The 60,948-nt window shown below is 38.2% G+C and overlaps 1 protein-coding gene across 4 annotated transcripts; it reads left to right on the top strand.

Moving 5' to 3' along the window:
- The first annotated feature begins 20,034 nt into the window (after positions 1–20,034).
- NREP (neuronal regeneration related protein) lies at positions 20,035–50,139 on the top strand. 4 transcript variants are annotated; one of them, XM_079143537.1, is made up of 5 exons: positions 20,814–20,963; positions 21,366–21,409; positions 22,790–22,853; positions 43,362–43,439; positions 48,371–50,139. In XM_079143537.1, the coding sequence occupies exons 3-5, from the start codon at positions 22,851–22,853 to the stop codon at positions 48,494–48,496; spliced, it is 207 nt and encodes a 68-aa protein (XP_078999663.1). In that variant the 5' UTR covers positions 20,814–20,963; positions 21,366–21,409; positions 22,790–22,850; the 3' UTR covers positions 48,497–50,139. The 4 variants fall into 4 exon arrangements, with proteins under 4 accessions (XP_078999660.1, XP_078999663.1, XP_078999662.1 ...); XM_079143536.1 differs by lacking the exon at positions 20,814–20,963 and adding an exon at positions 21,134–21,195; XM_079143535.1 differs by lacking the exon at positions 20,814–20,963 and having other exon boundaries at positions 21,144–21,409.
- The last annotated feature ends 10,809 nt before the right edge of the window (positions 50,140–60,948 follow it).

The following is a 60,948-nucleotide window of genomic DNA, read 5'->3' on the forward strand; positions in this document are numbered from 1 at the left end:
TATTCAATGAAATAATATCAGAAAATTTCCCAAACCTGAGGAATGAAATGGAAAATCAAATACAAGAGGCTTACAGAACACCAAATGCACGAAATCACAACAGGTCCACACCAAAGCACATTATAATGAAAATGCCTAACATTCAAAATAAAGATAGGATTTTGAAGGCCGTGAGAGAAAAGCATCAGATTACATATAGGGGGAGACCAATATGCATAGCAGCCTACTTAACCCAGAGTCTAAAAGCTAGAAGGGCCTGGAACAACATATTTCAAGCTCTGAAAGAACATGGTTGCCAACCAAGAATCCTATATGCAGCAAAAGTATTTCAGATTTGAAGATGATATAAAATCCTTCCATGATAAACAAAAGTTAAAAGAATTTACAAATAGAAAGCTTGTGCTACAGAATGTTCTCAACAAAATATTCCATGAGGAGGAAATGAAAAACAACAATATAGGTCAGCAAAGGGAGGAACTACCTTAGAGAAAAACCACTCAAAGGAGAAAACAAGCCAACTTAAAAACCAAAAATAAGCCAAATGACTAGGAATACAAATCATATCTCAATCATAACCCTGAACGTTAATGGCCTAAACTCATCAATCAAAAGACATAGACTGGCAGAATGGATTAAAAAGAAAGACCCAATGATATGCTGCCTGCAAGAGACTCATATCATAGGAAAAGACATCCACAGACTAAAGGTGAAAGGATGGGAACAAACCTACCATGAACATGGACTCAGTAAAAAAAGCAGGGGTTTCCATCCTTATATCAGATAAAGTGGACTTCAAGCCAAAGTTAGTCAGAAGGGATAAAGAAGGACATTTCATACTGCTTAAGGGAACAATAAATCAGGAAGACATAACGATAGTAAATATTTATGCCCCAAACAATGGTGCATCCCTGTACATCAAACAAATCCTTCTCAATTTCAGGAATCACATAGACCACAACACAATAATTCTGGGTGACTTTAATGCACCGCTGTCACCACTACATAGATCTTCCAAACAAAATCCAACCAAAGAAACCATAGAACTCAATAACACAATCAATAACCTAGACTTAATAGATATATATAGAATATTCCATACATCAACAAGCAGATTCACTTTCTTCTCAGCAGCACATGGAACCTTCTCGAAAATAGACCATATGTTATGCCACAAAGCAGCCCTTAGAAAATGCAAAAAAATAGTGATACTGCCTTGAGTTCTATCAGATCATAATGGACTGAGAATAGAAATCAATGACAAAATAAAAAACAGATATTACGCCAACACATGGAGACTAAATAATATGCTATTGCATGAAACATGGATAACAGAAAACATCAGGGAGGAGATAAAAAATTCTTAGAGGTCAATGAAAATGATGATACAACATATCAAAATCTCTGGGACACTATGAAAGTGGTACTAAGAGGAAAATTCATTGCATGGAGCGCATTCCAGAAAAGAATGAAAAGTCAACAACTAAATGTCCTAACATTACAGCTCAAAGCCCTAGAAAAAGAAGAAAGAATAACTGCAAAAGTAGTAGAAGACAGGAAATAATTAGAATCAGAGCTGAAATCAATGAAATTGAAACAAAAGAAACAATTCAAAAAATTGACAAAAGTTGGTTCTTTGAGAAAGTAAACAAAATAGACAAACCCTTAGCCACCCTAACAAAGAGAAGGAGAGAGAAGACTCAAATTACTAAAATTCGTGCTGAAAAAGGAAATATCACAACAGACACCACTGAGATACAAAACATAATGAGAAGCTACTTTGAAAATCTGTATTCCAACAAAATAGAAAGTACCGAAGACATTGACAAATTTCTAGAGACATACGCTCCTCCCAAACTGAACCAGGAAGACATACACAATTTAAGCAGATCAATATCAAGCAATGAAATAGAGGAAGCCATTAAAAACCTACCATCCAAGAAAAGCCCAGGACCAGATGGATTCTCAGCCGAGTTCTATAAGACCTTCAAAGAAGAACTCATTCCAATACTTCTCAAAGTATTCCAGGAAATAGAAAAAGAGGGAACCCTATGAAACTCATTCTATGAAGCTAATATCACCCTCATACCCAAACTAGGCAAAGACACATCAAGAAAGAAAATTTTAGACCAATATCCTTGATGAATATAGATGCAAAGATCCTTAACAAAATATTGGCAAACCGTATCCAAAAACATATTAAGAAAATCATGCACCATGATCAAGTAGGGTTCATCCCTGGAATGCAAGGATGGTTTAACATCTGTAAATCAATAACTGTAGTCCATCATGTCAATAGACTTAAGGATAAGAATCATATGGTTATTTCAATTGACACAGAAAAAGCGTTTGACAAAATACAACACCCCTTCATGCTCAAAACACTAGAAAAAATAGGGATAGTAGGAACATACCTGAACATTGTAAAGGCTATTTATGCTAAGCTCATGGCCAACATCATTCTTAATGGAGAAAAACTGAAACCATTCCCTTTAAAAACGGGAACAAGACAGGGATGTCCTCTTTCACCACTTCTATTCAACATCGTTCTTGAAATACTAGCCTGAGCAATTAGGCAGACTAAAGAAATTAAAGGGATACGAATAGGAAAAGAGGAACTTAAGCTGTCACTATTTGCTGATGACATGATTCTATATTTAGAGGATCCAAAAACCTCCTCCAGAAAACTTCTAGACCTCATCAATGAATTCAGCAAAATAGCAGGCTATAAAATCAACACACATAAATCTAAAGCATTTTTATACACAAGTGATGAAACAGCTGAAAGGGAAATGAGGAAAACAACTCCATTTGCAATAGCCTCAAAAAAATAAAATACTTGGGAATCAATCTAACCAAAGAGATAAAAGATCTCTACAATGAAAACTACAAAACATTGAAGAAAGAAATTGGGGAAGACCTTAGAAAATGGAAAGATCTTCCATGTTCTTGGATAGGCAGAATTAATATTGTCAAAATGGCTATACTACCAAAAGCGCTACACAAATTCAATGCAATGCCAATTAAAATCCCAATGATGTACCTCACAGAAATAGAGCAAGCAATCATGAAATTCATCTGGAAGAATAAGAAACCCAGAATAGCTAAAGCAATCCTTAGCAGGAAGAGTGAAATAGGGGGTATCGCAATACCAGAACTTCAACTATACTACAAAGCAATAGTAACAAAAACGGCATGGTATTGGCACCAAAATGGACAGGTAGATCAATGGTACAGAATAGAGGACATGGACACAAACCCAAATAAATACAATTTTCTCATACTAGACAAAGGTGCCAAAAATATGCAATGGAGAAAAGATAGCCTCTTCAACAAATGGTGCTGGGAAAACTGGAAATCCATATGCAACGGAATGAAAATAAACCCCTATCTCTCACCCTTCACAAAATTCAACTCACAATGGATCAAGGTCCTTGTAATCAGACCAGAGATCCTGCATCTTATAGAAGAAAAAGTAGGTCCAAATCTTCAACTTGTTGGCTTAGGATCAGACTTCCTTAATAGGACTCCCATAGCACAAGAAATAAAAGCAAGAATCAATAACTGGGATAGATTCAAACTAAAAAGCTTTCTCTCAGCAAAGGAAACTATCAGCAATGTGAACAGAGAGCCTACAGAGTGGGAGAATATCTTTGCCACTCATACTTTAGATAGAGCACTAATTTCCAGAATATATAAAGAACTCAAAAAACTCTACACGAAGAATACAAATAACCCAATCAACAAATGGGCTAAGGATATGAACAGACGCTTCACAGAAGAACTACAAGCAATCAACAAACATATGAAAAAATGTTCACCATCTTTAGTAATAAGAGAAATGCAAATCAAAACTACACTAAGATTCCATCTCATCCCAATTAGAATGATGATTATCAAGAATACAAGCAACAATAGGTGTTGGAGAGGATGTGGGGGAAAAGGTACACTCATACATTGCTGGTGGGTTTGCAAATTAGTGCAGCCACTCTGGAAAGCAGTGTGGAGATTCCTTAGAAAACTTGGAATGGACCCACCATTTGACCCGCTATTCCACTCCTTGGCCTATACCCAAACGACTTAAAATCAGCACACTTCAGAGATACAGCCACATCAATGTTCACAGCTGCTCAATTCACCATAGCCAGACTGTGGAACCAACCTAGATGTCCTTCAGTTGATGAATGGACAGAGAAACTGTGGTATATATTTACAATGGAATATTACTCAGCTATAAAGAATAATAAAGTTATGGCATTTGCAAGTAAATGGATGAAATTGGAGAACATCATGCTAAGTGAGATAAGCCAATCTCAAAAATCCAAAGGATGAATGATCTCACTGATAGGCGGATGATGGCACATAATGGGGGGTGGAAGGGGTGCAAGAATGGAGGAAGGAGGGACTGTATAGTGGGAAAAGAGGGGTGGGAGGGGTGGGGGGAGGAAAAAATAACAGAATAATTCAAACATCATTACCCTATGTAAATGTATGATTATGCAAATGGTGTACTGTTACTCCATGTACAAACAGAAACAACATGTATCCCATTTGTTTACAATAAAAAAAAAAAAAGAATTCAGTTTTTTATGGTTGCAAGGCTGGGTTCCCATTTCCTTGCCAACTGTCAGCCAGGATCCTCTCTCAGTTCCTAAGGCCATCTGAATTCCTAGTCATACTGTCCACTTCATCTTCAGACCCACAACAGCAGCATAACTTGCTTTGACATTTTGAGTGACACTTTGAGTCTCTCTGGATTCCCCTTGTCTGTGGCCTTTCTCCTCACTACAACTTAAGGGAAGTTTGCTGCTTTTACAGGCCCATGAGGTTGGGCAGGCACAACTAGGTAATCCAGGATAATCTCCCAATTTTAAGATCTATAACTCCAATCATATCTGCAAATTTTCTTTGTAAGGTAACATATAAGGTAACATCTTCAGAGGTTTCCGAGATAGAATGTGGACATCCTTGAGAGGTCCTTATTTTTGCCTCCTCCCTTTTCTCCTTCCTCCTTCCTCCCCATTTACAGTATCTGGCACAATTCTGGATTTGTAATCTGAGGAGAACTAAATGAATGCTGATTAGTTAAATGATGTCTTGGAGTTTTTTTATGCTGACACTTTGTCTAAATTTTGGGAATACGTATTGAACCAAGCATTTGTCAGGTGGTTTATAACTTCCCAGAAGTCCACAGAAGAACTCAAGGAAGGAACTTAATTCCCACCACCTTTCCCCTCAGTCTGGGCTGAAGGGTCTTCCTGGTGCAGGATTGTGGTTCTGTGTCTCTTGCTCAAAGTTTCCCCCTTTGGGTTGCCCTAAACACCCCAAGATTGCTGAACAGTGCAGGACTCTGGGTGGAGAACAGACTGAACTCCTTGACGACACAAGCTATTTGGACTTGACAGTGTTTTTAGAAAAACAGGAACGAATATTGGGTATTCTGTAGAAGGCATTATATACATATAAATCCCACTTTAGATGATCTCAAACCTTAACTTTGGTCCTCACGTCTTCCTTGTAAGGAGTAAAGACATGTCTCGGCAATAGAATTTTGACAACTTATCCAGAGGCAAGTTCTTGTTAATCTGTTGCACAACTGAAAACAACAGACTCCCAACTCTTCCAACAAGTTTCACTAACAACAAATTCTTACTGTTGAATATTCTCAGTAAATAAGCACCTCCAAATTGTTTGAGCAGAAAGATTTGACTAACTCTCAGTTCTTGATTTGCATGAAAAAAAAAAAAAAATGAGTGCGTCATCACTGTTTTCTTGGTGTGGTCAAGGACTAAGAAGTAACTCTATGCCTGTAATCCCAGTGGCTCAGGAGGTGAGACCGGAGGATTCCGAGTTTAAAGCCAGCCCTCAGCAATGGCAAGGTGCTAGGCAACTCAGTGAGACCCTGTCTCTAAATAAAACACAGAATAGGGCTGGGGATGTGGCTCAGTGGTCAAGTACTCCTGAGTTTAATCCCCAGTACCCCCACCTGAAAAAAAAAGCAACCTCTAAATATTACTTATTATCGTATTTGTTTTAGAGAATTGGACATTTACTAGTTTTTTATACATGTTTGTAATTTTATCTCCCTAGTTGGTCTTCCTTGAACAAGGGATATATCTTTAATCCAAAACATAGTATAGTGCAGGGTATATGATAGTTTCTTTAAAAAATTTAAAATAAATAAAAACTTGGAAAAGTAAACTAAATTTCTATGCTCTACACCTTGTATACTCATCTGTTGGGTTCCACAACTGGAGATATATAGATGATGTGTGAACATACTTAGTAATTGAAAAAAAGTTTACATTAGAGGAAAAATCTGGAATTTTCAAAACTATGTTGTCTTTAGTTGACTGTAGATAAACATGGTACCTAAAATAAATCATTCAAACATCATCATTTTGTTATTTAAGAGAAACTAAGCAGCAGTAACTATTAGTAACAATATAACTGTATCTAATCCAAAAGCTGTCATGTTTTGAAACACAATCATTTATATTAAACTCTTATGATTAATAATACATAATAAAGAAGATTCATGGAAAGAAACATTTCAGGAAAGCAACATCTTTCAGATGCTGAGTCAAAGTGATAGTTGTGTTCTTCATGGGAAACATACCACCCTCCTGGCCAGTCTATGATCGTCTCTCCTGTAAGGACAGACGAGTATATACTGGTGCTTTTGGTATGGGATTGGATGAGACATCTTGATCTTTCATCTCCGAGGTAGTACACCCATTCCTTTACATAGGGCCAGACTGTGCATGCTCATCAAATGCATAAAGATGTTCCTGCAGAGGATTGCAAGTTCAAAGCTAGCCTCAGCGATTTAGCAAGGCCTAAGCAACTTATTGAGACCCTGTTTCAAAATGAGAAATTTAAAAAAGGGCTGGGATGTGGCTCAGTAGTTGGGCACCCCTGGGTTCAATCTCTGGTACCATTAAAAAAAAAAAAAAAAGATGTTCTACAAACCAATCCGTGATTTGCTTATTGCAGCTAAACTTCCAGATTTTCAGAAATTAGAATATTTCTTTAGTAGAAATGTAATTGCCCTTTTTAAACAAAAGTTTTTACATCAATGATAAAGATCTCAAAATTATTCCTGTAAACATAGTATATTAATGTTGATCTCAAAATTATTCCTATATAGTAAAATAAGAATAAATAAAAATGACAAGAAAATTGTTTCAAAACTATCAACTATTTACTTTTTAAAAAGTAAACCAAATACAAACAAAAAAACTTTTCCATTCTCTTGTTTCTAATTATTTATCAGGAGTGCAAAAGTGAGGACTTTAACCAAGTAGACTGTGTTTGAGATAATTTTACAAACCACAGCTTGAGGGCAATTCAGGAGTTGCATTTAAGCAGATCTCACTTGTAAATTTTCACGAAGTAATTCTCTCTCAAGTTCTGACGTTACAGGAGTTTAGAGTAGAACTGAAAGGGATTTGGAAAACTTCTTATATAGATCATAGAATTCTTAATCATTTCATTTCTCCTAAGTTTTTTCCTACTTACATTATAATTGCATTATTTTACAGTGGCATTTATAAAAACCTATCGGCTAACTGATTTTTATAGGAGACTTTAAAAAATTTACACAACCATGGTTTTTTCGTTTTGATGCTTTATCTAAAAATTGAAGACATACAGAACATTCTCAGGGATTATGCTATAATTTTTGGTTTACATTAGGACAGGAAATGCTGAATTTTGATGGCACAATAAAGTTCTGCTTCTAAATATTCTATTGGCACATATACAAACATAGTATATACATATGCATGTAATATATATTTTATTTGTGTGAATTTAAAACTTGTTTTGAATATATAATATATACATATTTACATAGATTAATATATATAAGTACAAAAACTATGAAGCTTCTGGTTAGACAATGCTGCTTTTAAATTCTCTCTTTGTCATTTATCAACTGTGTATGACCTCAGAAGGATTATTTACTCAATAATTCCAGATAATTTAAACTGAGTTAAAGAAGCCTGACCTGAAGAATTTTATGAAGCCTAGGTGAGTTAATGCAGATGAAAATGCTTAGCATAGTACTTTTCCAAACACACCTGCTCAGGAGCTCCTCTTCATCCTTTCTTTCCACCACTCAGGTGTCTTCACCTACTCCTTAAAAGCAGTCTACATTATTTATTCTTTCTAAATGAAGTATCAGTGCTATTCTTCTAATAGGTGTAATACAAAATGTTATAATAAGTATCAACATAGATGAAAATAAGTTTGAGCACTTTGTTCTTCAGGTGAAAACAAAATTTTCTGTACTTAATGTTTGTTTCCAGAGGGGGGGTTTCTATGCATAAACTTTGGAAAATACTTTGAAAAACCTCACTAATTCAAGCTATAGCTTTCTCTAGCTGATTCAGGAGGAGAGTTTAGGAATAATTCATTATTTTTTCTTCTTGAAGTCTAGTCAAGTTAGCATCAATTTAAATTTCAACTTTGGTACTAAATTGAGTTTGATCTTGGTTGGTTAAAGTTAAGAAAACTAATTCTAAGACCTTGAATAAATTTTGAAGTTAAAAAGCTTCCTTTATAGCCTAAAGAAAGAAACTATAGTTTCTTGTAGTTCTTCACAAATTTTGTGCATCTTTAAAATTGAATATTGATTATTTAATGTTTAATAAACCTTATTATCTTGAATTAATTTAGCTATTATAAACTATTTTAAAAACTTGAATTCATTCATATCTGTATATTAAGCAGATATTTTACCTACTTAGTGCCAGGTTTTGTGTCAGACATTAGGGATATAAAAACATAAAATAATGATCCCCAAACTCTGCAGGTGAGAGCAAATACAGCAACTCTTATAATATAGGGGTTGTGTGCTGAACTAGAAAAATGCTTTCCTTTCTGACCTCATCTTTCTTACTCTTTTCTCTTTTTTTAAAATTATTTATTTATTTTTTAATATTTTACAGATTGCGTTTTTGATTCATTGAACACAAATTGGGTCCATCTTTTCATTTCTATGGTTGTACACGATGTAGATTCACATCATTCATGTAATCATACATGCACATAGGGTAATGATGTCTGTCTCATTCCACCATTTTTCATACCTCCCCTCATTTTTTTCTACATAATCTTAAAGTTCCCCCATTCTTCTCTCACTCCCCATACCCCCACCCCGATTATACATCATCCTCCACTTATCAGGGAAAACATTCAGCCTTTGTTTTTTTGGGATTGACTTATTTCACTTAGCTTGATATTCTCCAATTCCATCCATTTATTTGCAAATGCCATAATATTCTTCTTCTTTATGGCTGAATAATATTCCATTGTGTATATATACCACAGTTTCTTTATCCATTCATCTGTTGAAGGGCATCTAGGGTGGTTCCAAAGTCTAGTTATTGTGAACTGAGCTGCTATAAACATTGATGTGGCTGTGTTACTGTAGTATGCTGATTTTTAAGTCCTTTGGGTATGAACCAAGGAGTGGGATAACTGGGTCAAAAGGTGGGTCCAGTCCAAGTTTTTCTGAGGAATCTCCACACTGCTTTCCAGAGTGATTGCACAAATTTGCAGCTCTACCAGCAATGTAAAAGCGTGCCTTTTCCCCCACATCCACGTCAACATCTACAGAACATTAAAGAAAGAAATTGAAGAAAACCTTAGAAGATGGAAAGATCTCCCATGTTCTTGGATAGGCAGAATTAACATTGTCAAAATGACCATTCTACCAATGCCAATGACGCTATAAAGATTCAATGCAATTCCAATTAAAATCCCAATGATGTACCTTACAGAAATAGAGCAAGCAATCATGAAATTCATCTGGAAGAACAAGACCTCGAATAGCCAAAACAATCCTGAGTAGATAAAGTGAAACAGGAGGTATCATAATACCAGACATTAAACTATACTACAGAGCAATAGTAACAAAAAAAAGCATGGTATTGGCACCAAAATAGACAGGCAGACCAATGGGTACAGGATAGAAGACACAGAGACAAAACCACATAAATACAGTCACCTCATACTAGATAAAGGAGCCAAAAACATACAATGGAGAAAAGATAGCCTGTTCAACAAATGGTGCTGGCAAAACTGGAAATCCATACACAGTAAAATGAAATTAAACCTGTATCTCTCACCCTGCACAAAACTCAACTCAAAATGGATCAAGGACATAGGAATTAGACCAGAGACCCTGCACATAATAGAAGACAAAGTAGGCCCAAATCTTCATCATGTTGGCTTAGGATCAGACTTCCTCAACAAGACTCCCAAAGCACAAGAAATCAAAGAAAGAATCAATAAATGGGGTGAACTCAAACTAAAAAGGTTTTTCTCAGCAAAGGGTACAATCAAGAATGTGAAAAGAGAGCCTACAGAGTGGAAGAAAATCTTTACCACACGCACTTCAGATAGAGCACTCATCTCCAAAATTTATAAAGAACTTACAAAACTTTACACCAAAAATACAAAGAACCCAATCAATAAATGGGCCAAGGAACTGGACTGACACTTTACAGAAGAAGACATACAGGTGATTAATAAATATATGAAAAAGTGTTCAACATGTCTAGTAATTAGAGAAATGCAAATTAAAACAACTCTAAGATTTCATCTTACTCCAATTAGAATGGCCATTATCAAGAACACTCTTTCTCTTGATATCTGTATTCCAGCCACATTAGCCCAGATGCACACTCCCTATCTCTTGAACCTCCCCATTGGTTCACTTGCTTTCTCACCTGATAGGAACGCCCATCTCTCATCTTTTGATTGTCAGCTCTATTTCTTGATCCAGATCTTAGCTGGAGGGTCCACCTAAAGAGAACTTCCCTGAATACCACTTTCCTGAATACCGCTAATTTGCATGGTTATGTCCTGAATTTGTGATTATAATTGCAGAATTAGTTTCCATTAAGACAGTGTTCCTGGGTCTGTCTTGTCTGTTGCTCTATCTCTGGTGCCTAGACTTTGCCTCAATCATAATAAGTACATGCTCAATAAATATGTACTGCAGATGAATGAATGATGCCATGGCAGTACAGGAGGAACTGTGAGGCTGGAGCTGAAGCTTGGAGGACCCTATTGAAGATACAGGATTCATACAAATTGGGAACTGAATGGAAGAGGGATTTGAGGAAGTTTTCTACCTCGACCGAGCGAGTGCATGGAAATGTGACCACCTCCATGAACAGGGAACAGAAGATGATCTCACCTCTCCAAGGAAGATGATAACTTCTGGTTTGGATAAGGTGAATTCATGATGCTTGTGAGTCCTTCAGGTGGGGATGTGACACGAACAGTCTCATAAAGGGAGATCAGTCTGTGTTGAAGCCAGATATTTCTGCTACTTTTTACCTTGCAATGCCACTTAGAAGGATTACCAATGAACTACACCAGTGCTTAGATTCTTCAGAAACTGCTTTAAAAAATAAGATCACTGAAAATATACTTTAACTTTAGACTTTCAAAAAGTTACATCCTGTTTATTGAACAAACGTGTTAGAAATGTGCCTTATAATGCTGCAAAAAAAAAAAAAAAAAAAAAAAAAGTTCTGTCTAATCTCATTTCAGCCTAAATCAAGTTGGAAATCTAAATTCTTGACTGCTTGGATTCCTGAGGATATTTTTATATCTCACCAGTTGAGGCTTTGTTCATACGTATTTAAATCCCTGGAGTAGCAGGGGTGTTAAAGTAAATTGCAACTTACGAAGTGTTCAAAAAATTCAGGACATTTAAAACCACAAAACTGTAAAAAGTAAATCTGTTGACAGAAGGAATGAAGACGTTTCTGAACTTAGCAATCAATAGACTTACCACTCCTATGATTCATGACAAATAGAAATTTTCTTCCCTTGCCAAGCCCCTCCAGTGGAAACGCACTTATCGTCCCCTTTCCCAAGTCCTTGGCCCTTCTCCCTTACCCAGACTGGAAGGGAACGCAGCTCCCTGAAGGAGAAAGAAGTGGACAATTTGAATTTGAAGTTGTGAGGAGGAAGCAACAGAACTCCAGGAGGATGAAAGGAGAAGAGAGGAGGGACAAAGTATTCCGAAGGCCTCAGAGACAATGGGGAAGGGAGCTCCCAGAAGAGAGGTTTTTGGTTGTGTATCTGAAGGGGACCTAGTACAAGAGAGGTAACTTGGTGAATAATAGCAAATTATCTTGTCGGATCCTCTATGCTTGAAGTTTTGATGATCTAAACCGTGAGATTTTTCTAATGAGAGGCATTTTACCTCTTCAGCTCTCAGGAATAATAGGCAGATATTTTAAAACATGTTGGTGCAAAATGAGGTAAATTCATGCAAATGAAAGCCTAACAATTTTTCTTAGAACTGTCCTGGTTTCAGCTTTTAAATGTGAGCAATCTCAAAAATCTCAAGGATGCTGCATGATCTTCCCAATCACAGTATCAAATTCTTATAGTCTTATTAGGATGCTTTTGAGGATCAACAAAAGTAAAATTTTAAAAAGTTTGTAATAATGATTGGTACACATTTTTGGCCCTAGCAAGACATTCATTTAGGATGAAAAGATTATATATAACATCAAAATCAAGATGAACTGAAAGTACTAAATCTGTGCATGTTTAAAGGAACTATAGCCGGGCAAGGTAGCATAAGCCTGTAATCCCATGGGCTTGGGAGGCTGAGGCAGGAGGATCACGGATTCAAAGCCAGCCTCAGCAAATTAGCGAGGCCCTAAACAACTTAGTGAGACTCCGTCTCAAAATGAAAAATAGAAAGGGTTGGGTGTGTTTCTCAGTAGTTAAGTACCCCTGGGTTCAATCCTTGGTACAGAAATAAATAAATAAGGAACTATAATAATAGATATGAAAATGAATATGTGTGTGAAGTAGAGTAAGAAAATCTGTTTTTCTTTTTTTTTTTTTTTTTTTTTTTTTAGAAAATCTGTTTTTCAGTTCTGTTTTCTGACAATGTCGTTACCAGTCTTTGCTGGAGTAACTGGTAAATTACTATGTCTAAAAAATATTTGTGGAATAAATTAATCACCTCAAAGAGTCATAAGCTGATTTAGGGACAGTTTAAGTGCCATTTTTACAAATTGTTCTACCTGAAGAACCTCTCATTCCTGGAAAATGCCAGAATTTATGGGGTAGTAAAAGGGAGATAAGTCTATGAAAAAGTTGAGGAGTACTAATCAGAGAAGCAGCCAGAGTGAGGTGAAGAATTTAAGAGGAATCAAAACAGAAAGGACTAATTATGTCCAATGGATCTGGGCTTTTAGATAAAGTAAGAGTGGTACAAGAGAATGATGGTTAACTGGATTTTGGTAAACATGTGGGTTCATGTCCCGGCTCTCCCATCTGAATTGTGTAAAGTACAGTTGGCCCTCTGTCTCTGTGGGTTCCGCATCCATGTGCATTCAACCAACCTTGGATAGAAAATATTCAGAAAAAAATGTTGCATTTATACTGAATATGCACAGATATTTTTCTTGTCATTTTCCCCTAAATTGTATAGTATACCAACTATTTACATAGCATTTACACTGCACTAAGTATTATAAGTAATCTAGAGGTGATTTAAAGTATATAGGGGGATGTGCTTAGATCATATGTGAATACCACATCCTTTTATTCATATAAGGGATTCAAGCATCCATAGATTTGGGTATTGGTGGGAAGCCCGGAACCAATCCCTGTGGATACCAAGGGGTGACTGTAATCCGATGGCTTAACCTCTCTCTACTTCAGTGTTTCACCTGAAAAGTGAGGATCTGATGACACAAATGTCAAGCACTGATTCGAAGGTGCCATAGCTCTTGAGCTAACCATGCCTGCCCACAGAGAATGCTTGTTTGTAATGCAATTTCCTGGGGAATGATGGCTTTTGTGAAGAGTAGAGCAGTGTAGACTCTCCACACTGATGATTTAGACGGTCCAATCAGTGTCATTAACTAGAACTGGGATCCCAAGTGACTCCTTTCATTTATTCTGTTTCCTCATCTGTGAAATAGGAGTAGTGAAGTCTGTTTCTTATAGCTTAACAGACATATACTGAAAGATTCTTACAAGTTAGAACAGTAAGTACGACAAACGCATGATATTATTGTCAAACACAAATGCCTTCATTATTCTTTACATGTGTATTTCCATAGGTCCCAGGAACTGCACCCCTGATGACTGAAGTTTCTGGCGGGAGTACCTTGTGGGTTTTACCACAAGGAGAAGAGGTAAATGAAATAACATTGGAAAAAGAAGAACGTCATGCCAAAGGCAAAGACTCCTCTCTCTTCCACTAAGCCATTTCTCTTTTGGACAATCTCCTCCTTCCATCTCTGCCTCTGAAGTGAACAATACCATATTGGAGTCTGGTAAAGAAGGTGTGTAAATGAAAGCGCCCTAAGCCCTACCCCTGGCTGCCTTGGGCTCTATTGAACCCTGCAATCCTAGCTAAGTCCACTATAATAGGACCCATTATAATAGGACAGAATGTTGCTCAGCAGTCTAGGTTCTTGAGTGAATTTCAAAATTAGATTCAGTATATGTAGAATTTTATTTTAATCATGATAGAGTATCAGAGGATATGTAAATTTAGAGGATTTTTTGTTGTTGTTAATCTACTTCTTGGTTGAGAAAACAAGCAGTGCTTTGCTAAAACAGAATAGTATATCAGCTTCTTACAGCACATTTCTATTCTTTTCCCAGTGTTATGGAAAACATTCACTTTTTAACTTTTAGTCGATTTAAAAATTCATGCTTTCCCAGGGGAAGAAAACATTCTTTGTTCAGGCAAATTAGTTAGCACATGTGCACACACATGCACACACTGGAATTTCAAAATAATTTCCTTTTACTCATTTTGGAATGGCACTAAGCATCAGTATTATTTTTAAAGTTTTGCACCATGATTCAGGTCAGTTTTAAGGCAAGCAGAAGGATAATTTTTAAATGTGTTTCATATGCTTTGTTTTGTGGGGTAGGATAATCTGGATAAGTTTTTCCTTTGAGACATTCCTTTCATTTATCTCTTTGTTTCTGCAACAGCCTCCTTGTTCTTCACCTCCAGGAGGAATAACTTGACTTTTCCAGGGATTTTTAATTGTTTACAAATGTTGGGCAAAATACAAGTTTGAAAGCACCATGGTTTTCAAAATTTCCTCACCTCTTACCTGTGTTCTCCTTCTTTTAGTGTCACGTCCATCATTTTGCTTTATAGACTGATGTAGGTTACAAATCATACTCTATCCACTTTTGTATTTGTATGTCACATTTTGCCAAATTCACATCTATTTCCCCTCATATTGCCAACATGCTTGATGTCAATGTTTCAGTTCCTGATGTTTTGTGTTCCTTCCTGACACTTAGTGAATTCTCAAATTTGAAGGCAATTTTCTGAACATATTCTCAGTGTGGGTTTCTCAGTGGCAAGGTGGAGAGTCTCTCATCAGTGCCGCCCTCAGCAGCTGTGTAAATACAGCTGGAAAGTTGCAAGTGGACAGGGTCAATTGTAAATAGGTTTTCTTTCCCTTATGTATCTTGGGATGCTGTTCTGAGAACCATAAACCATGAATTTCGTTTGAGCCCCTATGATTGCAACTTTCATACACATAGTTAAGTGACCTTCTGGGTTTGGACAAAGCCATGCCCTGGTGGGATATAACTTACTTAGCTTCAGGTGTTTTCTTTGAATAATGTCTTCCACTGTATGATACCCCAAATCTCATAATAAACACATATACATATTTTGTGTACATATTTTATGCAAGGAAGTTATACTCATTTATTAGGACTGTCATAACAAAGTACCACAGACTAGGTGGCCTAGATGACAGACATTTATTTCCTTATAATGCTGGAGGTTGGAAATCTGAGATCAAGATATCCTCTATGTTGGTTTCTCTTGAGGCCTCTCTCCTTGGCTTGTTGATAGCTGCCTTTTCCCTGTGTCATCCCAATATCCTCCTTCTGTGTCCTCATCTTCTCTTCTTAGAAGGACATGACTTCAAATTAGGGACCGATGGTATGACCTCATTTCATCTTAACTCTCTCTTTAAAGATGGGCCCTCCAAATACAGTTACGATCTGAGATACTGAGGGTTAGGGCTTCAGCATATAAAGTTGGAGGAGACACCATTCAACCCATCAAAGGAAGTAATCACATGGAAAAAGGAGAAAGTGATATGAAAATCACTCTTGACTAGCTCTAAGAACATTAAATATGTGGGGTGTACATTTAACAGATATGAAAATGAACTCACTATAACCAACTTCTCTGCTCAAATCCAATGTTACGCCTGTATTTTCTTTTTTATGCAATGTCAAAATCATCCAAGAAGGTACAAAAACAGAAACCTGGATCATCTTAGACTTTTTTCTCCAGCTAATTTCCCATGTTCTATGAAGACCAAAAGGAGTCCTGCAATCCTACCTCCAAAATTAATTTAACTACTCCCCTCTTCTTTTCCATGGCTTCTACCTTAATTTGGGCTATTCATAATTACTCACCTGGATAACTCAAATAGTCATAAACACACACACATGAATTCCTCTCAGTATAATATTTTTTGGAAGGAAATCTGCTCATGTTACTTTCAGATTAACTTTTTTTTTTTTTTCAGTGCTGGGGGTTAGAATCCAAGGCCTTGTGCTTGACAGGCAAGCACTCTACGAACTGAGCTATATCCCCAGCCCTCAGATTAACTTTTTAAATAGTTTATATCACTTTAAGGCTTGCATTCAAATTTCTTAACTCAAGTATGCAACATGATTCTTTCCCTTCAGTCTGATTGGTTGAAATTAGATCACAAGCTCATCCTTAGCCAATTATCAGATCCAAATAATTCAATACACTAATTAACTAAAATAATTAGGATCTTTTTCTGAGAATCACCTTCCTGAATCTTGTGGGCTATCTGAGAAGGATGGAGACCAGGACAAAATTAAGCTTTCATTAAAGAGGAGGAAAGTGCTGGAGGATGTTAGGTAGGCAACAAATAATGTCTACTGCAGTCTATTTCTTCAAGAAATTTATGGTCTAATGGTGAAGATAGAAAAGTAGAGTCAAAGTTACATTACAGTGTGATAAATACAAATGTTGAGTTCTGCATAGGGTGTATTGTGAGCACAAGATTACCTCTAAGTTAGCTCAGGGGCTCAAAGACAGTTTTCTAAAAGAGGAATGCCTAATTTTTTTTGTTTTTTTCAGTGCTGGGGATTGGATCCAAGGACTTGTGTGTGTGCTCAGTCTACCACTGAGCTATACTCTCAACACCTAAGCTAATTTTTGAAGGAGAAAGAACCAGCAAATTGAAAAAGGGAAAAAAGAACATTCCAGCAGAAGGAACAGCTAGTGAAAAGGCCCAGGAGTTGTGCAATAGTGTGAGTCACCAGGGAGCTACATATCATCCAGGCTTACCAGAGACAGGAGCTGAGTAGAGGGAGAGGCCCAGACAGATCATAAAACATCTTGTAAGTTATAGGCAGAAACCTACCTATAACACCTATTGTTATCATGTACATAATGCTATGTGCCAAGCACTGCCCACGATTTCACTTAATACAACACTTTGGTATGGGGTATGAACCCCAACTGAAAGATGAACAAACTGAGACAGGTTTCTGTTAAATAAATTATCCAAGACCACATAGAACTGGCTGTAACTACTTTTCTACATAGCCTTTTGCCTGGAACTCAAACTCATGGAACTTGTTACCCCAAGCAATGACTTGACTGAAAATCAACGAAGTTGGAGGAATATATATCTAAGAGAGTTTTGGCTGCATCAGGATACTTTTGAGAATGTATTATTAAAACAGAAGGAAAATCCTGTATCTAAGGTACGTCCTCTCCTTTTGACCAAATAACGGAATATTGTTTGGTATAATTTCCAAGGATAGAATGAAAGGGTCAGATTCTGATCCAGGATTTTTATTTTTTCATACCACCTGTATGTTACCAGACATCAGTCAAACCTCTTAGCTCTGTCTACTTCTGTTTGAAATGTCCTCTTCCCCCTTCTTCAGTTTGCTGACTCTTGTTTATTCTTCACACATTCAGCTTAGGCATGACTCCCTTAGGAAACTTTCTTTGAATCCCTGGTTTCATTTAGAAAGGAGCCTTTGTATTCACAAAGTACCCTCCATAAATGTCCTTGTTACACTTCACCATGACTTTGGCTTTGGCTCTCTTTCCATTCCCTAACCCCAGACTACAAACACCATGAAGATAAGGACATTGACTGCTTGCTTTTTCTCTTTCCTAAGAAAATCCTGATTTCATTCAGGTGATTGTCCCTCCAAGTATTCCATAGATTCAAAGGAGACCACCTCTTTCTATCTCAAGGAATGGCCCTGATTAAGCCAGTAATTCTCAGCTGGGGTGAGTTTGCCTTTCCAAGGAACAAAGGCAATGTCTGGTCACATATCTGGTTGCTACAAGTGGAGTTTGCTACCCATGTGCAGAGGTCAAAGATGCTGCTAATCATGGTACAGTGCATGGGACGGCTTCCTCCCCACCTTACTTTCTGTCCTGTTGGGCCCCAAATGTCAATACGACTGAAGGGTTGAGGTATCCTGTTTAAAGTCAATCTTTGAGTGACTTTGCTTCTTGACTGGTGATGATCTAGGGATGAATATGTACCCTCAGTGCAATCAGACTGAAGTGAAGAACTGATATTCTCTGATTGGGAGAGAGATGAATGAAAAGACTGGGAAGTTAAATCACAGGCATATTGAGGCTAAGTGTGGCCTTTATTTTGTAATGGAGCTGGGGATAGCTTGATTTAAAAGCACTATTAGGAGAGTGAGTCTACTGTACAATCTGCAGACTAGATGGGAGAAGATTAGAGCACAGTAGTTAAGGAGGACTGTGAAACAGCTATTGCTACAGCTCCTGAGTGAAATTATATGGTGTGAGTTCCTTTTTATCCTGTGGTGGTTAGTATAGGCCCCTACACCTAGAGAGACTCAGGAATATTTCTTCGGTAATTGGATTATAACTGTTTCCTGGAATATAGCAGATGACTAGGCTCTGATTCTAAGTCAGTGTTGATACTTAAAAATCTGTCACCTGAATGTATATGGTTATGATGAAGAAAAACTAATGTTTAATAACCCCAATTTTTCTGTTTTGAAATGATATCTTGGGTAAGCAGTCCATGTGTCTGCATCGTGTCTGTGTATGTTTCCTTGTATAAACAACTTTTGAAGAAAAGTTCCTGAGATAGATTTTAGTGGTCTTTGATGTGGTGGTGTCCCCTTGGGTGTCTTTTCCAACTTTACACTGAGGTGAGTGACAAGGGTGGAAGATGTGGAAGTGCCCTTGACCATTAATGTTGGGATTTAGACAGAAGCAGCTTTCTGAGGACCCTCCCTTCTCTCACAAAGGGACTGCTCTTCACACTTTTCCTTGTAGCACTTCCCTGCCAGGTGAACAATGGCCCTGAAGGCATCAGGGAAGTTTGTTGAAATTTGTTTTTCCCTTTATTTCCATCCATGATCCCCAGATAAGATGTTTTGCAGGAAAACAGTGATGTTTTAGATTAATTCAGAGAAACTCCTATTGGGCTCCTCAAACGTCACACTCAGTGTAGTCTAAACAAGTGCTTGCTGCTACAGTGACTTTTGTAATTTGCAAAGTAATCCATAGTCCTGTAATGGGTTTATAGAGAAGCTAATTTATTCTTTTAGAATTATGAGTGTAAACTACTGCTTTTTAAGGTTTGCTATTTCTGTACCAATATGCTTGAATCTAAAAAATAAGACATTCTGTAAACATATGTCTAAAAATTGAGTTTTGTAAATTTGTCTTATTTTGACTGTTAAAATGGAAAACATTGTTTTCAGTGACTAGGGGTAAAATGTGGGTAGCAAAATTAGAAGACATTAGGATCCTTTATATTTTTTTGCTTGGCAAAGTAATTTAATTAGGAAATAATCTTTCTAATATCTGACAGTTACTATAAAATGATATCCTGCCCTGTTGGCAAAGCCAGTTTGTTCGAGTTCTCTGTAAAATTCTGAGCTATTATGAATAAAATTCTGAGCTACTATGAAAAGACAGATTTTTAAAAAGACGAGTTTGTTTTTTAATCAGAAATAGCAAAACTCTTTATTTTTTAAAAGCAATCCTCAATCTTAACAAAGTACAATTTCAGAGGGGCAGTGGGGAACGTGTTGAATCTTTCCCGGAAGGAGAAGGAGCACCAGGGCAGTTATGTCTTGGACTGATAACGCCAATCCGAGGCTCTTGCTCTGTGTGCTCATACGTGTGTGCATGAGTGTGCCCCAGTGCGCTCTTGTGATTGTGTGCTCGTGTGTGTTTGTGCACGCGCGCAGTGCGCGCGCAGCCAGAGAACCTGAGCCTGGCCTTCAGGGGTACTCCCAGCCCCGGGCTTCCCCGCGGGCGAGAGTGGGCGCGCGCACTCAGCCCAGGCGACAGAGCCCATTCCCGGCCGTGAGCAAACGCGTGCGCCCGGGTTCTTTGTGTGCGGTTCTGCGCCGCCGTGGGCACCATTTTCTTCTTCGCTCAGGACAGGCACTTAAAAGGGAAGGCGGCTGCCGCCCGTCGTTGTCCTCTTTCCCTCAGATGCCCTCTGCTGCAGGTTTATTATTACAGTACGGGCAGCGCCGCCTCTCCCCACGGCGCTGGCGGGCCGCCGGGCTGTGCAGCGCCCTGGCCGCCTTCACGCCTGGCGCGCCCCCAAACCACCTCCTCCGCCTCCTTATTTGTCTGAAAAGCAACCGCACGTCGAGGCGGAGAAACCCGCCAGGGCGTGGGAGGCAGGGCCGGGGTGTGTGCGCGCCGTGCTCCCGGGGCGGGGCCGGGGCGGCGCGTCGATCTGCGGGTCCGCTTTGTCCCCCAGGGGCCCGGCGCGGCACAGTGCGGGTAGCGCGGCCAGCCGGTCGCCCGGGGCACGGGTGTGGGGTGCCGGTGAGAGCGCGCGGGCGCGCACGCGCGTGTTGGCCGCTAGCCGACGGGGCCCCGAGCCGCCGATTCCTGCCGAGTAAGCAGTCTGGCTCCTCGGCGGCAGCACAGTGGCAGCAATGCTGGGGCGCTGGCGCCGCGCCAGCCCCATCAGAATTAGCTCATTGTTCACTAGTACACTAGCGGGAGGGAGGGAGGGCGGGAGGAGAGAGGGAGAAAGAGAGAAAGAGAGAGAGAGAGAGAGAGAAAGAGAGAGAGAGATTGATTTAGAGAAAGAGACACAAGGCACACTCTTGGAGAGAGAGCGCAAGGCAGGGAAACCTTCCCCTCCTTTTCCAAGGCTGCACTTCTTGGAAGTGAAGCCGGTTTGGGTTGTTTCCCTTCCCCCTCCTCCCTCCTCTTCCTCCACCCCTTTCCCCTCCCCCTCCCCCCAGCTGTCTTTCTAGCATGATGCCCTTTTTCATCCACATTTGTGTTTCAGGTGTAGAGAGGAGAGAGAGTGAACAGGGAGCGGGGCTTTTGTCTGTAAGTATATGCCATTCTCATCCCCGGCTGGGAGCGCTGCTTTCTCTTTTGTGTCGATTCCTTGCCGTTGCTCTTAGCTGGACCCTTCAACCCTGCGGAGTTCATGCTTCTTCCCTCTAAATTTTAAAGAGCTGAAACAGATATCTTGGAGAAAATCTAGCATTTTGGTCCTGCTGCATTAAAGGCCGGAATTTAACTTGAGCTTTTTTTTTTTTTCTTCTTCTTCTTTTTTTTTTTTTTTTTAATGCACAAGTTAAGAGGGAGAAATTAATTCTTTTGAGAAGGGGTGGGGTTTTGCTTGCTTGTGTGGTTAATTTTGTTCTTCTTGCTCATAAAGCATTGTTAGCAACTATTTTGTTTCTTTGCATTAAATGCACTTTGTTGCATACAAGCTCCCTCCCCCCTTATGAAATGAATTTGTGTCCTTCCATCTGTGCACTTGATTACTCTTTCCTCTTTCAACGCTGCTGCCGCTGAGGGTCTTTTCATGCTTTCAATCTTGCAACACTTTTTTTTTTTTTTTTTTTTTTGCATTTTCTTATAAAGCATTTGAACTTGGGGTGGGGGGAAGTTTAAAAATAAATGACTTTGTTTTTTTTCTTTTGGTGATGATGATAACCTGATTTGCATTTATATATATCTATAATAACATTATAGGAAAACTCAAAGAGCTTATGACACCCTTTTTGAGAACTTTTAGTTTTTCCATTCATCTTAATTTTTGTCATAACTTATATTAACAAAAGAGCTGTGTTCTGATAGCATAAGGATATAAAGGTTGAGGGAAGATCACTACAGCATGTACGTTAATGTTTGGCTTGGGGAGAAGGGCATAATGGTGTATATTCCTGACTTTTTTTCCTGTGTAGGTTTTTTTTTTTTTTTTTTTTTTTTTTTTTTTTTTTTTTTTTGTTAACACGGAAGGTTATGTAATGCAGTGCCATTTCCAAAAATATCCACTCTGAGGCATTACACTACACGGTGGAAGGCTGATTCCTATTCTGCCGTCTTGATTGCAAATATACTGCCAGTAGTATGTCTGGGAACAAAGAGCAGCCAGAAAACAATCTATTTTTATCACTTGATTCTACTTTTAAGTTGCTAAACCTTTTGAACTCCTCTAATTTAAAGATGAACCAAACACTAAGAATAGCTCAGGGCTCTGCAGAGCCAGGTACTAGGGATTCCTTTGTCCCTTATTTAAACCTATAGACCACTTGGAAAGCTCTTTCAGAAACCCCAGTGGTTACAATAATTTGCATGTAGCTTATCTTAACCTTAGAAAGTGGTTGGTTGTCTGTAACCTCTAAGGAGGCATTTTTTTCATTTGCTGACCTGTGGTGAGGCCATGTGTCTACTGTATTTAAACATATTTTGCAGGTTGATCTCCCTGGACTGAACAGAGGGAGCATAGAAGCCCAAGACTATTAAGATTCTCAAAATGGTAAGAATTGGTCATCAGAGGAAATTCTCAGTAGCTTCTTATCAGTCTTTATTACATATAAATATCAGCCACCCACCTTCATCCGCCTCAACCCTTCATTGTTCCTACCCCATCTGACCTTTAAAAGGTTCTATCTCCAGCATGTGGGAGTTTTGCATTGCAGCAATTTGTATGAATTGGATATAGTGAATTAGATCTTTTGACTTGCAGTCATTTTAAATAGAAAACTAAAATTCCTCTTTCAGAGTGAAGATTTATTTAACTGGAACAACAGAAACTATTCTGTTCTTTAAGAGTGACATGCTGTGACATTCATGAAGCGGGTAACACTAGTAAGGTTCAAACAAAGCAATGGGTCTTGTATTACAGATAGCCTGAACTAATCCAAAAATTATGGGTCTGTGTCCAGCTCCAGTATATGCTGTGTTTAAGAGCAATATATATATGAAAAAAATGAACTTTGTGTTAATCTACTCTGTTGTTACTCAAATATATTTGATTATTCAAATATGTTGACTATTCAACTGAGGTTTTTTTTTTACTGATTTATTAGTGTATTTATAAGATACATCTCAGTTTCAGAAGTCAAGCATGTTATCTCTAAATAAAAGTGTAGCTACTTCTGACAAGGATTATGATTCATGATTCATAGAGAAGGCAGTTTAATGTCTGATTAAATAAAGAAACAGAGGGAATACATATTAAAACAGCTGAATTAGTATACTAATCTTCTTTGAAAGATTTCTTCTTTGGAAATAAGGTTTCACTAAAAAAATAATAGAAATGTTATATAAAACTTTTCATTTAAGTGCTGTGTATCCTATTGCAGATGTTTGTACTCTTTAAAACACCTCTTTGCCATTAGAATGTGTAGCCTCCAGAATTAGTTTTAGCTTTTTTCTTTAAAAGAGGGTGGAATTTAGTAAATCAAAATTGAATCTGATGTACTTTGTTTTTTTGTTTGTTTGAGAACAATCTAAGAGTAAACTTCTAAGGAGAAAAATTAATCAGAGGCAATTAAATGAGTTCAGACTGACTTTTATTAACAAGTAAACTTTAAAAAATTTTTTTGTATGCCTCACCTGTCATTTCAACAAGTGGGTGTTAAAACCACCCTAAAAACCTAAAATAAATAGGTCTTACTTGGGCCAGTATGGTAATGGCCAAATTAGGAAAGCTGGGTAGGAAGACAAAAAAAGTTAACATAAAATTAATCTAATCAATGGGTTTGTGCAAATGGTTTCTAACTTCATATTAAATTCCTTACTGGTCATTTTCGTGGTGTAATAGGATGGTATTAAAATAGACTGCTATAAGTGTTTGTTTACTAACTACTTTTACTGTGACTGAACAGACACATCACCTTGCCTCTGGTTTTGTATCCAGAACTGTATCCATGGTATGTCACCACAGATAGACCTTGAAGATTTTATGTTGCAATATGTCAGGTGATGATTTGGTTAAACATAAATATGACCATTGACCCTGCCAAACCACCCCTATAGATCAAGAGCAAAGAGCAGATATCATGTTTCTTCAGTAGTGAGTGGAATGAGCTTTGTAGAAGGCAAGCATGCCTGCCAAAGCCAAGAATGAAAGTTGGAACCATTCGAATGCAGAAAAGCAAATGCAAATTAATATTACATGTTAATTTCTTACAGTTGTCGTTTATGTATGGTGGCAGAATGGGAAATCACAGTTTGTTGCTCTTGGAAAGGTTTTTACTCATGAAAAAAATTCTTACAACTTTTTGGTGATCCTTTCATCAAGATGTCAGTCTCTTTTGGCACAGGTCCATTGCTTGAAATGAAACCACTGACAGTTATTGTCTGTGGGTGATTCCAAGTAACTTTCTAGCAGTTCTCTTATTCTGAAAGTCTGAGCTCTTAAAAAGTCTTTGCACATATTCATGTAAAAAGAAAGTTTCAATTTTTTAAAGAACGTATATTAGTGAACTTATATTTTTTAAGAACTCTCCTTTTTGGCAAAATGAAGTTAATTTTCTTTTCCTTGATTAAAACTTTGCAGATCTCTATATCTGGCCCACATACAATAGAAACTTTGTGAGAAAAGCTGATTTAACTATTGGCTACCTCTAGAAAATGTGTGTGTGTGTGTGTGTGTGTGTGTGTGTGTGTGTGTGTGTGATATATGTGCATGGCTTTTTTGTTAAGCTTATATTTCCATTAACATAATGTAAGACACTAAAGAGTACCTAACTTTAGTGTTTTTAGCCTATTTGGTAAAGGGTTCATTCCAAGTACAAATGTATAATCAACTCAATCCAGTGTAATAACCTAACCACTAAACTCCAGAATTCTAAACAGTGATTCAGTGTCCCCTTTTTTTCATACCCTAAAATGATAATGTTTCACAACAGTTATTTGAAGACATGTAGAAATCCTGTAGTGCCTTTTGCATTATTTAAAAAAAAAAAAAAAATGACACCACCTTGTTCACCTCCATGAGGCACCATTTGGATTATATTCAGTGTTTGGGCCCATTTGAGTACAACTGCAGGGGACGCCATTCCTATAGATTATGGTGTGTGTGATAACACCTGGAGTTGTGCAACCTGCAAATACTATAAAAAGTGTTAATTTTGAGTATAGTCTTTTTTTTTTTTTTTTTATGTTAGTTGACCCTCATGTTATTTTCAGTAACTCCTTCAACATTTTCAGTTTCTAGGGAACATACTCCTCCTCAATTATTGTGAATCAGCAGAGATGTTCAGCATTTCTTTAATTTTTATTTGACTTTTTTGCTATACTTTAATTTGTAGGATTATATTTTTATGGTTTCTCAGTATTTAGGTATTTTATATTAAAGGTACTGGATGCAGATATGTCAGTGAGAAGAAAACATTTCAGAATGAGTTGATATCCTATTGAATAATTTGAAAAGCTGAATTATTTAATCTAAGGTTAAGTCTTGATTTGCAACATGATTGCCCTCTACACTGTAAACTTGCCTCCCAGTACGTGTGTGCCATGGACTCACCATGGAATGAGTATGGGCTCATTATGTTTCAACAGAGTCCCAGGATTTAGAACAAGTTAAGTCTTCTTTATGGCTGATGCTGAGCTTTTAAAAAAGATGAGTTGACTCTATTGTACTGTTCATAGAGCTCTGCTTTCTGCATAGTGTATGAATTGGCATTCATGGGCTTACAAGAAAACTCTTTTCAATAATCGGTTAACATAAAGTTTTCTTGTTTAAAAAATATATACAAAGATTGGGAGGTTTGAGGTCCTGTTCGTAGCCTGTGCCATTGGGTTTGGAATGTAAATTGGCAAGTTGCTTGGGTGTCTTGACTGTAGAGATGCTGAAGATAGTACCATGAGGGTAATTTTATATTGTATTTTCTTCTCTTTCACCAAACCTTCCAGTACACTGTGAGGGGGAGAATTGGGAATTGTTTGGGGAATTAGGACAGTAGAGAAAGTCTGTCTGGGATTAATTTCAGTCCAGCTTCCTCTTGAGCTATGTAGACAATTCAGATAGGAGAAGATATTTGAGCAGAAATCTTAGAAGAAATAGCTATTCAAACTCCATTTTATCCTGCTTCAGTTCTAAACACTTAGCTATAAATGACATCATATTAAATATGCTGAAGGAATCCACTGTATTTTAAATTCTAAGATAAATATTTCTAAAATGGAAAATATGCTTCTATAATATAAACATCTTGCTAAACGAAATGAGTAACCTCCTGATATGAATTTTGTACGTTCGAGTGTTCCTCTGGCTGGTCACATGAAGACCTAAAGTACATTCAGATGCATCAGGCTGACTGGGGAGCACGGTAGGATACGTGCTGCTTCCTTGGTCCAGGTTTTTCCTTAGTGCTGTTCCTGGGTGGAAAGTCTTTTAAGGCCATATCCTCACAGCCTAAGTGAAATGGAGGATTGAAATAATTATCTGAATAATTATGCTTTAAAAAAAGCCCTTGATTTTGTCTGATTCATCTTGGTAATTCAGAATGTTGCTGAAGTGATATAGGAGTGGGAGGGATTTGCTTGAATTATCCATATAATTCCCGTGCTATATAAGAACAGACTAGCGATAAGGAAATCTTACCAGCAAGTCCAATTCGAATATGCCAGGGGAAAATGAATAAAAAATACTTGGACTGTGTCATCTTTGCTGATCAAGATATATTACAAGATCCCAATTTTAAACTCCTCTGCTTTGAACTGGAAAACAGGTTAATCATTAATCTGAGCCCATATCTGTAGAAATTAATGATTGCTAAAAATATCACTTATCAGATCTAAATTTATCTGAAATAGATATTTCTAGAAGTATTTTGTACCCAGGGAAGCTTCAAGAATATTTCATCTCAGTGGTTCAAAAAATAGCAATCATCCTGAAATACCAATTCCATTATTAGAAGCAATGACATGGTATTAACCTAGCTGGCATTACTCGTTAGATGGGTCATATGCATTTCTTTCACTCAACTAAATTATAGCCCTCCCCTCAAGAGCATTTGTGAACTTCATGCACAGTTTTAGGAAAGTATTAAATTTATGATAGAAACAATAAATATTTGGTGTATGCATGCTAATATCTGTTGTTAGACTTTTTATTAGGTTTTAGTGAGTTAATCATGATTAGTTTTTGTAAACTAGAGTTAATTTGTAGCTTTAACCTCTCCTTTGAAAGAGCCAGGAAGCTGAAACAAATGTAATTTTAGTTTACACGGCAATTTATTTCCCATTATTTATTAAAAGGCTAAAAACCTTTGTGGTTAAACCATAAAGTGTGACACTTTCCAAAAGAGGAGGCTTGCAATTGCTCACCTTTACCAGCTTTCAGTGCCACACGTGGGTGATATGGTGCGTGCTGGCTGTCTGGGTTTGATCCAGCTGTGGTGCTCAGAGCTCACAGCAGCTTATCCAACAGCCATAAAAATCCCCTCCTGAATCCAGGAGGAGATTTGCTCCCCGTATTGGAACTTTAATGCTCTAACGTATTTCCAGCATAATCTGATTCTGTGTTCCCCAAAACACAAGCATACCTAAAAATACTAAAGCAAATGAGAAGAGTTAGAAGTAGGATTATATATATATTTATTTTCATGTCAATTGAGCAACAAGTGTTGTTCGGATGTTGTGTTTATTCTTTGCATTGCAGAAGGTGTACACTTGGTCCTTGCCCTAGTTGTGGAAAGAAGACAAACATGCATGAGAAACTTAACAAACAAGGCAAGACAATATAACCTAGTGCCAAGTTGGTAAGATGCAGAAGAATGATTAAGGACAGGTGACTGAGGATAGCAGTGGAAAACTTTTATTAAGAAGGTAGAAATTAAGCTAGAACCAGAGATGGCAAGAATATGGCATGCATGCCACCACTCACTCCTACTCTGTGGCAGGTATTGCTAATCAGCCTTGACACTCATTATTATTATTCACCCTGAATATAATGTCAGAACCCTCAATATAGTGTTCCAGGAAACCATTCACAGTTGATTGGCATTGACACAGACTTTCAAACCTAGAAGTGAACGGTTTGCTCCTTGAGAGCAAGTACTGTGTCTTATTAAGCTTTTTATTCCTAGTACTTAGCACTAGTCCACAGTAAACATTGAGTGAATGCAGAATTAAGAATATAATCTAGATTTAGATGAGAGAAAAGAGTATTCCAGATAAAAGGAATGCATTAGAAAGTTATGCTTGCAAAAATGCTGTCAAGGATGGACCTCACAAATTAGACCTAGATGTCAAGGATTTGATGTGCTAAGGAATAGGAAGCCACTGAGCAGGCATCTCAGAGGTGGTGCAGAGTTCTCACAGCTTATCAAACTGTCTCAGGTTCTTTGCTTTTTGATTGTCTCTAACAGAAAAGAGCATACATTCACTCACATACATTTTCTGGTTAAAGATACAGCTTACTTTATTGTTACCTCTCACTCCCATTGGGGTGGTGGAAAGAAGGAAGGTCTGTAGCTAGAAAAAACTGGGAATGTCCCAGGAGGAGGCAGTAGCACTTTCATTGGCAAATTCTTGCAGGTTCAGCATTGTCTGCTTTGCCAGAGGGGGTTTTGCTGCTGTGCTGAGAACCAAGAGGAGGCACCAAGCTCCTTTCAGTAAGGCAGACTGGTGCAGGCATGTGCTAACCACCAGTGCTCAGTTGCCTCCCTGTCTGTGTCTTCCTCACCAACTGGACATACTTATTCAACATGCAAGCCAGCAGTGAGCATCATCATAATGAAACCATTTATAACTTTAGGCCTATAGGCTGTTATTTATGTAGTCAGTGGTCTTGTAACTATCTGAAGGAAGTCTTATCACATGATATCCGAAAGTTGGGGAAAGTCAAGTCCAAGAATGATTTTCTTCTGGATACAGCAAAGAATTTCACCTTAGAGGGCATAAACTTTTAAGATCTCAACCTGAAATGATAGGACTAGCTGTTTTAGTCCCTTCAGATGAGGTGGACTTTCTGTAAATCTGTCACTGAATGTGACAGGTAAGCATTGCTCCTGAATTCTTTTAAGAAATATATACATGAAATAAATATTATACTCAATGTTATGCTTATTTAGTTGTAGATAGACACAATGCCTTTATTTTATTTATTTATTTGTATGTGGTGCTGAGGATCAAACCCAGTGCCTCACACATGCTAGGCATGTGCTCTACCACTGAGCCACAAACCCAGCCCTGCTCCTGAATTCTTTATGCCTTCTCCTGTATCATACCCTCAAGGTTTTTTCAGTTTCTTTGTTTAGACCTTTCTAATTTCATTTCTGTGGTGAGACAGACTAGCCAGGAACGATGTGAAATAATCATTTATTCTTAACCATGATGGAATGTATTTTCTTAGGGGGGCCAGGTCACTTGTTATTTGAAATGTGGCCCAGGGGTCCTTCCTCTGAAAACTTTGCTTACTTGTTTCTAGAAGGAATGTACCTTCTGAGAAAGTCATTCTTCAAGATTTAAATTTAATGACAATTTATCTGTGCAACTCACTGATCAGAAATAATTCTATATCCAGTCCTCTGTACACTTGTTACACCTATAACATTCTACTTGTAGCTGACTTATTTCTGCATATTTTCCTATCCTCTACAATTGTGACCTTGAAGCAGCAACACTGATCCCCTGGTAACTGTGTGTACCCCTCCTTTCTTGGTAGCAATGGAGGCTGTGATACCTCAGTGAATTCAAATGTGAAAAATACCATCACTGTGGGGGAACTTTTGAACACCTAGTGAAATTATTTGGTATTTGTTTCCTACCAAGTGGAAGGACATATTCTTCATTGACATATTCTAATGGAGTTTTGGAATGGATCCCATGTCCGTAAACCAGTCTGATCTCTGTTCTCATACCTAGCCAGGATTTGGCATGTCCCCAGTGATCAATGAATGCCTAAATGTCTGTGGAAGAAATGAATGAGCCAGTGGCTGTGAGTACCAGACAATCTGTTGTTTCTGACCTGAGCCATGTGATCTACTTTGGGATTTATAGCCACCAACAGCCTGACCTTTTGAGAGTTATAACAGCCCAGGAAATGAATAACCATATACTGATTATAAATTCACTGCCCAAAAGCCCATCTCACTGAGCATTTTAGAAGGTTCAGTGTTTGGGAGGTAAGGGGAGAGTTAAATGAAATCAAAGCATCAGACAAAGCACAACTCCTGAATTTCATGCCCCCTTCTTTTACACTCCTTTAAGCAGAAGAGGTTGTGAGAGTGCAGTAGGCTAGGTTTGTATGGTCTTTTGAAAAAGAACATTAGTTTAAGGTAGAGTCCCACGTTTCATCCAAAATGTTGGCTGTGGAGTGCCATTGCACACTAGGTTATTATTGGTGTTTTTTTTTCAGCAGGTGGTGGTTTATCTCTCAGGGTCTAATTGAGGCAGTCTTGACAGTAGAGCAAAGTCTGCTCTTGTTTCACAAGATAATCAAATATTTTAAAATACAGTTAGTGCCTTGTTAATGCTTTTGAATGTTTTCTAATCTAAGCTCCCCCCACCCCTGCCACCTTTAAAATGTTCAGTTTACCTAGCTGGACATATCTAAAAACCCTTGATTTTGGTCTATTTGGTTCAGGGTTCATCCCTACCTTCATAGTGTACAACATAAAGATAACTTGAGCTTCAGAAGAAGAAAAAGATCCATAAGAAGAAAGTATGGCCAAAGAAAGGAAGGTCTGTTTGCCTCTTTTAAGGCCAAAATTGGGAAGCCAGAGCCATCGATTGGAAAGGAAGGGAGAATAGCTGTTGCCAATAAATAAAATACCGAGCCAAAGATTCACCAGTAGGTAATTAAAACAAGAGGGGGATTCATGATGTGCACAGAAGCATTGGTGTGGCTGCCCAGTTCTCGCTCTTCACCCCGCACTCAGATCACCATCACACACCACTGTCCTTTGATTACTGGGGCAGGTAACAGCCTTCCTGGCTGGACTGAGTTTGATACAAATCCAGCAAGGAAAAGTACTACAGTCCAGTGACTGAACAGAGAGAAATTTACAAAAGTTGTTTTGTTTAAAACAGGTCTAGGCATTTTGAGGACACTTTCATTGGATAAACTTGATGTGTATATAAGGAGCCTATTCTAAGGGAAGAGTAGAAATTAAGAGAAAAATGTTGCTTCTTTAGCAGCTAGCATTCTGAACTGTCACGGAAAACTATAGTCAGTATTTAGATGAACAATATTTGTTGACTAAGATAATCTTGACCTTAGTAGGGGTTTGGTATGAAGTACTTTCTCAGTAAGGTATTGCTTCATGCCCTTGACTAAGTCATTCTAGTGAAAAATACCCAAAGGCTTAGTGGGACCATGATTTTGGAGTCTGTCCTTATGCAGGTTGCCAGGTGGTTGCTGAATCTCAGTAACTGTCAGTTTGCTGTGCAGGTTTGACAGCACATTGTCAAGCACTTAGCCCAGTGCCTGCTACTTTGTAGGAACTCATTTCCACTAGCTGAAATACATACAGTGCAAGGGATTCACCTATGGTTTGAAGGCATGGGGTATGAAGGCATTTCAATTGTTGTATGGTTAAGAACATTAGAATTTGAAAAGATGAATTGTATTAACTAACCCACCCATTTCCTGAATATACTTCCTGGGATTTGGTGGCTTGGTTATTTTTTGGGGGGGGGGGGGAGTGGGTGGGAAGGGTGGTGAGGGGGTGATTGGTTACTGGGGATTGAACCCAGGGGTTTTACCACTGAATTACATTCTCAGTACTTTTTATTTTATTTTTCTTTTAATTTTGAGAAAGGGTCTTGCTAAGCTGCTTAGTACCTCACTGAGTTGCCTAGGCTGGCCTCAAACTTGTGATCCTCCTGTCTCAGCCTCTCTAGTTGCTGGGATTACAGGCCTGAGCTACTATGCTCCTCTGGTGGTTTGGTTTTGAAAAAACCTTTTTGAGGGGAATCAAAGTTTTCTTTGCTCCTTTGACAATTCCAGCCCATAGTGATGGGACATATTCTTTGATAAGATGTTCATTTGATAAGATTAAAAATTGTCTACCCAATATCTAACACCTCAAAGAAGAAAATACTTAGTAAGTATTTCTTGGGGTAATTGATATTTTATACCTAACCACTTTAGGTAATACAGAATCAAAAGTCGTTCTCATCTCTTCTCTGAGCCCTTCTCATCTTCATGATTTTAGTTATTAATTACATGTATTTGCCTTTACCAAAGCCTGAATGCTATTGAACCAGAACTGACTAGTTCTGGTCTAGTTATGCATTCTGAAGTGCCTTAGCCTTGCATACTTTTGTTTACTTCTTGATAATAGAATCTTGAATTGTTCTGATCTTGTTGTGGTGGTCTGGGAGCCCTGCCTCCATGTCTTTTCATTTAATCTTAATTTTCATTAAGTAACCCCCCCCCCCCTTTTTTTCTGTGAGGACTGCTTTTTCAACTTTAATTTTGTTTTCTGAGTCTTGGCTATCTACACTCACAATCAATCCCATCAGAGATTCAATTAAATTTGTTTTTCAGCCTCGTAGAAACATTTCATCTGATAACTAATGTGGATTTTTACTAAGCTGTTCTTGTGCTGTTTAGACAAAGCTGAAGGGATACCACATCTTTGAGGTTGAATACACAACTCTGTATAATCTGAAGATCAACTATAGCATACTTCCTTGCTTGCTATTTTGAATCTTTATGATGTGGGTTACTAATAATTGGCTTCTTACTCCATCTCTATCATTCCATTAGTCTGTCTCTAGAACTGTCTGGATTTCTAATTTATTAATTTAAAGTTTCCAAATGGAATCAGGTTAAATTGATTTTTCTTTATGAATTTACCATTCTTAGTAGTTATTCACTGCATCTCTGCTCTAATAAGTGTTTATTTTCTTCCTTTTCATTTAGGATCACTTTATATTTTTATGCAGTGTATGGTTTGTGTCTCTGCACATCATTCATAAAAATGAGATTTTAATTCTCTTAACTAAGTAGTTTGTTTTTAAATGACTAGAATTTTGAAAAGCAGAGTTATAGTGAACACGATTCTAAATGTATTTGATGACAGATAGATACATGGAGTTAGATCATCTATCAGTAGCCCATCTGAGGAGGAGGAGCTGTTTGAGAGTTCATTTGGGGGTCATATTAAAACAATTTGGTTTCTCAGCAAATGCCTTTTATAATTAGCTGCAGTGATTGCTAGATATTTGTATTTGCTGAACATTTCCTTCCAGGGAATACTGAAAATAGACAAAACTGTGATTACCATTATTGCTTGGGTTAATTAGATCCAAAGTCTTAATGTAGCCACACCAAGGTTGCTGCTCTCAGACTAGTCTTTCCTCAGCAGCTCTGCAGCTCTTGAACACTAGAAAGCAAATCCTCTGTGCCCATAAACGTTACTTATATTTTTTTAAGGTTAGTCATATTTGAAGGGTGGCTATTGGAAACAGGCAATAGAGCAATAGATAATTTAGAGAAAATTACACTTGACAGTGTGTATCTGGAATCTCTCTGAATTTCATCATAATAGCACTAAGAGGAGTTGCTTAGCACATAGTTGGGGAATGAATAACAGGCCTCAGTTTTCCAGGGGCCTCATGATGACACCCCAATTGGCTGGGGAAACCATAGTATAGATCACTTCTGATAGATGGCCTATGAAAAGAGAGGCTGAGTTTGCATCCCGTCTTCTCTATTTCTTGGCTCCGTGGCCTTGGGCCGGTTCTCTCTCACTCTCCCGTGGTGTTCTCATCTGTGAAATGGTAAGGGGGATGAGCACAGATCCACTTTGATGCCTGAGCCTATCACCAGCACTTTATATATTTTGGTTCATTTCATCTTTGCAATAAAACTGTGAGGATAAAATTAGTGTACCAGGAAAACATGCTTAAAATTTAAAAAAATCAAACATTATAGGCTGGGTGTGTATAGCTCAGTGGTACAGCATGTGCTTAGTGGTTTATCCCACTACCCTGGGCAGTATCCCCCAAATCATTATAATGGATGCTTTTCTACAGAGAACTTCAGGTCCTCAAATATACATATTATGCTTGTGTGGGTTCCAACAACCCACATGTATTGCACATATTTCTGTTCTTTTGAGGAAGTATAATTTTGATGTTTGGTTCACAATGGAAGAAAGATGAGGTTAGGAGAAAGTAAATATGAGGTTGAAGTCTTGGTGAAGAGACAGCATTCGGATGAAGGTCTGAGTTTCCAGTGCCATCTTTTTCATGGTAATAAGAATATAGGTGATTCCTTTTCCAGGGCACTCCGCCTCTTAATTTGGCCTTCTTTTGCATTACTTTCATGACTCCTGGAGCATGTATTTCTTTGCTGACTCCTAATCCTGAAACACCTTGTCTCTCTGGGTTAGGGGCTTTTCCCTTTGGTCTTCTGTGCTTCCTATGGTACTTACTGCCTGACTGGAGCCTTCTTCACAATCAGACTTTGCTCCATCAGTGGGGTTGAAAACCCAGGTGGTGACCAGGGAGGTAACCCATTCATTCTCACCTTATCCAATTTCTCTTATAGTATTAGTTTTTTGTTAGTTTTCCCAAAGAACAGGTTACTGGAAGCCTTTTAGTGGCCTTTTTATGACCTGAACATTTGTAGCATGCTGATACAGATCTGGATATATTTTTCCTTTTTTTTAAAAGGTCAAACTTCTTATAAGAAAAGCTATATCCTCCCGCAATGGAAATCACTTTCCCTCCAAAGTTAGTGGTCTGTTATGATGCTGTTTGCTGCTCAAGAGATATCAGTCTTTAAATGACCAGGACAGTGCACCACAAGCATTGAACTGTGAAATGACTTTAGCTGAACATTGAGGGGTTTGTAGCTGCCAGGAGAAGAGAGCACATTGATGGAAAGAATGAATAGTTTCCCTTGGAATGAGCATTTATGCAGAAAATGCAGACTTTCCGGAAAGCTCAGTTTTGTACATGTCAAAAGAAGAATGCTTTGGAATGTCTTTAGACTCTTCAGAAACAACTGGCTGTCTTGTCCCATCCAGACTATGGAAAATCCCAAATCCTATGTATAGATAAATAAGTAAGATCCCACTAACCTTTGACTGAAGACTTTAACAAAAGAAATTTTGTAATTTTTAAAGCAATGACTCCATGTTGGCGAAAAGTTTTCACAAGATTTTAATGGCTAACAGTAATTTTTGGACAGGAAGAAAGAAAAAAAAAATTCTTGGTGACTAGAAATCAGACTTATAATAGTTTCTGAAGGCAAAACCTGGGGTAGCATATGTAAAATTATTCAAACTAGCTAATAAAGGCAAGTCTGGATGTTTCCTATTAACCTTGGAATGTTTGGAAAAAGTCCTACTATCCAGATGTCCAGTATTGGAAAGCATAGCAAGAGCATTACTCTCATTTGTGGTAGAGAATACTGTTCTAAAATTCACAATTGTGGTTTAGTGTGCTGGGGCATAATATAGAATTAATATTTAAGCATTCTTCCTCTTTTTTCTTCTTAATGTACCTTAAAAGTAGGAGAAATATCACAAGATGTAATGTTTCTCATTTCTTGGTTACAACTGAAAACCAATTTATGTAACAGAATAGGTGGTCCAGACTTAGAACTCAGATGTGTTAAGTAAATATTTACTTGAGAGGTAAAAGATTTTATTAACATATTTGTCGAGGTCATGGGGTAAGGAAAAGCTTATGCTATGCATTTATTAAGTGCCTGAGGGGCCCTTTTGCTGCAAGTTGACAAAGGCTATTTTTCCTTTCTTTCATTTTTAAAATTTTTGCTGAAAAGAGCAAATATCTTCTATTATTGCCTTTACTTTCTTTTTGTTCATTCAAACTGCATAATCTCAAACCAGTTTTGAAAAGCTCCTTTATTTTTTTTTTTCCTCTTTGTTTGGAAAGTCTTCTTAGATATTACTTATGAGATTTGTTTCCAAGCTTTATTCTTGTACTATTTCTCCTGGTTTACTTTGGGTTGTTATCAGCTATTTGGACTTTGTTTTGTCTTCATTACTGAAAAGAAAAATAGCCCATTAAAAATCAAGATTTGAAGTGTTGAACTTACTTCCTTGAGTTCAGTCCACAGTTTGGCTCTGATTTCTGTACCAGGCTGACCTCCAGTCTAGGGGAGGGTGCCTTGGCAGAAATCTGAGAATTCCTCGATCGGAGACTCCCTTTTTTGGATTTTTGGAGTCTTTAGGTGGATTGCTTTGTGCTGAGCATATTCCTTTTGGGCAGGAGCGAAGCTGGAATGAGAGGAGTTTGCGCAACCTAAATGTTTGCAACTGACCTCAGTGTTCACCATGCTTAAATAAGCCAGCGGCTGCCACGCCTGACCTTAAACCATACGCCATCAAAGCCTGGAAAACTCACATAAGGAATGGGTTTAAATAGTGGTGAAGAAGAAATGTCGGGTATAGTCGTCAACCTTTTGTGGCTTGCCCCAACTTGATTTGTTGTTCCCCTTGCAAGTCTTTGCTGTTATTCTTAGAAATCAAATTTTAAAAGACTCAGCAGCCAAACAAACAGTCTATCGTGGAACAGAGTGACTGTGGAAGCTCTTTGTGCTGACGATTAATTTCACATGTAAACACTTTCATTTTGTTGCCAGTGAGGAGATTTTCATTTCCTTTCTCTGCCTAGTTGAACTCTAGAAATAAAGTTCCACAGCTGTCAGTTCCCACATAACATCAGTGTCCTCTTAAGGTGGCTTCACAATGAGAGGAGTGAATTGAGAGGATTCCACGATTCAAGTCTACACAGCTTGTTTCAGACATGTGATTCACACAGCAAAGAATTAATCAATCTTTGGCCTGCCTGACATGTAAAGTTGAACAGGAACATAATCTACTGCCTAATATGAATAAAATGTGAACATGTTCTGGGCTCATCACGGGGATATGTACCCGAAGTGAATGCCAATGGATTTAACCAACTTGTGAGCTATTATTGTCTTCCTTATGAAACACAGTCCCCTCCACCCCGCCCCACACTATTGCTACATGTGAAGGACTTGTCAGGCCACTTTCTCAGGAAAACCTGAAAATGTCAGCAATGTAATGCAGCAGAGTCACAAAGGCCCTCCTTTCCTTTCTAGCAGAAGGACATTTCTGGTTATTGAGCACAAGAGTCAGGTGTTCATATGTTTCTCTGTAATTACCCATTGTTACCACAGCCAACTCCTGTGGTGTGTGTGTGTGTGTGTGTGTGTGTGTGTGTGGCGGGGTGCATGTTTAAATGAGGTACGTGCATGTTTCAGTTAGTGTCCAAGCAAGAATGTGTGCCAACTTAGGCACTGATGCCTTTATTCTGCTTTCTAGGGTGTGCAGAGATTCACATACATCATCTGAACAGCCTGGGGTTCTGTGTACTTACCTTTTGTCTTCAGGTAGCAATAGTTCCCCCCACTGTGTGCTTTCTCTTAAAGCACATTCGCTAGGTAAAGTGGATCTCTAAGACTAGGTCTCCAGAGAGACAGTACAGCATATCATCTTTTGGTACCATCTGATCTTTGATGTAATGCTGTTCAGACAAAAAAATGATCCTTGCAGTTCATTTATGGTTTCAGTTTACGTTCTACTCTCACATGACCAGCAATAGTTGGGAGCTGAGTGGCTTTTCAGGAAGATTCTTAATAGTGCTACTTCAAAGGGTGTTTGCAGAAATGAAGTGCGTGTATAGGTAAAATTACAGTGCTAGGTTTCACAACCTATTGGCCAGTTATGCAGAATACCCACATGTACATATGTACACACTGTTTAGTTGGCCAAGAGATTATGAAATATACTCCTTTGTTACACAAAGAATTAATTATGCAGGTTGGAGACCTGCTGCCCTAGCTGCTATGCAGGGGAATGTACCTATCCTTGTTAAGTCATAAGGGGGCCGTGTGTGTGCATTCTTTAAACACACAGGACCCCATCAAGGACAAAGACTAATAATACAATGATGATCTTGAACAATACAATTATGCATCATATCTTTGTATCAGATTTCCTTGAAGGCATGATAACCAATTTAGTAGGCAGCATTTATGTATGTGGGTATATTTTTGATCTGAAGAAAGATATGACACTGCCTTTGAGGGTCATTATCACAGAAACAGTCTCCCCAAAGAAATATTGGTGAAGATGGCAAATGAATATGAGCAAATGCAAATGTAGAAAGAGGTAATAGGTATATTTCAGAGTTTACAAAGAGTATAATGGTAGTGGTAGGAAACATGTCAAAGACTTTTGGATCAATTCTGTATATGAACAGTGCTATTAGGAAATGCATAGCTAGTTTTGAAACCAAAAGCATAAAAGAACTTAAGCAGTAATCTATTTTATGTGTTTTTTAGAACCTTGAAAGAGAGATCTCTGGTTTCCCCAAAATTTTATTTTTCTAATTTGGAGTGCTAGTTGTCAGCTATAGTTCATATCAAGTAATAATTGCTGACAAAATAGTTGCCTTATCAGCTTCAGAACTGAAGTTATTTTCATTTTGCACCATCCAGAGTGTAAACAAGCCTCAAGACAAAGAGCAATTTGTAGGCTATGATGGAGTCCCCACCAGCAAACACATTTGAGGGAATCAGTAAGAAATAGTATATTTTTACACAAGCCATATTTAAATATATAGCAGGTTTAAATGTATGACATACACATGAAAGCAACATATTTATCATGACTAGTGAAGTTAATTCAATGGGTTCTTCACATTTTTTTCTTGTTTTTAAAACTAATTTCCAGATAAAATAGCATTGTAGAAAAATAAACATTAACTAATATATCCAGTGAAAAGAAGAAACATATTTTTCAAGAATTTAAGAAAAACTTTTACATAGTCTCCAAATTAAAATAAATTTTTCCTATTCCTCTATATTTTGCATACATGAAGATGTTTTCTTAGTATTGAGGGTATGGCTTCATTCCCCTATTCCCTATCTAACTTGTAAAAGAATAGTGTTCTAGAGAGTTTCGAGGATTTCATTTGTGCAAGAGCAAGCAGCTTATTTTATACCTGGAAGATAGTTTGAAAAGACTATATACTTCTCTTGTGAAGATTAAGGCATACCTTGGTTTAATCAAACAAAAAATCTGAGGTATTTCATGTGTATTACTCAGAATATTCGATTTCTGAGATGCAAACCACTTGCAACAAGAGAGAGAAGTCATTGAGGATTAAAAACGAAAAAGTTAGAATCACTGGTCTTCATGAAAATCACAAACTTGACTCCAGAACAGTAAGTGAATGGAACACAGTATAAGCCCCAAGTTCTTCTTTGGAACATAGGTTTTCTGGCATCAAGAAGAGTAAGCAACTTTCCAATCCAACAAGGACAGACAGACTCCAGAAGGACAGGAAACTTATCTCTGTTTTCTGACCTTCAAATTGTCAGCATTCAGAAAGCTTTGATCACAGGGCCATTGTCAACTCTGAGTCTTCTGAATGAGTTACAAAGGTTGCGGGTGGCCATCTTCATGTGGTCTTCCCTTTGTGTGTCTATGCTTTGCTTTCCTCATAGAAGGACAACTGTCATTTTGGATCAGGGTATTCCCTGACATTATCTTTTTAATTTACCTCTGTGAAGATCCTCCAAAAGCAGTCAAATTCTGAGTTACTGGTGGTTAGGACTTCAGCATATGAATTTTGAGGGTACACAAGTCAGCCCATAACACACACTTTTAAAAATTATCTTTGTGTGGGTTGGTCACCCCTGCTGTGCCCCACCCCCAGACTTGAGCAGGAACTCCCCAGACTTGAGCTTCTGGACATCAGGAACTCAATTTCTCTTCTAATTCCCAGAATTTACCATAGTGTCCAGAACATTGCAGCTATTTCATGAGCTCTTGGTGAATGAGTGTGTGGAGATTAGTAAGAAATTTGGAATTGAAAAGTGGCACTGTGTTCTTCACTGCAGAGACTGAGTAATAGACTAGATGATGTTCAAATGGGAAGATGAGGCAGAGAAAACAGTGCATTCAAATCAAGACAGTTAGATGGAACGTGAGTGCTTGTTGCGGGTGGCTACCCATTTTCTTTTTCTTTCTTTCTTTCTTTCTTTTTTTTTTTTTTTTTTTTGTGGTACTGGGGCCTTGTACTTGCAAGGCAAGCACTCTACCAGCTGAGCTATCCCCTAGCCCTGGCTACCCATTTTCTACATCCAGAACTGAGAGTGAGATGAGAGTTGAAGTCTTTATGGAATCCCAAAGGTCAGGTCTAAGTCATTTGAGAGCAAGGATAGTGGTTGTCAATATATCTTTTTCCCTTAAGTCCTTCATTTTAGGGTCTCAAAATACCACAGTTTTAACAAAGGATAATAATATAACAGATAGTATTTATTTCCATTGCCTACCACCTTTTCCCAAACAGCTGCATTTAAACTATTAAATGCAATAAAATAAGAAAGAAAGAAAGAAAGAAAGAAAGAAAGAAAGAAAGAAAGAAAGAAAGAAAGAAAAAGAAAAAGATATTTAAATCTACCCTTCGGATACTCTATCTAGGGATCTGTGAGTTCTTAGAGACCAGCCAAGCAGGTTTTAGGGATGTAACTGAGACTTCTCTGTCCCTGCCATTTTTGGCTTCAGGTCCTGACTTTGAAGGAGATTGGAAGAAATTTACCACAAGGCCAAAGTCATATTTGTTCTTCCTGTAGTATACAATGACTTTTATGATTCAAACACTAAATAATACTTAATTAGAAATGCTTTTGGTTCACTTGTGGCCACATAAATATGTTGCAGAAGAAAAAATAAATTTGAAGCAAGTAAGAAAGTTTCCTTTGTTGTGGATTTTGCTATCAAATACTAATATTCCCAAGTTCAATGGCAAAAATCATTGACTATTTTTCTTAAGAAAAGGAGAGATTTCTTCAAAAACCAAATTGTTAAAATAAGTGTAATAATTTCTGAAAGGCAAACTATTTTGCCCTATAATAATGGGTAGCTTTAGTACTGATGCTTTGAAACTAGAAGTTAAATGCAAAATCACTGTAATTTTGTTAAAATGGAATATCTCAGAGAAGCACAAGAAAAAGAAATGACAACATTTACTTGACTCTACATCTCATTGCTTCCATATGCTTATTAAGTTTTTACATGAACTTTTGTCAACATTTTGTGGTTTCTAAGGAAACACTAATTTATTTTTAAGTCATGTTTCTTAAAGGGGTAGTGTGGGAAAGTGATCATTTTATATCCATTTACATTAATTGAACTCACAATTGATCTCACTTTAGGGTATCCTATAGTTAAACCCAAACTGGAATTCTATGTGCTATAACTTTGGTATATGCTTTGAAAAAAAAGTGTGTATTTTTTATTGTAATTTTGTTTTCTTTACCCATTCCAGGCTAAAGAGAATGTCAGGAGTGGTTGCATGTCCCAAACAAGGCAGATGGTGTAATATTTCAAGAAGGAGCTGGGCAGAGGAGGGGAAATCTGTAGAAGAGGAAGGTGGATTAGGTTTGAGGGAACCACTTGGCTCAGACAGCATACCCAGTCCAAAGTAAGAAAATAGCGTTAGTTCTTGCAGGATGAGCTCTCAAGTATGTAACACTCAATGTGGGTGGTGACCATGGACCGGTGTAAATTTGAGGCAGAGGTGGTAGGCTATTTGCATTCTTGGATAATGCGAGGGCAGCAGGATAGGGAAAGGAAGAGAGCTTTGAATCTAGAAACCTAGTATGAGTTACATTCCTACCCTACACTGACTCTGTTGCTTTGGACAAGTTGTTGACCTTTTTGAGTTTCAGTTTCCTTGTCTGTGTAATGATATTAAGACCTACTCACAGGCTTATCATCAGGATAACATAATGTGTGCAAAATTGCTTAGTAAGCTGGGATGTGTTATAAACATTACTGGTGAAGAGTGAAGATAGTTGCTATTATATTTTCCAAAAGAGTGAATGCAGTTAACCATCCATGTTTCCGACCCCAGACCACCTCTGGACCAAATGAATCCACTGGGACATATGAAAACATTACAATCAGCTCAATTGTTTGGTTAGTGCTTTCAAAACCAAAAATGCCATCTAGACCTACTTGTTCATTTATTAATGAAGTGTGATTCTTAATTGTTATTTATTAAATGTGGAACTTATTTATAAAACTTAGAGAATCAGATCTGGAGGGAAAGTTACCTAATTTCATCCCTCTCTTCCAGCAGGGCTGTAATCAAATGTGAATTAGCCCTGACAGATGGTTGTTGGATTCTGTTTCTAAAATTTTTAAAGAAGATTTCACAGTTTTCTTCTAAATTCTTTTAGTAATTTAACAATTCTTGTGCCAAGTTCTTTCTTATAGCTGACCTAAATCTGTAGTTGTAATTTTAAGTCCTTTCCCCCACTCCTGTCTTTACTGGAGATGGAGAACAGCTGGTCAGCAGCTTTATGCTAATAACTCTTTGTATATTTAAAGAAGAGTTACTCAGTTTGCTTCCCTCTCTCCACCTCCTCCTACCCTCCAGAATTCATCCCCTAGTATTCTCTGAATCATTCATGGCAATGTTGCCCGGCTCCCTACCCCTCTCTCAGATGCTTGGCTGTTTCATCCAGCTGGAAAGAGTGTGTTGTTAGTGGCCACGTGGGCCTGGAGAGAATTTGGGATGATTCTGCCCTTCCTCCTTTACTTTGTGCATAATCTTTAGCCCAATAAGAAATGATTAGAATAACTCCTGACAGTGTTTGATGGGCACCTGACATACACATTTATGTCATAAACATGGACCTTCGCAAGGATACTTACAAAGGTTGCTTTGAAAATTAGGCCTCCCTGGTGGCTTGGTGTACCCTGCCAGACATGCCATTGAGCTACTACTTCTCTTGCTAAAGATAATATTGATTGATATCTCTACTCCATTGGACTTAATCTTAGAAGATATTTAGCTAACATTCTGCTGAGTGCACTTACATTCAGAATCATACTAATAATTGGAAAGAGTTAAAGGGTTTCCCCAGCACTCTTAAGTTTTAAAAGGGGGAAATAAGTGACCATTGAGAAGAATTGAGCTCATTAAACTGTTCCAAGGTGATTTCAGGGTGGATCTTGTTTGTAATCTGAATGTGTATATTTTTATGTTTCTATAGGTTTACTACCCAGAACTCTTTGTCTGGGTCAGTCAAGAACCATTTCCAGATGAGGAAATGGAGGGAAGGCTTCCTAAGGTAAGATCCTGATCCACCATTTTGTGGTGGATTTAGAGGCATTTGCGGGGGGGGGGGGGGGGGGGGGAGTTATTTCTTTTTCATTTTAATATCCATCCATTAGCATGATACTATGATTACCTTGGAAAGAATATATATTTTTAAAAGCATAACCTAAAGTCCTATGACTCTTAAAGTTCATTTTATCTTCCTTTCTTGCCAAACAAGTCAAAAACATATTTTTATGTAAGAATTATGGGATCAATTTATCACATGTACATTTTACAGATTCCTTATTGGACAAACTCAAATATGATGATCAACCTAAAAACTAAAAGAGGTGATTAGATGGGGGATTAGGATTTCTCTCTCTCTCTCTCTTTAGTTATAGATCGACACAATACCTTTATTTTATTCATTTATTTTTTATGTGTTGCTGAAGATTGAACCCAGTGCCTCACATGTGCTAGGCAAGTGCTCTACCACTAAGCTACAACCCCAGTTCCAAGGATTTCTTAAAAATGTGAAATGATGACCTTTTTTTCTGCTAATAATTCCTGTTGTCTGATAAGAGTACCCATGAAACAAAGTGGGAAGAACATAAAAACTGTTATATTCATTTTCCTAATTTTTAGGCAAATAAACAAACATTTAAAATTTTTTAAAGCTGTAGATGGACACAGTACCCTTATTTTATTTTTTTTTTATTTTTATGTGGTGCTGAGGATCGAACCCAGTGCCTCACACATGCTAGGCAAGCGCTCTTCCACTGAGCCACAACCCCTGCCCTCCAAAAACATATTATATCTTAGTGTGACAATTCTCTGCTTTGAGAAAACTTTAAAAATGTATATTTCAGATAGCAGCACCATTTCCAAGACAAAAAAACAAAAATTTATCAGTTTTTACTCTATATACCTTTAGACTTTGTCTGTTAAGGTAAATATCAATTTGACCTTAGGAAGGAGGATTGTACTTTTTATCACTGACGTGCTGATTTTGCAATGAATAAAGAAAAAATCTGTTGGAAATAAAATTTCTATTCAAAAGTTTCATCTGTGTCATTGACTAATGGTGAAGCCTTCCCCCTCACCCCAGTTAACACTGGTATTTCAATGTTTAAGAAACTCTTATTTACACTAAAAGATTTTAACAATTCCCTGTTACTAACAGGCAGAAGTTGAAGAAATTGTGACAACTGGAAGTTCACACTGAGTGAAAATAATCCTAAGTCATTTTTAATCTTTCAGGGAATTTCTGAAGGTCAAGGTTGAAGTCATTGGCTGGAAAGTAGATGAACAAAACAGTTTAGGTCCTGCCTGATCTTCAAGATCTTCCAGGAGTCAGGCCTTATAAGCATTCAGACAAAAATAGTCATCCCTTCCGCCATCATCCCACACATGACAGGCCCTAAAGACTGAAGGAGTTAAGGAATCTAAAAGACTGGGAGTGGGGTGGGGAACAGAGGTGCCCAGTGTCCCCATAGACCTGCTCTTCTAGTGGGAGTAGAAGAGCCTAAACACTGGAGCTCTGCAGCTCCCTCCCACCTTCCACTTGCAGTAGTGTGTGTGTGTATGTGTGTGTGTGTGTGTGTGTGTGGTGCTGGGAACCACACCCAGGGTGTGTTGCCACTGAGCTACACTCCAGCCCTTGAAGTATACATGTTTTTCCCCTGTTACATTTTTAGTGGGCCAGATCAGGGCACAATTCCCCTAAGGCAGCATAGGGTGAAACAGAAATACAAACATGGCCTTTTCCTTAACTTGCTTCATTCAGGTATCCAGAGTTCTTCTCTTTGATGCCGGTGACATCAACCAGATGGGTAAGAGCAGGTGAAGCTCCTGAGCGGGGTCAGCAGTGTCTCCCTTAACTCTTGGAAAGCCTTCGGGGTCTGATCTTGCACACACTGAAGCATGCATGCTCTAGGGGGCGGGCACAGTGGATTGCAAGATCCACACCCTCTGCCATTTTAAGTTGCCTCCTCTCTAAATCAATGAGTAGTATTTTAAGCATACTCTATTTTTCTTTCTCCAACAGTTTTGTTTTGAAAAAGCACATCTTTGCATAATTGTAAGAAAAATAATCTTCATTTACTTGGTCCAAAGCACATTACTGAGTAACTGGGGATTAATCTTCTAGTAATCATCAGAAGAGAGGGCTATCCACCCGAGACATATCAGCTGTGGTGACGTCCAGGAGAGCAGGTCTGTGGGGGACACTGAACACCACTGTTCCCCGTCCTATGCCAAGCCTTTTTGATTACTCAATCTCTCAGTCTTTAGGGACCATTATGTCTGAGATGATGGAGGAAAAGATGGCTATTTTTGTCTGAATGCTTATAAGGCCTGACTTCTGGAGAAATAAGACCTCTTTGTGTCTGTCCTTTCTTTAAGAGGCCTCCTTCCCTAGTTGTTGAATCCTAAAATTCCTTTAGTTGGAGCAGAAAGTCTGTTCTTTAAAATGAAATGGGTAGGAGCTGAAGGGGAGGATGATTAAAATCCAGTGAGTCCAGGGTTCCAAAGGGAACATGCACAGCACTGTGCCCCCCAGGAGCAACTCTCCTTGCAGCTGTGTTAGTCTGTGAACCCTCAGAGTCCATCCTTTAATAGCACACCGCCCTGCACAACCTACCTTGGTGGCCTTACTGGTGTCCCATTACTTGGGTGTCTCCCATTGAGCAAGTTAATTAAGGGGAAATTGGGTAGGGGCTATTTTTGTTTCTGTTTTAATCTCTGTGGGTTTAAAATCTAAGTGCGCTCAAGCACTCAGAACATGAATAATGAATGAAAAAATGCATGAGTATTTTTAGGACCTCAAAATGAAGGTGGGGAGTGGGGAGTAAAAAATGTTAAATTCAACTCTGAAATACTTGGCTTCACTTTTTTTTTTTTTTTTTTTTTTTTTTTTAAAGAAGTACCTCTTTCCAAATTCCCAGGTTTCCCATTTCATTTTCTTGTGTATTTTGCATGGAGGTGCAAGGGTACTAAGACTGAAATTTGTATGCAGAGCAGACTCATTTGATTACATGGGTCGTTTTTAAGTCCAGCTGTGTTCAGAATGCAGTTGTTGAGTGAGATAATGTTCATGAACTTTTTGATTTCCCTTCCTTGCTGGACTGTTGACAACTAACAGCTATTGAACTCTTCGTTTATCCAAAACCTAAGTTTGTCATGTCTTGACTATGCTAACTGGTTGATTGAAGGGGAGGTAGCGGGCAGTGGTATTATTTTTAAAACACCAGAAAGTTTCTTTGTTTTAATTTTGGGATGAAATTATTCACAACCACAGAAACTTCCCAATATTATGCCAATTTAATCTAGGTCCTTAATGGTATGTGAGTGATGAAATATATTTTAATTTAATTTTCTGGGTTTCCCATTGGTATTTAACAATACCCAAACAACCTCTGAAATCACAATTTAAGCACTGTACCATTAAAGTGTGTGGATTTCACATACATCCTACAAATGTATGCTTTCAGAGTCTGAGGTTTTTAAGCAAAATTTATGAACACCAGATGTTTCATATGGAAAACCTGTACAGTAAAGAAGACTTCTTAAAGTTGAATTATCTCCTGCATTTTGTTCAAACTGAGGCTGCTGAAAATATTCTTCAGTTTTGTATTGTTTAGAAGTTCTCAACTTCTGAATTCTTAAATATAAATTCAGATGTGATAACTTAAGGATCCCAAAATAAGAATATCACTGTAATCTAAGTCCTTATGTCTAATCAAATTGGTTTTTATGAAAACTGTTGTGTTAGTACCTGTGTCTTGAGCAAAAGAAAAACGAGAGAGAGAGAGAGAGAGAGAGAGAGAGAGAGAGAGAAACCAGCTCCTTTAACAGATTATTTAAAACCACAAAGGAAATTTTTTTCCAAGAAAACTCCAGTAATTAAGAGTTTAAATAACAGAGAGCCTGTTGTCAAGCTCCAATATGTTCATAACTGAACAGGGCATACAGTCCTTTTGTGGTTAGTTAAGACTTCTGTATTGCTTGGGTAGTGGGCCTCATTATCCTGCTCTCTTGCTGCCTGGATATGATGGAGAGCTGCTGTCCACTGCTGGCCCCTTCAGTGCATCAGCAGAAGCTGTGTGGTGGGTGAACATCAGTCACGTTGAGGTTGGATCATTGTAAGTCAGAAACAAAGTCTTGCTCATCAGGTTTAGAAGAGCCCCAGTCAGCCCACACCAACTGAACCATGCCCTCATCCAGCCTTGGTTTCCCATTATCACCCTCTTTCCTACAGCCATTGTCCAGGCTCCCTTACGTGACTTCCTCCCAAACACTTCCATTCTTGGTGCCTACTTCTGGTTCTGACCATTAGGACCCACATGGAATGTGCCAATTACTTATAGAATAAACCACACATAGAAAAGATTTATGCAAGTTGTTTTTAAGTATTTTTGTTATATATTAGAAAGCAGACTATTACCCCCCTCCACCACACCATCTGCTGAGCTTAAAAAAAAATTACCTATTAACGTTCCTATGAACACCTCTCATCTGGCCTGATGTTGGGCCCTATCTGATACCAAATATCCCCAGAAATCTGATTCTCAGGAATGCTGCCTCACATGTGGCTAGACACCACCATTAGAGAACCACTTGATTCCACTGAAGCAAAGGTGGTTAGTGTTTGATTGCTTCATGCACCCACAGACCTAATATTTACATTTGGGTGAACTGTGTTTAATATGTAAACTGTTTGCAGAATAGCAGGAGTTCAACGATGAAAAGTGGGTAGGAGGATTGGAGGTGTAGCTCAATGTAGAGCCCTTACCTAGGATGTGTGAGGCCTTGGGTTCAATCTCTAGCACATGCACACACACACACACACACACACACACACACACACACAAAATAGTAGGTAGAAAGGATAAGCAGAATTAAAAATGGTTTCAGAAGCATGACTAAGTTTGTCTTTTTGTGTGTGGGTCAACTGCTTTACAGGGAAGACTTCCCGTCCCAAAGGAAGTGAACCGCAAGAAGATCAATGAGACCAACGCTGCCTCCCTGACTCCACTGGGCAGCGATGAACTCCGCTCCCCAAGTATCAGTTACCTCCACTCTTTTTAATCGTAACACCTCCATTTGTATTACATAAGGTGTATGGGTATTGATGAGGTCATGGTATCATATATGGGATTTTTTTCTGTGTAAATCATCAAGTATATGAAGAAACTATGGGACTCTGAGCCTTGCTTTAGAGAATTTACAGTGGACAAATAGGTATCATCAAACCAGTTTTTAATCATTCTGACTCAAGTGAAAACGCTCAGAATTTCACACTGTGAATCCACGTTTACAACCCCCTACAGGTGGGCCTTCAGGCCTGGTTCGCTACAACAGTGTCTTCCACAACTCAAACTCCCACTGCTCTCACACAACTGGTCCACTCCCGCCTTTTCACTCATACAGCTCCCGACTGCTTCTTGCAGAGGCTGAGAGTCCCCATTTTTTTTTTTCATTTAGATGTAACAAGCCTAGTAGTTTATGTTCATCAATTGTCTGTATATCTCTATATTTTATCCATGTACTCTTTTGATGTATAGAAGTAGTTTGAAACTCATTGTTTCCTTGTGGTAAGTGACCGAGATGCTGCCACAGGACCTGAGACACTGATGAATGGTGCTATTTTGGACTTTCAACATGCTCCTTGGCGAGGTAGCTCTGATGGAGTTATTTTTTATTTCCATGTTCTAAGAAGGTGTTGGTACTCTGTTTCCCTGAATGTTGTTCTCTAGACTGGATTGACTTGTTTTCCTTGTGTCTTCAGTGTGGCTTTCTTCCTCAGTGTTGTAGGTTGAGCGAATGCTACCAAGAGTGTGAGAAACTGTCTCGTTGGCTGGCACTCATGGACATGCAGGCACGGTAGCGGGAGCAATCACAAAACTGTAATTTACTTACCAAATCTCTTCCAATCCATGGCCTCGCCTGCCTGACTTAGAGAAAGAAAAGCAATAATTTTACAGGCATTTTGAGGTGTCTCTTTGGATTCTTTCTGTTTGACCAGATATTGGGGCGGGGGGAGGGTGCGGAGGCGGTGGTGGAAGGGTCCACTCTTTAAATGAATGCCCTGTGAAAAAAATCCAAAAACACTGGCATCTGTACGAATATGAAAATTACACCTTTCCCAAGTATTAAGTTGGAAAAATGTATTTTCTAAATAATAATGATGATGATGATAAAAGGCAGAGCAATTTTTTTGGGCAGTTTTGACAAGCAAGGTGTAGATTTTACATTTTTGTCCTTGCTCCCAGTGAAATGGATAAATAAAAATAAAATCAGATAATACCATCTACTCATGGAATGTTGTTGTGTTAGCCAGTCTGAAAGCCCACCTTAATTTTTATATAACTTTGTCTTTTAGCTCTTCCTTTGACAGGGCAGGCCTTGTTCTGAACTGTTCCGCTTCTGACTGTTAAACACCGATGACGCATGCGCTGCACTTCGTTCTCTTCTCGCGCTCCCATTGGCCTGAGTTTCTTGTGCTTTTCTCCCACCCCCCCTCCTTTGTTAGAATAGGTATATCAGCTGTGTAAATAGAGCAACAAAACAGTATTCTGCATCTGTGGCATTTATGTAGAGTTGCAGTTGTGTACTGCTGAAAATGCAGGCTTTTGTAACAATGTGATCTTTACTGATGCACTCACAAGTACCCAATGTATTTTAGCTATTTTAGTAGTATTTGTTCAATAAATATGCAAGCTGTAAAGAAATTGTCTGATTTGGCTCATCGTTGAAGGGTCCTACTTTTAAATGCCTTCATTGGTGCATGCTAATTTTTGTGTTCTCAGAGCCCCCAAAGTCAGGCCAGTAAACCCAAGGGCAAATATCAAAAGAGAATCAGCTCTGCCTTTCATGCATTTTTCCCTTTTGAGGGCTTTATAAGATTAAGAGCTGGGCAGGGCCTCATTAAGATGGTATTAGCAGAGCTGCCTCTGGACACAAAAGAAATCAGACCAAGATTCTTTTATTTCTTGACTCTTTCTTTCTTTCAGGGCATTCCCACATACCTCAAAACTTGTTCTTTCTCACTCCTTGCCATTAAGACCTACTCTGTGGTATTCTTTATCCTTACCAAAAGACACCTGACCTTGCTTTATGGAATATTTGCACTTTTACACAGAGGAAAGGTTTAAACTTGTTAAAGGATAGAATTTTGAAATAGAATTTTAAGTCACTACAACTTCATTTGTATTTACCCAGCTACCTGGAACTCAGTAGATGGTAGAATGGCCTCTCCAGAATCTTCTGGAGGTCTCATGTGATCTTGAAACCTAGCAATTTAGGGGATTCATACTTTCCAAATTGGGAAATGTCTGCTGGTCTCTTCATCTATTATGGGAGCGGAACTTTTGATTATGTACAAATTACTAACTGGCTGATTGGGTTCAGAGATTGAGGGATCACCTGAACAGTGGCTAAGGGACAGAATTTGGAGATAAAAAATCAGAGAGGTAAGGAAGAGGAGCTGAAGGTAATACTACTCCTAAACTGGGAACTCAGCCTCTGAAGAATGGATCATCAGATGTTCTCTGGGAAATCGTGGGTTCTTGATTGTATGTGTCAAGAGGGACTTTTAATTTGGGAGTTGCTGAGTTTAATTTAAAATTAATGCACATCTCAGAATTTGGTTGGGTTTCCTCCTTACCTTCAAATTTTAATCTTTTTAAGAGAAAGTATCCTTTGGGAAGAACTAAATCCTGGTTGCCTACCACACAATCAGAATTTGTTCAGCCTGAAGGAAAATTCTTAAAATGGAGACACCTTCACTTCTGGGTGATCCTATCCAGAAATTGATATGTCTGGAAGTAGGGGAAGCCCTTCTGAAATTTGCTTTCCTTTAAGCGTATAAACAGCCTTGTTTTCCTCACCCATCAGGCTCCCATCACCTGTAGGGATGTCAAGTTGTGAGGGAATAAACCCTGACTTCTTGCCTTGTTCTGAAAACAGAAAAAGGTGATGAGGTTGAGCAATGGGGGTGGAATGGATGGAGTTGCTTTGCTCCCATCTGTATTAGTTATCTGTTCCCACATTACAAATTACAACCACATTTTGCATCTTGGAAACAACAAAAGTTTCATATCTCACAGATTCTGTTGATCAGAAATCCAGGAACAATTTAGCTAATGATTATTGCTCAGGATCTCCTGGTTGCAGTCAAGATGTCAGCGGGGACCACAGTCCTCTGTAGGTTTGACTGGGGCTGGAGAATCCTCTCCCACTACGACTCACTCTCATGACTGTTTGCAGGATGCCTCAGTTCCTCTATTCATGGGCCTCTCATAGAGCTGCTTGGGTATCCTCTTCATTTCCTCAAAAGTAAGTAATTCCAGAGAGAGAGGAGTAAGACAAAATGCCTATGATCTATTCTCACAATGCACCATCATCTATCATATTCTGTTCATTAGAAGCAAGTCATTAAGTGTAGCCCACACTAAAGGAAGAAGGGAATTAAGCTTTACCTCTTGGAGGAAAACCAAAGAATGTTTGGACATATTTTTTAAGTCAACACATCATCTGAAGTTAAAGCACTTAGGGTAATTGTATAGCAGGGGTCAGGTGTAAAAAGAGCTAAAATTAGAATCATAGCTACTTCTTCCTGCTGAAAAAGTTTTCCAGTCCTTTGAAGATGAGAGATTGAAGGTAGAAGAGGACAGCAACCAGGAACTATATTTGGAGTTGCACAGCCTCCATTTATTAATCAAAGTGCTATCAGCCCCACAAAGAATATTTATAGAATGTTATTGGAAGCTACAAAAACAAGGAACCTGAAATAAGTGATGTTTAATGTTCTGAGCAAATTGTGAACTATGGGGTTCATTGATGACAACTCCCTTGTTCTCTGCAAAGTTTGAAATATTAGGTGATTGATCTTGCACTGCACCTTAAATATACAGGAATCATGGGTGAGGATCAGCTACAGACTTGTAAGGGTAAATATCTGCTGAGGCAGAGCTAAGAATTGGAACTGGCCGGAATCAGAGCAGAAGACCCCAAACTGCTTTGTTCTCTCACCAGAGGCAAATGCATCACCATGTTGTTTTTAGGTGGAAATTGCTAACCAACAATCATGGACTATGTATAACCTATAGACATTTTTTGTTCTGCCTACAATGTGTTTTATAAAAATATTGAATTATTTGCCAATATTGATAAAATGGAAGGTTTCACATGAAAATCTAGGTAGAAAATGAATGACTTAGCAATAGTGGGGTTGGAGCTGAGTTGCAGTCTCCTCCTTTGGATGAGCCATGCCCCCTCCCTGATCCAGTCCTCACCACCTCTTTTCTCACACCTGACTCATCTACATCACTGCCTGCCTCTGTTGGCATGGCAGTTTGCAACACCAATCCTCTGGATTTGGGGGATGATGATACACTTATTTTTGACGACCAAAAAAAAAAAAAAAAAAAAAAAAAGCTAGAAAATATACTATTTGTGTTTGGTAGTTGGAGGACTTGAGGACTTGGAGTACCATGGACAACAGATTGGAATCAGAGGCATCTTAATGCTAATCCCAAAACTTGTCTGCTGCAATTCCATTTGAGCCTCTGTAGGACTTCATTGAAACTATTAAGTCATCCTCCTTCCATGGTAAAAAATCTTGGATGGGGTCAGGCTAGGGTATATAGGTAGAGCAGATTTGTGATTTTCAAACTGAGGTATTGTTTGAGGTGTTCCTAAAAGTATGCAATGGCTTCCCAAAGAGTATATGCTTATGGATAGTTTGAATATCCTCGGTATAAACTATACTCTTTCCTAAAATTGGTTTGTTGAGAATGAGTCTAGGTTCATAATAATTCTTTCTCCACACACCTTTTTTTTTTTTTTTTTATAAAAGATATAAAGGTTTTACCCATCCCAAATTTCCATATAATACATTGCTCTTAACATGATGCCAAAAATCCAGATGTAGCATACTGAAACTTTCCTCTAATGATAATAATTAATCTATAGAGTTTGGGGTTTTCCCTTCTGATATAGATGTTAAAGGTGAATATGATGTTAATAAGGTAGAAATGGGACTTTTGGATTCACATGTAGATTTTCAAAATTCAAGTATGGTGAAGTGAAATGATGGGCATAGTAACAATTTTTATTTCCTTTTATTTCTCCTGATTTTTATTAAAGAATGTGTTGCTCTTGAGGGAAAATCCTGAGAGAGTGAAACAATGAGACATTTGTTAGGAGACATCAAACAGCAAAAATGACTTCTTCAAGTGATTTTTAAGTAGTCTTTTTCCACTATTTCAATATCAATCCCTAGGTTGTATCTTTACTAGGAAGAAAAGTAACTTAGAACAGCTGGATCAGCATAGACTTGTAAAGCTGATTTATTTTAATTAATTAATTTTGAGACTGGGTCTTTTTATGTTACCCAGGCTGGTCTCAAACTTTCAGACTCATCCTGTCCTTCTGCCTTGGACTCCCAAATAACTAGGACTAAAGGCATACACCGCTGCACCTGGTTTGCTGATTATTTTACATGTAACTAGTAAATTTTTACAAAATACAGTGTAAAATGTGTGTGATTTGGATAAATCCAAGGATAAAAACTTTCATGTGAATTCTTCCATATTCGATGCGCATTAGTTAACAAAATTGTCAAAAGTTATTGTATCAACCAATAGAATGAAATGTTTATCCAATTATAGCCAATTATCATCATCTTTTATCTTCTAAAATGTTTATTATCTTTTTCATAATTGCAACAAAAATGTATGTGCTGTCCGACTGATTAGCTGCCTAGAACTTTTCTATGATTAGTGGAGTTTCTGATTTTTACACTAGATCTTATTTAATTATTCTTCAAAGCTAGTCAACAGTGTTCAATAGCTGCACATTATTTCACTAGAGATAGGATGTACTTTGTATCATTTTTTTCTTGTATAATATGATGGTGTATTAATCATCTTGTTTTTACAGTTTATTTAAACATGCAACAATCGATTATATTAGATCTGTATAATCTTGATTTTTATTGTCTTTAGTGGTCAGTTTCACAAGATATATTTTTAGTTTTCTTAGATTTTTAAAATACTCCTTGAAATAGCTATTTGAATTGAAAAATGAAGTCAACCCTTTTTATCACATAAATTGTATGTGATTTGGCTAACCAGTATGATACTGAAGATTGACTTTGCTGATGAGGTTTTTTGCCAAACATTTTATGAATGATTTTACTTTGTAGCCCCCAAGTAGAGATAATGTGTTTGAAGCAAGAAATAAGATAAAAGCATTTTATCAAAAAGTACTGTTTAGGCAAAAACATAATCAAATTAAAAATATATTTTCTGTCTAAACAGGGTTTCAAAAGGTGAGTCTAAGTGAAAGTGTTATTGTATAAATAACAATAGTTCATAAATTGTAGTAAAGACCTATTGCTATACTTCACAGAAATTGAGGAAGTGAATTATTCAAATGACCAGAGAATAAATCTCTTTGCTAGTCAGGTACTTTCCAATTTGTTGCTTTAAAAAAATTATGAAGGAACTTATCTAGTGGTCAGGTGACAGAAGATTAAAAATATTTTTGATAATATGTCCTCACATGAATTTTGACCTAATAGAGAAGAACTCAATGAATTGAATTCCATTGCTATAATAAAACATTTTAAATTTATCCAGCTTACACCTATGGAAACATAAAAGTAAAAATAGAATTTATGTTGACCCCCATTCACCTGAGCAATAATTAAATTCATCTACAGATTCATGAACTAACAAAAACAAATTCATCTCATTGAGATACACTGTAATATAATTTCAGTTTATATGTTTAATGTTTAAGGTGTTCATGATGTTTTAATCAGTGGTGTATTGAGAACAGTAATAATTCAATCACACATTTTAATGCTTAGTGCTTTTTAGTCACAGAAAATAAAAGGATAAGTTCAATTTAGATTTTAATTGCAGATGTGGTAGGATGGTAAAATATATTCAAACAAAAATAATATTACATGAAGATAAAGTTCTTTGGAAGAAGTGTAAAGAAAAAGAAAAAAAAGGGAAAAAACCAAATTTCTGAAAGTTACAGAAATATTTGTTTTTTAAAAAATCAAATAATGGTAACTTGCCCATTGTCATGATATTTAGATTGGCCCACATATATTTATACAAGAATTTTGGTTTCCTTTTAAGGTAGAAACATTTATAATATGCCCCAAACTACATCCTTTGAAAGTATTTAAACTTGTGATGAAAAGTTTTACTGTTCACTTAAAAACTATACAATGGTACATTGTTAAGATTATTTTTAGCAGGTATAAGAGCAAAAGACTTTGAAAACCTCTGGGTTAGACAACAATCTAGGTATTGTGTTTTGAGGAACTTACTCTTGAGGCCAGACATAATTCCCACCTAGCCACAATGCCTGAATTTCCCCCATTATTTTCTTTTTTGGTACAGGAGCTTTAACTCAGGGGTGCCTTACCACTGAGCTACATCCCCAGTGCTTTTTGCTTTTTATTTTGAGACAGGGTCTTGCTAAGTTGGTTAGGGCCTCGCTAAGTTGTTGAGGCTAACCTTGAACTTGGGATCCACCTGCCTTGGCTTCCCGAGTTGCGGGGGTTACAGGTGTGCGCCACCACACCTAGCCCCTGAAATTCTTTTGAATGAACTTTTGAAGGTCATTATCCTATGGTACTATAGGGAATACAACCCTGAGGGAATCTAGCACCAATAATGTTTTTGTGGAGAAGAGAAGAAAAGGTGCAGATTACCTATGAGTGCTCGACTAGGGTGAGCTTCAGGGGCCACTGATGGACTTACCATACAGGGCAATAGTGGAGGAAGGTCCGGGAGGGCATCATTTGTCTTAGACTGCAAATCTAATGGTTCTGTGAAAGATCACCAACTCTTCTTAAGCCTTTACTTCATTCCATTACTGGCTCACATATTGTTAGTGAAAATATCCTTTTCCTTCAGATTCTTCATTATATCTCTGTACAGCACATCCAGAAGTGCTGGTCAACAATCACACTCATGGAATGAAAGGACCACCATCTGCTAGAGAAGTAGAACTTTACATTGGGCTCCAATTCTTTAGTCCTTAAAACCCCAGCACCCCTGAGGGAAAGACTATAGTGCACCAAGTTGCTCATGAATCTGGGCAGGAAAAGGGGGTTATTTTTTCTTTTATTGCATGTGTCCATTAGCTTACCTCTGAACATAACTACACAGAAGGAATACAAAATTAATCTATTCCCTCATACAATACACAATGCCATTAGTGCATAGCTTAGCTATTTCACCAAGAGACCCATGTGGCTATGTGAAAATCTCATGGAAAGAGAATTTTAAGAATGCATTAATTTGCTGATTCCTTCAAGTTGAGCAGCTTTAATTATTAGTTGAGACCTTTCTGAGCCTAATGTTCCTATTAATTTCCACCAACACATTGGTCTTGCTGAGCTCTCAGGCTGCACAGAGAGCTGCCTCTTTCTTCCGTGCAATAGCCTTCTACATCTTGTTCCCTGGTCTTTTCTTCTCCAGGCTGAACAGCCTTGATTCTTTTAGCCATTTTCCTGATTCATTTTCTGGAATTTTTAACACCCCTATTGCCTTCTCACACAAATCCTGTCTGTGATGGACCCAGCTCCTTTTTAAAAGTGATAGCTGTGTCTGGAAGGGATCAATGGCAGAGGCTGCTGGGGTTTTTGGACATAGCTAAGCAGAAGAGAGTGAAGAGTGCCAGTTAACTTCCAAACAGCTGCTATAGACCCATGTGCTCTGTCCCACTTCATGCGTTGGGCAGCCCCCATCCTAAGCGAGGTCTCCACTGCATTCCTTACTGTAGTGCTGTTCCCATGGCACCCAGAGAAAACGAGAGATGGTCACTTCTTTTCTTGAAGACCCTACACCACCCCTGTGCTCTCCTTCCCTGGGCTTTCTGACAAAGCTCTTGGATATCTGGGAGAGGAGAGCAAGAACTCTGGAGATGTCTCCCTAACTTGTTCCATAAAATACCAAGACTAGCTTCTGAAAAGCAAATATTCCCTGCAGAGCTGAGGGGCATTGCTTTCTAAGAGATAGGGGTAGCTGGAACACTAATTTGTCATTAACAGCTGGGATCTGCTTTGTCAGATGTGATAATGAGGGAGTATTTGATGTAAGTTCTTCTGGAGGAGGAGGATTAGCTCAGAGGGACATTTTTAAGAAATGTGGTAGGCAGCCCCTGGGAAGAGTGTGAAAAATAGCCACTTGCTCATTTCATGTGTAGGACACTTGAGGGATTGTCACATGTATCATTTCACATACGGCCCCTCCATGACACTATGAAGTCAGCATCATTATCTCAGTTGAGAGATAACTCATTGCTCAAAGTGAAGTGTCTTCTATGGTACCACTTTAAGAAACCTAACCGTACAATTTCCAACTTCTTTTTTTTTTCATGTTCTTTCTTACTTCCTATATTAGTCAAGAAGAAACATTACAAACTAAGAAAATTAGTATTCAGAGAAACAAAGTCAATTGGATATATCTATATTATCTATATCTAAGGAGATCTATTATCAGTATTGACACACAGTTATGGAAGCTGAAAAGTCTCATATCTGCCATCCTCAAACTGAAGACCCAGAAAAGTCAGAGGATAGTTAAAAACTCTGGCAATCAATGGTGTATATCCCATTTCTGATCTGATATCCCAAGACCAGAAGCACCAAGCACAGAAGATCAGTGTACCAGGTTAAGCAGCCTGACTGAGAGAGAATAAAGCAAACTTCCTCTGTTTCTTTTGTTCTCTTCAGACCCTCTGTGGATGGGCTGATGTCCCCTTTACTGGGAAGTTTCATCTGCTTTACTCAGTCCACTGATTCAAATACTAATCTCTTCCAGAAACACCCAGAAATAATGTTTAATAAAATATCTGGGTATCCCATAGCACAGTCAAATTGATGCATAAATTAAACATCATACTTCTAGTATATGTAAATTTGCTCTCAAAAAGTAGAGTCATTTTGACCTAAGAACTAAATGGTTGAACTCTTGATTTTCATGAATATATATGAGATGAGGTGCTAAATGGTGAGGTTTCAGACACCCAAGATGGGAGATGAGGGACATGGGGCAGCATTTTCACACCTGCATGATGTAGACCCTTGTGGTCTTCTCTGAGGCTGACTTTCAGCAGGCTGATGTCAGTCATTTGTTCTTGGGCAGAAACTCTCTTGCAGAAATGCTTTCTCCCCTGAATTCCACATTTCTAGAGTCTCTTTATATGCACCATCTGGCTGGAACATCTGCCACTGTGCCGAACCCCAGGGGTGATTTGGCTGATCTAACTTTCTGGGTGGCTGTCCCCTTTCTCCATCATTATTTTACATAGGTGCCTCCCAGAGCTGTATGACAATTAGAGGTAGACAAAGGCCATTTTCTAGGAAAGGACATATACCAGTTACACACAGAGAAACTGCTTTGGCCTGGTTCATCTGTTGAAAAACTAAAAGTGGATTGGGAAAAAAATGTAACCTTTTACATTTTGGTGGATGAAAATGACAAATGACAATATTTTTGTTCTTCCATGTCCCATACCATACGTTTTCGAAAGGGAAAGAGCTTTGTCCCCAAATTCGAGGCATAACAGAGTAGCATTCTCAGAGCTAACTCCATCTTTGATGTATTATCTGAGGCTCCAGCCTTCCTAATCTGTTTTCACCTCCCCTGCTCTGGAGATGGGGAGGGATTCTATCCTGTTATGTGACTTAGGTGCTTCTTTGGATTTGAGTACCAATGCTCCAACTTTCACCTTACTCATCTTCACAGTCTTAGACCAGTGGTTTTCCTGTCACTTCTCTTTCTACTTGTGAAGAGTCAAGAGTTAGAGCAGGAAATGATTATGTAGCTTTGCCAAGTTCAAGGCACTCAAAAAGAGGCAAAAGCTCTATTCTTTGCATAATTTGAAGAAATATGAGGGTAAGTTAGAACTTGAGAATGATTTTAGTCCAGTAGTTTTCCATCTTGGCTACATATTAGAGTTGGTTGGAGAAACCTTGAACAAACATCTATGATCAACTTCATCATTAGGAGAATAGAGTTACTCCTTCACTCTCTCCTCCAGGACAGAGCCTGGGTGTGTTTATCCTAGATTTTTTCCCAAGTGAATTGGAGATCTGTCAATCCTTTTTTCTGTCCATGATCACATATGGCGGAAAGCTACATGATGATAATTGGGCCATCTACTGAAAGCCAAATAGAAGGTATTGATTAGATAAGGCACCAGTTACAACCATAGCATAAAAATGATGACTAGTGGGAAGAATTCTTCCCTTTCTGCACACCCACATGGCTCAGGTCTAGTCAAATGACATCTTGTTTTTAGGCTTGGCCCTGCTCTTAACCAGCTGCATCTTTATCTTGGTGTGACTTGTTTTTCTCATTTGTTATATGAGAAAAATAATACCTACCTTGTTAATTGGAAAGATGCTGTGAGGATGAAAGGCTCATCCCCTGGGAGTGGTACGTGTGTGTGAGGGGGGTGAGGGGTGATTGGTGATTCTTTTCTTTCTTTCTTTCTTTTCTTTTTTTTTTTTTTTTTTTGAATAAAGGAATGACTTTTAAAAAAAGGAGAATGAATAGAGGACACATATAGAAAGGGGTAGAAAGCCTTTGGCAATCATCTAGGTAGACATCTTGGGAGAAGGAATATGGAAAAGTTCAAGATGGTAGAACTTGCAGGGACAGGAAGGAAGACAGAAAAAGATTTTAATCAGGGTACATTGTGTGTCATCTTTGGGAGACGAGGCAAGGAGGACATGAAGGGCAACAGATCTGGGGAGGCATCCAGTTTTGTCCCAGTAAGTGCACAGAGAAACACAGACAGAAGGTTAAGAGCAGAATTAAATTCCACAATGTGTTAGAGTGGAGTGGGGGAGCAGACAGTAGGAAGATCCTCTCTATTCCAGAGAAGGTGCATGTTAGGGTGATGATCCACAAAGGCATGGTGTGGAAAGCCTTGTTACTTCTTAGGTCAAGTTGGTGAGCCCCCTAGGGATGTATTTTCTGCCATCTTATTCCTAAACAGAAAAGTTTGAGGAGGATCTCCCTTCAGCATGAATGTCGAGTTCACCTTGAGCCTTGGGAACAGAAACAGGATTGTAACTTTTGGCAGAATTTTAAAGGGAGTCACTGAACAGATTTAAGCCTAAGCTCCAAGAGTGTGACAATGAGTTCAGAAAACTTTGATTTTCCCAGTTAAACCATTTCCATAGGAGATAGTAAAAAGTCTGGTGGAAAAGGAATTCTGGTCATGCCAGTCATGAAGTGTCCAAAGATCAAGCCACAATAACAGGGCAGTAGATGTGGCTGACATCTTCAAGAATTGACATGAAAGAAGCATTGGAGCTGAGCAGGTTAGCTGCACCCAGGATATACAGAAGTGACCTAGGATGGTTAAAGAAAGAGAAGCACTTAAAGGACATATGGGGAACAAAGTATATAGGAACTAAAAATGATGAATTTCTTGAGTTATGTGAAGAAAAAATTTAAATAAAAATCAATAGTAGCAGAATATCTACGAGAAGA

The sequence above is a fragment of the Sciurus vulgaris genome (genome assembly GCF_902686455.1).
Source record: "Sciurus vulgaris genome assembly, chromosome: 6".
Taxonomy (NCBI): Eukaryota; Metazoa; Chordata; class Mammalia; order Rodentia; family Sciuridae; genus Sciurus; species Sciurus vulgaris.

Bases quoted from the DNA above. Each gene is read 5' to 3' on its own strand.
- NREP (XM_079143534.1), top strand. From the start codon at position 20,174: ATGTCTTGGACTGATAACGCCAATCCGAGGCTCTTGCTCTGTGTGCTC. The intron at 20,964-21,365 runs GTAAGCAGTCTG...TTTGTGTTTCAG, and splicing joins GAGCCGCCGATTCCTGCCGA to GTGTAGAGAGGAGAGAGAGT. The intron at 21,410-22,789 runs GTAAGTATATGC...CATATTTTGCAG, and splicing joins AGGGAGCGGGGCTTTTGTCT to GTTGATCTCCCTGGACTGAA.